Source organism: Malania oleifera, chromosome 8, assembly GCF_029873635.1.
Source record: "Malania oleifera isolate guangnan ecotype guangnan chromosome 8, ASM2987363v1, whole genome shotgun sequence".
Taxonomy (NCBI): Eukaryota; Viridiplantae; Streptophyta; class Magnoliopsida; order Santalales; family Ximeniaceae; genus Malania; species Malania oleifera.
In genome coordinates this window covers 103,718,304-103,790,392 of record NC_080424.1, presented here as the reverse complement: position 1 = coordinate 103,790,392, position 72,089 = coordinate 103,718,304, and the positions used below count along the sequence as shown (strand labels likewise).

The following is a 72,089-nucleotide window of genomic DNA, read 5'->3' as shown; positions in this document are numbered from 1 at the left end:
CCACCTGTATTGTACAGGATCCACGATGTATTCCATGTTGCTATGTTGAGGAGATACGTCCCAGATCCTTCTCATATCATTAGTTATGGTGAATTAGAACTCAGTGATTCACTAGTGTATGAGGAGGTACCAGTGCATATTCTAGATAGGAAAGTACAGGAGTTACTTAACAAGGAGATTCCTCAGGTAAAATTTTTGTGCAGGAATCATACAGTTGAAGAGGCTTCTTAAGAGTCCGAGGAGCAGATGAAGCAGAAGTACCCACAACTATTTCAAGAAACATAAGTAGTTAGGTAATATTTCTTTTGTAGGTACATATAACGGTTTAATTAGTGTAGCATTTTAGTTTTGAGAGAATTTTTCTTTTGTATATGTAATCTCCCAGAACTCAGAATGTAATCACGGTATTCCTCCGCCATAAGTGAGGGTAAGTAATAAAATAAGTAGACCCTTTTCTTATTAAGGGATGACGAATTACGTGAATAGTAAATTTCGAGGACGAAATTTTATAATGAGGGAAGAATGTAACGACCCGAAGAATAATGGTATTTAAATAATGAAAAGAAAGGAAAATGGAAACAGGAACATAAGAAGGCAGTTGATTTCGTCGACGACATTACATTTTGGATGGGATAATCCCGAGGAATTTTTTAACTCCTCATCGATGAACACAGGGGACTTATCGACGAGAGTATAAGAGGAGCTCGTCGACGAAGACAGGATTCATTGATGAGAAGATACAGAGAGAGGATTTGTGGAAACCTGAAATTCGTCGACGAGGGTTGAAGTTCGTCGACGAACTTTCTACAAGACTTGTCGATGAGGTGACGTGGCTCGTCGACGAATCTCGCAGTATAAATAGGGTTAACCATGATTTTCACTCCATTTTTCTGTGCAAAATCTCTCTTTGTCTCTCTCCTCATATGGTTCCCTACCCTTCTCTCTAAGATCTCGGGCCGATTTTCTGCTGGTTCAACGATCTGAAGCCACCACGACGCTCCTGGGAAAGTTCTTTGCAAGTCTACTGGCGCGAATCGTTGGTGGGACTGAGTTGGAAACCATCCCAAATCCAGGGTAAGGTTTTCTACTCAATATTTGGATTTTTGACAGTTGTAGAAAGCGTAGTACGCGTAGAAATACTGAACTTTAGTTCTGGAAAATGTTGTTTCCAAGGTGTTGAGTAGGGAACCCTGCGGGTGCGGGACAGATTTTCTTAAGAGCTTTTAGGAATCAGGTAAGGGGATAAACTAAGCTAGTTCTTTTATAAAAATGTATGTATATTATTATAGAATTTGATTTCAGGGAAATAAATATATTTATATATGATTTATATTTGGGAAATACTGCTAAAAATGATAGTATGTTAATTATACGAAAAACCTGTTTTGTGTGGCATGAGTAGAAGTTAATATGAAATACTGTTTTCTGGAAATGTGTTAATGATACTAATTTTTATAATGGAAAATCGGCGTACAGGACGAGACTTTTATATATGTTTGCTGGCGTATGGGCCGAGCTATGGGTATGATTTGCCGACGTACTGGCCGAGCTGTGGAAATGATTTGCCAACGTACGAGCTGTGCTATGTGTATGATTTGCCAGCGTACGGGCCAAGCTATGTGTATGATTTGCCAGCGTACGGGCTGTGCTATGGATATGATTTGCCAGCGTACGAGCCGAGCTATAGTAAAATGTGAAATATCGGCGTACGAGCCGATGATTTTCATAATATATGTATATATGAAAAATGATATGATTGACTTGATAATTAACGATGTGAAATATCCATGTATCACAGTTTCAGTATATGTTATATGATATCAGAACCTGGTTGGCTTGGTTTAAGCTAACACTTGCACGGTACCGTTGCTATGTGTCCATGGTTATCATGATCATGATATTTGTATTAACGCCGCTATACGGAGTGGTGTGAGATTGGATGGTCGATGTGGTTTTTAAGAAGTATATGAGTGCCTTTAGTGTACGGACTAGGTCTGGCAGACCCATCAAACTTACAGACTGTACTTTTGACTTGGCAGTGGTCGGCCAACCATTGCGAGGTCCCGCCTTCGGGCCACACAACCCAGTCATGTGGGGGTAATACATGTTAACAGGTAGCTAACCTACCAGGAACGTTTTTGTATTATTATTATATGAGATGATATATGTTTATAAAAATGCAGTATGTTCTGTCATGTTTTGATGATATATATATTTTCCCAGATTTGACATAATAGTTTACTGACAATGTTTTGTATGGTATATGTATAACACGGAATACTCATATTGCCACACACTAGTATTAGTTTATTTCCCTTACTGAGAGGTGTCTCACCCCAAATTTTATAAACATTTCAGGAGCCCCTGATAGGAAAGCAGGTAAAGCCCCGCTGGTCTAGTACGATTGGTGTGCCCTTCCAGAAGGGTAAGTGTTTTGATAGGGTCGGATGTATTTTGTGGAATGGCCCTAGATATCTTTTGGGTTGTGTATTGTGTACATATATATATATATACAGTGATTGAAGAAACTCTGGTATTGTGATGTATGGTGTAATGAGGTGTTTATGGTTTATGTTTCTTGCTGCATAGGCTTTCGTGATGTGTTTCTGATATATCCCTGGTACCACGGGTCCAGGTGGATTATGATCTACTGAGATTTGTGATATTGATTTTATTATGTTTTGAAAAATAAAATAAAATATGTGGAATTTAAGTAGGTCATCACACCTTTACTATTTTATCATATCAAACTATTGTTTTATTTGATACAGGTGTCACCCACTCTTTTGTGTCTGCGGGATATGTTAAATTGTCGGGTGTTGAGACACAGTTATTAGATGTTGAATTGTCAGTAGCAACACCGACATGGTCAGTGGTGAGATGTCGTAGGGTGCTCATGGGTTACCCAGTAGAAATTCAGGAGAGAGTATTACCAACTAACCCAATTTTACTAGATTTACATGGAATCAATGTAATATTGGTTATGGACTAGTTGGCTACTAACCATGCTAGTATCGACTGTTATCTGAAAGAGGTGATTTTCAGACCACCGGAAAAGCCAGAGTTCAAATTTGTGGGGTTGCAGGTGCATTCCCCGCCTCAATTAGTGTAAGCCATGCAGGCGAGATGACTACTTCTGGACGGATGTCAGGGGTTTATTACTTATGTAAAGGAGGCAATAGAAAATGAATTGAAGTTTGTCAGTACACTAGTGGTTAAAGAGTGTCTAAATGTTTTTCCAAATGAACTAGTTGGATTGCCTCACAACCGTGAGATGGATTTTACTATCGACTTACTTCCAGGGACAGCGTCAATCTCTAAAGCTCCTTACCGAATGGCTCCAGTAGAATTAGGAGAATTAAAGGATCAGTTGCAGGATTTATTGAATAAAGAGTTTATCAGACCTAGTGTATCGCCCTGGGGAGCTCCAGTGTTATTTGTGAGAAATAAGGATGGTTCTATGAGGATGTGTATAGATTATAGAGAAATAAACAAAGTAAAAATTAAGAACAAGTATCCTCTACCCCGTGTTGACGACTTATTTGATCAGCTTCAGGGTACACGGGTCTATACCAAGATCGACCTCAAGTTAGGTTATCATCATGTGAAAGTTAAAACCGAGGACATCTCAAAGACAACTTTTAGGACCATGTATGAACATTATGAATTTCTACTTATGTTATTTGGTCTGATGAATGCTCCTGTCGTATTCATGGATTTGATGAATAGAATGTTTCACCGATGTTTAGACCAGTTCGTTGTGGTTTTCATTGATGACGTACTGGTCTACTCGAGGAGTTTTGAAGAGCATGAGACGCACCTAAGGCTAGTACTTCAAATGCTCAGGGAAAAGAAATTGTATGCCAAGTTTAGCAAATGTGAATTTTGATTGGAGGAAGTTGCATTTTTTAGGCATGTTATATCAAGGGATGGAATTTCAGTAGATCCCAGCAAAATAGAGGTAGTGGTGAATTGGGTCAGGCCGAGGAACGTACAGGAAGTCAAGAGTTTTTTAGGACTGACAGGTTATTACTGATGGTTTGTAGAGGGTTTCTCTGCATTATCAAGGCCTTTGACACGATTGACCAGAAAGAATGCCAGGTTTGAGTGGGACGACAATTATGAGCAGAGTTTCTAGGAATTGAAACAGAGGTTCATCACTGCACCAGTATTGACTATTTTTTTAGGAGGTGATGGTTACGTGATCTACTATGATGGATCTTTGAGGGGGCTCGAATGCGTATTGATACAATAGGGTAGAGTAGTAGCATATGCCTCTAGACAATTGAAAGAATATGAAAAGAATTATCCCACTCACGATTTAGAATTGGCTGCAGTAGTTCATGCACTAAAAATTTGGAGGCATTATCTGTATGGAGAGAGATGTGAAATATTTTCAAATCATAAAAGTTTAAAGTACTTATTTATGCAGAAGGAGTTGGATATGCGACAAAGAAGATGGTTAGAGCTCATCAAGGATTATGACTGCACCATCAGTTACCATCTAGGTAAAGCAAATGTGGTGGCTGATGCGCTGAATCGAAAGTCCACAATAACAGTATTGTCAACAATAGAAATTCAACACCCGATCCAAATGGATTTGGAAAGGCTTGGTGTGGAGTTAATGGATAGTGATCCTCATACATTGATTTCCAACCTAGTGGTATAGCCTACGCTATATGAAAGGATTAAAGCAGCCCAGAAGAATGACATTGAGTTGATGGAATTGATAGAAAAGGTACAGGACGGACAAGGGGAGGAATTTAGTATTTCTGATGACGAAGCTTTGAGGTTCCGTACCATATTGTGTGTGCCTATAGATGAGGATATTAGAAGGACGATCCTTGAGGAGGCTCACAGATCCTTATACACGGTTCATTCGGGCAGCACTAAAATATATAGGGATATGTGAGAATCTTTCTGGTGGAGCAGCATAAAGAAAAATATTTCTGAATTTCTGCAACAATGCTTAACGTGTCAACAGGTAAAGGTTGAGCACCAGAGGCCGGCGAGCTAGCTATGACCACTTTAAATCCTAGATTGGAAATGGGATCACATTTCTATGGACTTTGTGACGGGTTTACCGTCGGTACGGTAGGGATAGAATGCTATTTGGGTGGTCGTAAATTGACCGACGAAGACGACTCACTTTATTCTTATTAAAGTCAACTACTCCATGGACAAACTAGAAGAAATATATATACAAGATATAGTATGATCACATGGTGTGCCGGTGTACATAGTATCAGACTGAGACCCACGTTTCATGTTACGGTTTTGGAGGAACTTGCAAGGGGCTCTGGGGTATCATTTGTCATTAAGCACGACGTTTCATCCTTAGACGGATGGGTAGTCAGGGAGGATGATTCATATATTAGAAGATATGCTACGGGCATGTGTGTTGTATTTTGGGGGTAGTTGGACATAGTATCTATCACTAGTAGAGTTTGTATACAATGAAAGCTATCAGACCAGCGTCGGCATGACACCTTACGAGGCACTATATGATAAGAGATGTCATTCTCCTCTATACTGGGATGAGGTAGATGAGAGGCGAGTTTTGGGACCAAAAATAGTGCAACAGACATACGATAAAGTCCAGCTTATTAGAGATAGAATCAGTGCAGCTCAAAGTCGACAGAAAAGCTATGCAGATAATTGCAACCAAAAATTGGAATTCGAAGTAGGAGACCATGTATTTCTGAAAATAGCGCCATTGAAAGGTATTATGTAACGACCTGCTTATCTTATCATATAATAAGACATATTTAAAAATATGGTCAACCCGAACTTGTAGGTAATGGGACACATCTAACATTCACAGTGGAAACCTAAGCAGCAGTAAATGTAAATCACATCCTCATAACCATAAAATACATAACGCTAGAGTCAACTACATTCCAAAATACCGTGTTTATATACAATCCCCAAGAATACAAAAGTATATACATATCTAGAATCCATAACATAAATCTCCTGTTCCTAGATCAAAACTTACCCTCCAAGCAGAGTAGTATCACACAATCTCAATGGCGGCCTCGATTCGCCGGTCTTTCTGAGTTTCTTGAAAATTATTTAATGTTAGGGGTGAGACACCTCTCAGTAAGGAAAAATAAACTAAATACAGCTGTGTGGCAACATGAATATTTAGTGTTATAATACATATACAATACATTTCATATGCTGGAAAATATTCATCATAACATACTGAATAATCATATACTTTCATAATTTCTATTAAGCCATACTAATCATGAAATATCTGATATAACTGATAATACTAAAATTTACCCAGGATATATAGTTAGCTGATGTCATGTATTACCCCCTATGACGGGTTGTGCAACTCGAAGGCGGGACCCGATAATGGCTGGTCGACCACTACCAAGTCAAAAATGTTTGTAAGTACGATAGACCCACCACACCCTGATCCAGACTGTCAGGTGGAAGTTTACAACTCTACACTAAAAGCCACATTGACTATCCATCTCCCACCCCCTCTACTTGCAGGGGCGGTTAGCATAAGTCTGAAACATAATAATTTGATCTGTATAGCTACGGTACCGTGCTCGTGAAACTGAACTGAACTAAATTAATATCCAGGTTCTAATAACATATAATACATGATAATATACTCGTCTAACATAAATAGATTGATAGCATTTTCTATAATAACATACATATATACATACGATCTTGCGCTGAATTCTTTCATATCTGTGGCCTTGCACCGAACATTCATAAATACAGCCTTACGCCAAAATCATACATAATACACGGCCTTGCACCTGCTATCAATCACGGCCTTGCGCCGAACATTTCATAAATATCATTCTGAATAAATAATTCATTTATCATGTATTTTGAAACCATAATGTACTACATTATTTCATAATCTCTGAAAACATACTTTACTCGTAAAGATTGCCATAACATAATTATTTTTATGTAAAATAATATTCATGCCACACAATGCTGAATAAAACCATACATTCTATTCAAAAATCATATTTTCTAGCATTTCATAATATATATACATTTCAACATAATAGCAGTATTTTCCCAAATATGCATTTTCTCAATAATATACAATATAATACATGTCTTCCTGAACATACTTCTTATAATAATTTAATAATAATTTTCATGGAAAAATAACTGCTTTAGTTTATTCCCTTACCTGATTACTAAAAAGAAATTCCCCCTAAAATTCACTCGTCCTGCCCCCGCAGGGTTCCCCGTTCAATACCCTGAAATCGACAACTCGCAGAACCAAACTTCAGTATTTATTCATGTACAACATTTCCTATAACTATGGAAAAACCAAATTTTGAATAAAAAGTCTTACCTTGACTCTGGTATGAATTTCAAACTAAGCCCACCGACGATCCACTCTAGCAGATATGCAGAGAACTTCCCCAGGAGTGTTGTGGTGGCTTCAAATCATCGAACTTGCGTAAATTCGGCCCAGAAATTTAGAGAGAAGGGATGAAAACCGAAGAGGAGAGAGAATGGAGGGTTTCTGTGTGAGAAATGACCGAAAAATCGCGTTTAGGGCTATTTATACACTGACCTTCGTCGACGAATCACATCGCCTCGTCGACAAGGTCAAGAAGGCAACTCATCTACGAATGTTACTCCTTATCTACAAAATTCAAAGTTGCGATATACATCCCCTCGGTATCTTTTTGTCGACAAGACACACCCTCGTCGACGAGCCCAAAGTGCCACGTCGTCGACTAACGCTTCCCCTTTTCTTCATTTCCATTTTCCTCTCTCTTTATTATTTAAATACCATTATTCTTCGGGTCATTACATACTATGAGGTTTGGGAGGAAGGGTAAGCCGAGCCCTAGGTTTATTGGCCCTTTCGAGATACTTGAGAAAGTGGGGTCAATTGTCTATCGGCTAACCTTACCACCAGTTTTATCCATAATATATGACATGTTTCATGTTTCTATGCTGAAGAAATACATCCCAGATCCCCCCCACGTGGTCAATTATGCAGAGATAGAGGTCATAGAATCACTGGCTTATAAGGAGATACCAGTGCAGATCCTAGACAGGAAGGAACAAGAATTGCATAATAAGAGAATTTCATTAGTAAAAGTCCAGTGGAGGAATCATGCAGTGGAAGAAGTTTCATGGGAACTTGAGGAAGAAATACATCAAAAGTACCCACATTTGTTTAGTGGGGACCAACAGTAGACAGAGGGAAAAAGCAGTAATAATTCAAGTAAAGTAGATAAGGTTTGATTTATTTTATGCTAGCAGGATAATGTATGTATAAGTGATATTGTAGGTTATAGGATAGGTAGTGTTTTGGTTTTGTGAGAAATTTTCTTTTATGTATTTGTAATCTCCTAGAATCCTGATGTAACCATGGTATTCCTCCGCTACAAGTGAGGGTAAGTAATAAAATAAGTATCCCATTTTCCTTAAAGGATGATGTTCAATACAGATAGTAAACTTCAAGGACGAAATTTTTTAAGGAGTGGAGAATGCAGAGACCCGAAGTGTAATTACCCGAAGAATAATGGTATTTAAATAATAAAGAGGGAGGGAAATGGGAACAGAAGCAGAAGAAGGCAGCAGACTTCGTCGACGAATGCTTTGCGTTTGTCAACGATCTTGCACTTTGGACATAATAACCCAGAAGATTTACATAGGGCCTCGTCAATGAACACAGGGAGTTCATCGACGAGCGCATAAGGAGACCTCATCGACGAAGTCCCATCTCGTCAACGAGAAGATACCGAGAGAGGGTTTAAGGCAGACTGAAACTCATTGATAAGGATGCAGGTTTGTCGACGAAATTTATACAGGACTCGTCAACAAGGTGACGTGTCTCATCGATGAATTTGACCTTATAAATAGTTACAACCCGAATTTTTTTATGAAAATTCAACGCAAAAATCTCTCCATTCTCTCTCTCTACATTTCCCTCCCCTTCTCTCTTCGATTCTGACCCCATTTATTGCTGGATTGAAGATCTGAGGCCACCACGATGCTCCTGGCGAAGTTCTTTACAAGTATGCTAGAGCTGATCGTGGGGGAAGTTGCATTGAAATTCATCCCAAATTCATGGTTAAGTGTTTTATTCAGAATTTGCTTTCCCTGCAATTATAGGAAATGTTGTATGTAGGAAAATACTAATGTTTTGTTCTGGGGGATGTCGTTTTCAAGGTGTTGAGTAGAGAACCCTGCGGGTGTAGGGTTAGAGTTCAGTGAGGGCTTTTCAGAAATTAGGTAAGAGAAATATGCTATGTTAGGAGATTTACTTACGTTATCAAAATTTATATATATATATATATATATATATATATGCATGTATACCAGTTATTATACAAAATACGAATTTTTAAAGTATGTGTGGCCTGAGTAGATATTATTTGATATGGAGTTTTATACAATTTTTCAGGATATCAAGTTGTACAGATATAATTGGATATTTATAGATATTATACATACAAAATGTGTATACATATATAGTTTTTTATTCACATGATTACATAGATAGATAGATATATATATATATATATAACAGTATACGGATGTTTATTCAGATCAGTATATGCAGTGTATATAGAAAGCTATGTTTTCCTAAATGCCATAACATTCAGAGTATACAGATAGATTATACAGACAAAGTATACAAACAGATGATACAGTTTTAGTATTAAGATGTTACAGATATTACAATATTTATAGTACAGAGTTATAGTGTTACGTTTATTTTGGAAATATGATGAAAACAGTAAAAGAGTATATGTAAGGCCCTGAACCCTTAAACCCGGGTCCAGTGCGATATACCTGATAATATCCTGATAGATCATAATCTATAACATACGCAACGAAAAACATAAATCATAATCTCCATATAACATATACCATAATACCAGAGTTTTCTATTTTCTATCTATAAATCCATAAAAACTAACCATCACCTGCATTTCCATAAATACATACATTTCCAAAACATTTCAGTATGTTTACAAACATTCCTTTCATAACTGACATAAAACATAACGACATAAAACATGAATTTTATACATCCGAAAATTAACATATAAATATACCCTTTTATTTTTCTATTCCCCAATAATGCTATAAAAACCTCAAGCTCTTAAAGCTCGATCTCGAGGAAATCCTGAAAAAGATAAATTCTTATTCGGGTGAGACACATCTCTGTAAGGGAAGAAACAATATATTAAAACAGTGTGTGACCAACATGAGTTTATATAAGAACATATTATTTAACATTTGAAAATCATTAACATAATTTCTGAAATCATTCTCTGATCCTAACCAAACACATGCAAAAAATTTAACCCACGAGATTTCCCAAAGATAGAAGTGATTACCCGCCCATACAAGTAGCACCCCCCTATTTTGATACATTTAGCAACTCGAAGGTCACAATTTAAGCATACCAGGGCACTCACCTTACTCAATAACCCCTCAAGTATTAAATTGATCTCGTATTCACGCATTCAACAATAGTTTACCGGCCAAGGCCCCAAGGATAGGGAATTCTATCCGCCCATACAAGTAGGTTCCCTCTACCCTCGTGCGTTATGCAGCTACTGCCGCATCTGAAACTACTAGTGCACTCACCTTACTCAGCAAACCCTCAGGTGAAGAGTATGCCTCACCCAATCGTAACATGTTTTACATACATAGATACTTCTAATATCATAATATATCATTATTTCCATCGTTATTCAATCATTCACATTCTTTCATGTTCATAACTTAACATTTCCTTGCGTTTCACTTTAAGTGACTATTTCCCATTTGTATCATTCACATTTCACATTTCATTTCATTGCATAATGTTTTCATTTCATTCCTTTGTACTATAGCTGCTCTTTAGCCATCATCAGTTAGTCCACATAGAAATGTGCGCTAGAATCTAACACAGCTCCTTTTAGCTGTCATCAGTTAGTCCACATAGAAATGAGCTAGATCTTCTAACATGACTGTCTTTCAACTGTCTTACATTTACATGGTTGCATTTAACATACACAGGCAACATTGTCCATATCACATTTTATTCTCATTACTTTACTTACTTAACATGCATCTCGTACATTTAACATATATTTGCACAGAATCTCATGTCACACAGTTTAGCAGTAAAATTCATACATTACCTGTAAAATAAGCCAACCAACATTTAACGTTTATATACTGAAAATACCTTTTATTCCTTACATAATTACCCTGAAAATATTTTTCGCATATATATATCTAATAAACAACCCTAAACTAAAAAAAAAATACAATTTAAACAGTTGGCATTTTACCCATACCGAAACATATACACGTACATATAACACAATTTATTTTTTCATTAAATTCATAAAAATTCTGATTTAATATATATTTTTTCCCTTACCTGAATTCTCGAACTACACTGACAGGGACTTCGAAAAAATACCTGCGGCGCTCACTCGGATCCTGAATCAAAAATTCTAGTTCCATGTAATTAATCCTGAATAAAATATTATTTTAATATTTTCTAGGCCCATACATTCTAAATAAATAAATATACCCTTAAATATAGTCAAATTACTAAATTTCTAAAATTAATTAATTCATTTTCCCAAAATACTACCCATCTAGCCTTCCCTAGGTTCCACACACCTCAAATTAACATTTAAACTAATATTTAACACTCCCACTTAATTTTCTAAATTATGCTTGCGAGACCCAAAATTACACCCGCGGCGCTCATCTGAGCCCTGAATTAAAAACCCTAATTCTATTTAAATTATTTTTAAATAAAATACTATTTAAATATTTTCTAGGGTCATAATTTTCAATTAATAGTTATACCCGCAAATTTAACTAATTTACCAAATTTCCCAAATCTCACTCTCGCTTTGGAGTAAGGCTTTGAAAATCCCAATGGAAAAATTACCTACGTCAAAATGACGACGACGACGATGACTAGGACCATGTGGTGGTACCCGATCGTCGATTTAACCGCATATTAACAGCGAAATCGAGAAAATAGGAAAAAATTACCTTTCCCAGGAGCAGTGCCTAAGCCGTTCCCATAAAATATCTGCTCCAGTAGAAATGTCGGTAGCAGAATCAGGAATCTAACAACACCTTTTATTTCTTGATCCGCCGCAAACTCGTCGAGAAATTGAGAGAAGGAGAGAGATGGAGACGAAGGTGGCTGAGCGTGTGGGAGAAATAAAATTCAAGGGGGGGGGGGGGAGCGTGTCTTCTGACTTCTTCTTCTTTCTTCTTCTTATCTCAGTTACTTTATACATATACATATATATATATATATATATATATATATCTCTTATTTCAATTATTTAAAAAAAAATCAATGTAAAAATGTTTAATTTAATAACTAATTATTTAATTAAATTAAATTTTGCGTTACAGATGGTATTAGAGCAAAGGGGTAGTTACCCTCGATCCTCGGGAACTCTCGTTTATGAATGATTGTGGCGAAGTAAGACTCTTTACCCGAGGGCTTGCTGAATTGAGGGACGGCGATAAGTAACGCCTCAATCTCAATGAGTGCTCTGATAGGTACCCGTTGTTGCCACAGGCGCAAGGCCCCTAAGGGAAAGTGACAACGCCCGAAAGGGGGGTCGTTACAGTATATATGTATATATATAGTATCAGAGCCCTGTGAAAAGATTACATACAGATACAGATACAGATACAGAATACAGAGTACGGTACCATCGTTAATACAGAGAGAGTGCAATCACATATCTCAGATAGTGTGTGGGTACCGTCAATCGTGCTCGGAGAGTATGTAGCTCCCTAGTTCGCTGGGTTAAGGGGGTCGGTTTAACGAGGTAGCAGCTAGTCCCGCGCCTAGGAGAGTACGCAGTTTGGTCGGGCTGAGGTAGTGTAGAGTATATTGACTTATCTGGAGGGCCGACCAGATTAAGCCTCGCCTACGAGCCGCACGACCCTGTCATGAGGGGTTAAATCATGACATACAGAGTTCCAGGGATAAAGCACAGTTATGTATATGTATACAGTTTTATTGTATTTGATAAATATAGTATGATATTAGCAGTATGAAATGTAGAAAACTCAGATGATATAATTATGTTTTAAATTGCGAAAAATATAAGATATGCTTTACAGATTTATCATTCATTATAGCTCAATTGTTATTTAAAGTATATGTTAACACACACTAGTAATAGCATATTTCTACTCACTGAGCGTCGACTTACCCCATTACTTTAACATTTTTTAGGTGAGCCAGTTAGGTGAACAAATCAGGCTCGTGGATAGAGAGTTTACTTGGTTACCCTGGTTATAGGGTAAGTTTGTACAGGGTTTTGTGTTTTGGGGTAGATATTTCTAGAGAGAGATGTATTATATAGCTATGGTTTAGAGATACAGATTCCTGGTATTGTATGATATTTACGGTTGTATGACTTATGTTTCCGCTGCGTAGAAATGATTGTTGTATACAGGAATACCCCGGTGCCTTCCAAGGCTCGAGTTTCATAGCAGGGGATATCAGAATAGTTCATTTGTAAATATATATAAAAAAAGATATAAATTTTGAGGTCGTTAAACAAAGAATTATAGTAATTAAATAATAAAAGAAATGAGAGAAAATGATTTTTCAAAAAGGGGTATCAGTAGGGTCTCGTCGACGAGTGCAGAGTGCTTGTCGATGAATAGGCTTCTTAGGCTCGTTGACGTGAACGCGTGTCTCATTGACCAGACATTACTTAGAGGGCTGATTTCAGGGTCTAAAACTCGTCGACGAGGAGTAAGTGTTTGTTGATGAACTCCTTTCATAGACTCGTCGACGAGGTGACGTGTCTCATTGACAAATCGGTGTTTTATAAATATGTCAAACTCGGGTTTCAGCGAAGGAATTTCATGCAAGGTTTTTTTTTTTTTCTCTCTCTCTCTCTAAAATGTCTTCCCCTCCTTATCTCTAAGTTTCAGGCTTCGTCCTTCACCGGTTCGACGATCGGAAGCCGGCACGCTACTCTTAGGAAGATTCTCTTCAAATATGCTGGAGTAGTTCATCGGTTGGGCCAACTTGGGCACTATCCCAAAATCTGGGTTGTAACGCCCCAACCCGCCACGTGGGTTCAGGTGCCACTTTAGTAACATCAGTGTACCTGATATCAAACTCATCATATAAAATGCAGTGAAAAAAAAAAAACAATCTCCAAAAAATCCATTACCAGAGTTCTTTGAGTTCATACAATCATATTTCTCATCCTAATAAAATCTAACATCTTTAATGAATTAAAATATACATTTTGATAAGTTGCTATAGACTATATATCTTAAAAAATAAAATAAAACATATATAATATTTTGGTCCATTTGGGTAAGTGATAAATTCATTTTCTCAACTCTAAAAAAAATTCCTTCTTTATTATTTTAGATTTATTTTTTGTATCGCATTTTTTTAATCAATATGGACTTTAATATAAAAACATAGATCACTTTGTTTGGCGGTTTGACCCTCTATAATTATTTAGGTTCAATTGGCCAAAAAAAATGTTCAATTGCTTTGAATTGGATTGATAATTTGGATCTTGGGAAGCCCTTCTTCACTCTATTTTCACTATTTTCAATAGTGCACTTAAATCTTCAAACCGCTTGCGAATTCAAATAATTCTTGCCGCCACAGAGATTCGGAGAGAGTCTGCGAGAGAGAGAGAGAGAGAGAGAGAGAGAGAGAGAGAGAGAGAGAGAGAGAGTACGGAAATGGATACCAAGAGCCCAGAAACATGTCCGCACACGGCGAGCATCCGTAGAAACCCTCACCGGAAGGCCAGGTCTACGCTTTCCACCACCACTGCTCTTCCAAATCCGCTTTCTTCGAACACTGTTTCTTCTTCAACTCTACCTGACAATGTCGTTACTTCTTTTCCAATTGAAGACATACTCTCTATCGAATTCCCTCAAAACCCTAAGCAAGATCCATCCACATCCTCTGTCGAAGCTGAATCCTCGCAGAATCTCAAGGTTTTTCTAAGAATACGCCCCATCGCACCGCTGCGGAGTTCGGCAACCAACGGCGGCGATGCTCAGAGTCGCACTTCTCGAGGTAAAAACGCGTGGCCTCAGAGCCGGGCGGCGAAGAACGGCTCGAGGGATAAGAAGAAGCAGAAGAAGACTGAGGTTTGCATTACGGTGAACGATTCTCAGTCCGTGACTCTCACGCCACCTCAGGCGCTGCAGGATTTAAAGAGAACGAAATCCGAAGTTTTCAGTGGATTTTCTCATGTCTTCCCGGCCGATTCTTCGCAGGTTGTTGTGCTTCATTTTCTCTTTTTTTGTTTGTCTTTGTTCAGAAAATCAAGTAGAAGGGAAATAGAATCGTATTCTATTAATTATGATTTATGATGCTTTGGTTTCACTGTTTTACAAGAAATTAGAAAATAAGCTAAATAACTTCAAAGAGCTGCAGTCTCGAAGCTTGCTGTTTCATCAATTCCTGAATTATGGAAAATTTGTCACATTCACTTGAGCTTATACTTTTAATGAAAAGATATCTTTCTGTTCATGGCATTACTCAGAAAATTTACTGTACTGTTCAAATGTATTTTTCCACGAAGTTTTGGTTTTTGGAAAAAAAAAAAAATTAAGTAAAATGGAGACAGAAGTGAAGTCACAGAACCTTATTCCTTTGTTTATGATGTTTGTATTTTGTAAAAAAAAAATTAGTAAGCCACCTAAATAATGTCCAAAACTAAGAGTTGCAATCTTGAAAGTTTTTATTTTGTCAATTTCTAAATGGTGGAAAGCTTGACTCAGCATTATAATTTTAGTGAAAGGATCATTTTCTTTTCAATTTCACATTTCACAATATTTTAATGGCTCAATCTAGATTTATCTGCAGAATGAAGTTTTGGTTTTAAAAACAAAATTAAGCCTAAGGGACATAGAATCTCATTCTCTTGTTTATGGTGTCTTATTTTTAGAAAAGATTAGAAAGTCAGCTAAAAAATGCTAAAGAGCTGCAGTCTTGAAAGTTTTTGTTAAGGGAAGTTTGAGACTCAACATTCTAAGTTTAATGAAGAGATCACTATCCGTATTGCATTTTTCACCAAATTTTTTAGTCAATTATTCAAAATTTGTCTCCAGAATGAAGTTTTGGTTTTAGATAAAATAAAACAAAAGAGAAATAGGATATCATTCTCACTTTGGTTTTGGAGAAATTTTGAATGTCACCTAAATAATGTCAAAGAGCTGCAGTCTTGAAGGTTTTTGTTCCATCAATTTTTGAATTAAAGAAGTTTGAGACTGAATGTAAGAACTTTAATGAAGATATCACTTTATGAATTTATTCCAAAATTGTTTCCAGAATGAAGTATATGAAAGGATGGTGAATCCACTGGTGGATGATTTCTTGAGGGGTGTAAGTGGAATGCTGGCTGCATTGGGGCCTAGTGGCTCTGGCAAGACTCATACTGTATTTGGAAGTCCCAGGGAGCCAGGTATGGTACCCCTTTTGCTTCGGCAGATCTTCAAGAGGACTTGGGGGAATGAATTGAATGATTCTAAGACATCAAGGTAATTGTTTATCTTTTTTAAACAAATGCTAACTCTTACCTATCTTGTTTGTATTTTGATAACTTATCAATATTAGTCATGATGCATTTAGTTTGATCACATGGAACATGTTTACCAAAAATGGTGCATGAAATAACTGGAAAAGTAAACCACACAAAATCCCATTATTTTTTAGTTGTAGTGCTGTACCATGTAAGTGGCTGAACAGAGTGAGATTCTAAACATGTAAAGGAGAATGTGCGTGCCCGATTCACTGCAAGATCATAATGTTCCCTATGGGTTGCCAAGAAAAACGCAGGAGAAGGCACACTTTTTAAATGAATATTAGAATTTTAAAAAAAATATTTGGAAACTAAGAAAATGAAAACTTCTTTCACCTAAGCCCATTGGGACAAATTGGTTTAGTTGTTCTTGTTGAATAATTGGGTGAAATGGAAGACCTAAACTCAATGATAGGTCACTCCCTCTATTTATAACATATGTCAAGTACAACGAGAATGACCATAATGCCCTTACTAACTCACACTTATTACTAATAAAACTCTAACACATAGTAATAATGCTAAATGACTAAATAACCATTAACACTCCCCCTCAAGCTGGAGCATATGTATCATATGCATGGTTTTAAATAAAGGCCGTGACCATAACGGTTTTTTGGGTTATTGATACCATTACACACCGTGAAATCGGTGGGAAGAAAAATCACGACTATAGTGGCTGTTACGGACCGCGACTGTTGCGTAAAGGCCACTATGGCTGTTACGTGACCGCTACAGGACTGTTACACCAAAAAAAATTATTTTATTTTTTACTTTTTCTTCTCACTTTTTCCCTCTCTTTCATAAATCATGTGCCATGTGGTGAGGGGGAAAAGATTATAATTAGGATGACGATGATAAAAAATTTACTATTTCTTTAAATACTCATAAGAGATGCATTAATTAATAATTTGAAAATACTAACTTGTTAGGAAAATATTTTATTTTGATAATATTAGTAATGTGATATTATGTTACATATTTTTCAACTTCAACCTTCTTTCTTTTCTAGCTATTTTATATTTGTATTATTCATATGTCTTATGTGTCTAATAGATTAATGGAGTGTATAATGTATTTTGTTTTATTAATTAATTTAGCACACATACGACTTTATCACAAATAAGAACTATGAGAAGTATAAATACGCACACACGTAATTTTTCTATGAGTGGTGGTTTAAAACAAATGTAAACTTACTGCCCTTACCAAATAACTTAGTTACTTGAATTAAAGGATCCAAAATACACTAAAAACTTTTTCTAAGAAGGCCTAAGAGCTTAAAACATGCAAGTATGCTAATATGCACAAGGTTGTGCGTGTTTCAAAAAAATTCATAGCCGTTACACCCTCTTCCTGTTATGTAACATCCGCTACTCCCACTTCCCATTACACCTATTACCGTTACGTTACGCTACCCGCTACCGCGATTTAAAACCATGATCATATGCCTTTAGCTTGTTACAAATTAATTTCACATGAGCACCTCCCAAGGCTTAAGTGAACAAATTAGGAAGCTGAAACTCAGATTTCACATGAGTGGTTGTAATGAGCTTTTGTACAAATTTCTTTGGAATAAAGTGGCAATCAATTTCAATGGGCTTTGTCCACTCATGGAAGATCAGGTTGGAGGCAATATGAACAGCAGATCGATTGTCACACATCAACTCCATAGGTTGAGAATGCGGAAAACCTAGTTCTTTCAACATGTTCTTCAATCAAACAAGTTCACATGTAATGTGCACCATAGCCCTATATTTTGACTTAACACTTGACTTGGCCACCACAGTTTGTTTCTTACTTTTCCAAGACAACATATTACCACCGACAAAGATACAATACTCGGTTGTGGATCTTCTATCAAAAGGTGATCTAACCCAATCTGTATCAGTACATCCTTGAATATGTGTGTGACCTTGATTCTGATATAAGAGAACTCTCATAGGTGCACCTTTGAGATATCTCAAGATGCGAATTATTGCATCCCAATGACTTTTTTTCTGAGAATCAAGAAACTGACTCACAACACTTATTGCGAAAGATATATTTGGCTGAGTGACTGTGGGATAATTCAACTTTCTAGCAAGTCTCCAATATTGTCATGGGTTGGGCAATAAATCACCTATATCTGGCATAGTAGTCAAAAGCGTGCCTGAGGCGTGCCTAGGCGTGAGGCAAGGTGACCTTCAAGAGGCACAACAAGGTAAAGTGAAGCGCATTGAGACTCAAGGTGCAGTGAGTCGTTCTTTGATGAAAATGCAAGGCTTTGGCAGACATAGCCAGAACCAGAGCTTTTGAACCAGCCCTTGCCCTAGCCAGAGGCTTCAACTTGAACTAGCAGGTCCAGGATTTATCTTTGAGCCTTCGAACCAGCACAAAACACCTTCGTCTTCACATCTCCAAGTCTTCGAGCCTTCCCCAGCAAGAGAGCCTTTGTAAGAGCCCTTTGTCTTCGAGGTTTGAGCCTTTGAACCAGCACAACCTTCATCTTTGAGCCTTCAAACCAACGTGAAACACCTTCATCTTCAAGTCTTCTAGTCCTCGAGCCTTCGCAAGAGCCCTTTGTCTTTGAGGTTTGAGCCTTCAAACCAGCATGACCTTCATCTTCGAGTCTTTGAGCCTTCCGCCAGCAAGAGAGCCTTCGAACAAGTGAGAGGCTTTGAGCCAGTGAGTCGTCATCGCCAATCTTTGTGAGTCGTCAGGCTGCTTCAAACTTGTAAGTCTTCTTCTTTTTCTTCTTCTTCTTCTCCTTCTTCTTCAGTATTTTGCTGCTGCTGTTGCCTGCTTCTTCTTCTTCAGGGCTCAGTATTCTGCTGCTGCTGCTACCTGCTGCTTCTTCTTCTTCTTTGTGTTCCTCAGGGCTCAGTATTTTGCTGCTGCTGTCTGCTCTTCGCAAGTTATAGATTAACTTGCATTAAGCCATTAAGTTAATATTATATAATATGTAATTAATTATGTAGTTTAATGCAAGTTTATAATTAATATATAACATTTTTTATTGAATTTAGCTGCTGTTTTGTTTGGAAATACAGTATGCAAACTATACATTTTTCTGAATTTATTTTATTTATCAATTTAAGTTTATTTCTAAAATATAGTATACATTGCTTTTGTATTTAGGATAATAGGGCTTAAATCTTACTATTGATGTGTTCATATATCAATTACCCATCAAATAGGCATTGTACAAAAATTTAATAATTGTGTGCCTCACCTTCTCGAGGTGGGCGCCTTCGCCTTGCGCCTTAGCTCCAAGTACCCTTTGTGCCTTGGTGCGCCTTGCTTCTTTGACTACTATCATATCTAGCACTAGCTTGCTATTAGGATCTGTAGGTGTATCAATGGGTTTGGATCCCAATGGTTCAATCTCATCTAAAAGATCAAGAACATACTTCTTTTGTGACAAGACGATTCTGGTACAAGATTTCGATACTTTTATACCCAAGAAGTACTTCAATGGTCTCAAATCCTTTGTATGAAACTTAGTCTGCAGGATATGCTTTAGGCTCTAAATACCTTGATCATCATCACCAGTAATTGCAATATCATCCACATACACAATAAATAGAATCCTTCTAGATGGAGTAGGACGATAAAGCAGAGTGATCTACTACACACTGTTGAAGGCCAACTCAAGTACTACAGCACTGAAGCAACCAAACCATGCCCTCGGAGACTGTTATAAACCATATAGTGACTTCTTGAGCAGACACACTGAGCTTGACTCTCCTTGAGCAATAAACCCAAGTGGTTGCTCCATATAGACTTTCTACTAAGGATCACCATATAGGAAAGCATTCTTCACGTCTAACTGGTGTAGAGGTTAGTGATAGGCACCGCTAAGGAGATAAACAAACATATTGAGACAAGTTTGGCTACAAAAGAGAATATGTCTGAATAGTCCAGGCCATACACCTGAGTATATTCCTTAGTAACAAGGTGGGCCTTTAATCGAGCCAAGGAACCATCTGGATTAACCTTCATAGTATACACCCAACGACAACCAACCACAGAATTATCAAGAGGAAGACATACCAAGTCCCAAGTATCATTATCCTGTAGAGCATGCATCTTTTCTATCATTGCATTTCTCCACCCATAATGGGATAGGGCTTTAGAAATATACTTGGGAAGAGCAACAAAAGATAGGGTACTAACAAAGCAGTAGTATGAGGGTGACAAGAAATCATAAGAAACAAAATTAGAGATTGGATGGTAGGTACAAGTGCGTTTACCTTTTCGAACAGCAATAGGAGGATCAATCACTTGCGGAAGAGGATCATCTGACGAGGAAATTGGAGGCATAGAAGTGGAAGCTGGAGGAGGCTCTCCTCCCTTGAGTTGTCGTGTGTACACTTGTAGATTGGAATGATCCAAGCTATGAGAAGGACTCAAACTAGATGAAGATGTAGGAGGATTAGACGAGGGAAATAAGTTAGGATTGGGAAGGCTAGGCAGAGGAAAAGACTCATCAAGGTTGACAAAACTCAAGGAATCAGAATAGTACGGTGTAGACTAAAAAAAGATGGCATTAGCAGAGACAAAGAATCGACGTAAAGTGGGACTGTAACATTGATGTCCTTTTTGAGTGTAGGAATAACCTAGAAAAATACATTTGATAGCATGAGGATCCAATATATCCCTTCTTGGATTTAACTGATGAACGAAGGATGCACAACAAAATATACGAGGAGGAAGGGAGAACAAAGGAGCCTTAGGGAAGATAATTGAATATGGGATTTTACCACCAAGGCTAGAAGATGACATTTTATTGATGAGAGAGCAAGCAGTGAAAAAATCATCACTTTTAAAAAGCTTTGGTGACATTCATATGATACAAAAGGGTTCGAGTGACGTCAAGAATATGTCTATTTTTTTCTCTCAGCAACTCCATTTTGTTGTGGAGTGTGGGCACAAGATGATTGTTGGATAATGCCAGAGTTTGTCATTTAGGTAATGAATTGAGTACTGAAGTACCCTTCAACATTATCATTATGAAGTATTTGGACTAGCATATCAAACTGAGTTCTTTTCATGACCCCAAATCCGATAGGGTTTGAGGTGCGACTTTTCATAAATATTCTATAAGTGATGTAATGAATATAAATAGCGGAAGTAAATAAAATCTCAAATACTTTCATACCAGAGTACTAAATAACTATATTTATAGGAGTTTCTTTAAATATCAGAATTAACAAATTTTAAAACTTCCAAAACATAACACCTAATCACATCTCTAATTGGTACTATACTAGCACTTACTAAAACAGCTTTCTCTCTCTCTAATCCCGCCCCTGAGCTCTCTTAGCCTGAGTTCCAGTATGCTCCTCAAAGTTATCTGTAAGGTAGGAAAATAATTGGGTGAGACAACACTCAGTAAGTAAGTGAGATTATATCAGTGTGTGGCTAAGATGAGCTTCACTTGTATCATAATTTCGTACTAGTAAACTTTTAATGCTATAACTTCAAAACTGCATTTGAAAAATTGTAAAAATATACATAAATTTCTGTAAACTGTAACTGTAAACAGTAAATTGTAACCGTAATATTTGTATAAAAACCTCCCTTATTCTTGTTAACTATAAGTCATGTTTACCTCATGACTGTGCGGTCTGAAAATTGGACTTAGTTGGCTGGCCGACTAAACTAAATAAAACTGTAACTTTAACTATAAGTGAGATTTTCCCTATTAAGTCTTGGTCTGGAACGTGTGCACTCTGGAGAAATCCACTGCTCTGTAAACAGTGTGGGTGCACTCTGTAAATTATAAATCGTAAGTTACGGTATCGAGCATATGTAACCTTGTAATCTCTGAACCATAAGGGTTTTTAAAACATACCATTATAATTTATGCAATAAAAATAACATCATGAAAATCCTATTTGTATCGTAAAACATGTAACATAAATAATAAAAATAAGCTCATGCCACGCGATCCGCATGCTAAAAATATTTATTTTGAATAGAATATTATAATACTGCAAATTATCCAAGAGAATTAAAATATTCCTGAACAAAAATAAACTCAAGTATATTTTATAACAAAAATAAAACATAATCCAACTCAATTAAACTCGAATATATTTTATAAAAACTAACATAATCAAACTTACTTACACTGATCTATTCCTCTAAAATGGTCAAATATGATTTTTTTTTTAATCTTTGAAAATGAGATTGGAAAGAGTGGGAGAGTGAGAATTTTAAGTGTATAAAAATTCTCCTTCCACCACAAAATCTTTCTCTCATTTTTCTTTCACTTCCTCTTTGAAAATTTTCTATGAAAATCAATTGGGAAGCTCTCCTATTTATAGACAGTTTGGGGGGGGGGGGGGTGTAATTTTGCAGGGGGTTATGTGGATTGCATGCAAGGGGGGAAAGAAGGAGAGACGTGTGGGATTGTATGGGGGGAAAGAAAGAGAAACGTATGGGATTGGATTTGGGGGGGGGCTGTGCGTAAGTGGAGGGGCCCTATATGTAGCGCGGGGGGGGGGGGGTTGTAAGTAAATTGGGGGCGGGGAGACATTAAAGAGTGGGGGTGTGTATATGTTTGGGGGGGGGGGAATTCAATTGCAGGGGGGGTGTATTTGATACTCCCCATCATCATCATATATATATATATATATATATATATTATATTATTAGTTATATATATATTACCATATATCCATATACACACACACACACACACACACACACATATATATATATTACATTATTATTTATTTACATATATATTATTATTTTTTTATTATTAGTTTTATATACTTATCATATATATATATATGTTATATTACTATTTATTCCATCATATATATAATATATAATATATATATATTATATTATTATTTATTTATATGTACTCCATCATATATATATATGTATATATATATGTGATGGAGGGTATATATATATATATATATTATATTATTATTTATTTATATGTACTCCATCATATATATATATATATATGTATGTATGTATATTATTTTGTTATTTATTTACACACACATATATCTATATTATTTTATAATCTATTACCCTACTCAACTTGTGTATATATTTTTGGGGTTGTTGCATCATTCTCTTCTTATAAAAATTTCGTCGTCAAAATTTGCTAACTAAAAACTCAATGGAAATCTGTTGCATTATAAGTATCTGGTTTAGTGTCCAACTTTTAATCTAGCCTCCCATCATTGAAATGATGTGGGTATTTCTGGCGTATTTCCTCTTCTAGTTCCCACGATGCTTGCTCAATGGCATGGTTACGTCGGAGTACCTTTATCAATGGAATTTTCTTGGTATGCAATTCATGATCCTTGCTGTCTAGAATCTGGACTGGTACTTCTTCATATGATAAAGTATCGTTGACTTCCAACGACTTATAGCTTATCACATGAAAAGGGTATTAAATATACTTCAGCATTGGAATGTGGAAACATCATGAATTTTTGATCATGCAGGAGGTAGTGCTATTTTGTAAGCGACTAGACCAATTCTCTCTAATATTTCGAATGACCCAATATATTTGGGGCTTAACTTACCTTTCTTTTCAAACCTTATAATTTCTTTCATGGGAGCCACCTTTAGAAATATATTGTCTCCCACTTCAAACTCCAACTCTCGTCGACAGGTGTTAGCATAACTTTTTTGTTGACTCTGAATTGTTTTTATTTTATCCCGGATGAATTTAATCTTCTCGAAGGTTCTTTGTATAATCTTTGGACCTAAAAGTCGTCGTTCACCAACCTCATCCCAATAACGGGGATTGGCACTTGTGACCATATAATGTTTCATAAGGTGTCATCTCTATGCTTGATTGATAGCTATTGTTGTAGGCAAACTCAACCAAAGGCAAGTACTGTAATACCCCAACCCCGAAGGGTCTGGGATATTTACTTTTTATCATTGATTTACAGCGGAAGTAAATAAACTCAATTATTATTAAACCAGAGCGCTAATTAACCGTATTACAATAATTTATTTTCAAAAAAAAGAAAAATTACACAATAGATAATCATCTGGCATCATACTAATATTTCTAATAAATCCTTATTTTTCTATCCCACCCGCATGCTTGCTATGCGTGATTTCCAATATGCCCTTCAGAGTCATCTGAAATGTAAAATATGATTAGGGTGAGACGACGCTCAGTAAGTAAATAAGATTATTATTAGTGTGTGGCCAAATGAGCTTTTAAAAATTTCGTAAAACAATATTTAATACTATAACTTCAAAGCTGCTTCTAAAATAAATGTAAATCTAAAAATTTCTGCATAAAACTTTTACCATCAACTATAATAGTAAAATTTAATAACCATATACTATGACCATTAAATTAAACTTTTAACTTTAAAACTATAAAAATATTTAATTATATACATACATATACTTTTCCTTATACGTTTCCTTTAAATCGTCATTTAGGCACAAGAATGACCATTTTCATATAAACTTATACTTTTCCTTCAAATCATTAATAACTCTATACATGTAATTAAATATGTATAAACATATATTGTAAAAACCACCCTCAGACCTATTAGCTGTAAGTCATGTTTACCCCCATAATTGGGTTGTGTTGTTCGAAGACTAGACTTAGCTGGCTGACCGACCAAACTAAATTAACGTACGTAAACATTAAGTGAGATTTTCCTTATTAAGTCCTGGTCCGGAACCAAGTGCGCACTCAGGAGAAATCTACTAACATAAATAACCATTCTGTAAATAGTGTGGGTGCACTCTGATTCATTTAAACTTTAAGTTGTGGTACCGAACATCTGTAACTTTGAACTTTCTTTGTCATAAGAGGTTTTAAAACCATCTTATTATAATTTTTGCAATTTAAAATAATATCGTGAAAATCTCATCTTTACTAATATTTTCATGAAACATGCAACATAGAAATAAACGCATGCCACACAATTTTCGTGTTAAAATATTTTTTTTTTCATTTTTTTGAATAGAAAGACATGCTAAAAATTACCCGAGTGGATTTAAACATTTCTTAACTCAAAAATAAATGCAAGTATATTAAAGATAAAACTAGTATAATTAAATATGCGTAGAAATAAACTCAGGGGAATTTTATAAAACTAACTAACATAATCGAAATTTACTTTCAAATAAACTCGGGTATAAATTTTAAATAAAAATCTAACATAATCAAATTTACTTACCTCTTCTTTTACCTTGTGTTACGAACACAATAACTATCTCTAAGAAATGAGATCGGAAAGAGTGGGTGAGTGAGAACTTACTCAAAAATTCTCTCTCCACCACTAATTCTTTCATTCACTAATCCTTCTCTTCCTTTGAAAATTTTTGTGAAAAATGAAGGTTGAGAGCTTCCTATTTATAGACAAATTTTGGGAAAGAAGTGGAATTTGTAAAAATGTGGGGAGAGGGGTGAAATTATAATTTTTTTTTAAAATTAAAGAATGGGTAAGGGATGAACTAGGTATGAGTTGAGTATGGGATAGGGATGGAGGTCATGTGAGAGTTTTTGCCACCACTTCCATTTAATTTTTAATTAATTAATTATTTTATTTTATTTTTTAATATTTTTTAAAAATCATTATTATTATTATTATTTTTAAGCCATGTTTTAGTTTTTTTTTTTTTTAAGAATTAAATTCAAATTTCGAAAACTCATGTGGGCCCCCACATGGTCTTGTGGGCCCCATATAACTTCGAGACCCAAGTGGGTCCTACGTAACTCTCATAGTCTTCATACGGTTTTATGAGCCCTACACAGTTTCGAGACTTATGTGGACACCTACACGGCTTCAGGACTCATGTGGGCCCACATGGTCTTATGGCTCCACATAGAATACCTATATTATTATTATTTTATTATATATTTTTATAAATTATATCAGTTAAAACATTATTTATGTACTTATTTACGTATACAAACAGTGTCTACTCTGTTTTATCCTATGAAATTACATTTTGACCAGGCCAACCTCTAGGGAGCGACTGAGCCGCAATGGTCTCTGAGCACTCGCTTAGACAAGGTCTTTCTTAGGCATCAAACATGGAATCAAGGATCCTAACAGAGAAATATTTTCATTTTGATACTAATTAAATGATCATTATTATTATTCTACTTTTTTTTTTTTTTTGGGTTATTACAAGTACTGAATTCAACTTCTTTTAAAATCTAGCACACATACTCTTAGCATATCCTCCAATATCTGAATTGTTCTCTCCGATTGTCCATCAGTTTGAGGATGAAATGCTGTGTTAAAGGTAAGTCGAGATCTCAAAACTTTTTGCAAACTTTTCCAAAATTGAGATGTGAATCGTGGACCTTGGTTCGATATGATGGACATTGGTACGCCATGTAGCCTAACTATTTACTGAATATACAACTCTATAAATTTATTTAGTTAACTTTGATTGAAATAAAATGAGCAATTTTTGTTAAACGATCCACAACTACCCAAATGACATTTTGCCCATGGAGTGTTTGTGGTAACCCTATCACAAAATCCATAGAAATGTGCTCCCATTTCTACTCAGGAATGTGGAGTGGTTGTTGCGGCCCTGTTGGTCTCTGATGTTCAGCTTTCACTTGTTGACAAGTAAAGTACTGTTCTACAAATTGTGCAATCTTTTTTTTCATGTTATTCCTCCAAAAAGATTCTCGCAAGTCCCAATACATCTTTGTGCTTCCCGGATGCACTGTATAGAGATATCGATGAGCTTATTTCAGAATTGTTCTTTTAATATCTTCATCATTGGGCACGCATAATTTGGTTTGAAATCTCAAAATCCCATCATCTGAAATATTGAAATTCGCCTTCAGTCCATTTTGTACCTTACCCATAATCTTTACCAATTCTGTATCTTTCATTTGTGTAGCCTTAATCTTTTCCATTAAGGTCGGTTGGATTACCAAACTAGCAATGAGAGTCTGATTATTTTCCTCCATATTTCAATACCAAATATATAGGGGCACTTACAGGTAAAAGCATGGAAATTGTGAATACAATGATTAGAAGAAGAATTTAATATAATTTGCCTTCAAGAAACTAAGTGGGTCGGGGAGAAAGCTAGAGAAATTGATAAATCAGAATTTAAACTTTGGTACATTGGAAAAGAAAAAACATAAGAATGGAGTAGGCATTATTATAGACAAAAACTTAAAAGATAGCGTTGTGGATGTAACTAGAGTAGGGGATAGAATTATAAAAATCAAGATGGTATTAGGACAAGAGATGCTAAATATCATTAGTGCTTATGCTCCTCAAGTCGGCTTAGCAGAAAATCTTAAGAGACAATTTTGGGAAGATATGGATAGTATTATACAAGGCATACCAAGGACTGAGAAAATATTTATAGGAGGAGATCTGAACAGACACGTTGGAAGAGATAATAAAAATTATGAGAGGATACATAGAGGATATGGATAAGGAGACAAAAATGAGTCTGGGGAGATGATCTTAGACTTAGCTATGTCATATGATTTTAGTATAATGAATACTTGCTTTAAGAAGAGAGAACACTTAATAACCTTTAAAAGTGGACAAAATAGAAGTCAAATAGATTTTTTTTTAACTAGGATGGTAGATCATTTATCATGCAAGGATTGTTAAGTTATTCCAGGTGAAAGCCTAATCACACAACATAGAGTCGTAGTGTTAGATATATGTATTAAAAAATGGAAGAAAAATGATAAAATAAACCAGTGTAAGAGAACTCGATGGTAGAATCTAAAAGGAGAAAATATAATAAAATTTAAAGATAAAATGATCAAAGATGGCGATTGGACCATAGAGGATGGGATAGATACAAATACTCTTTGGAATATATTAGCTAGCTCTATTAAAAAGATAGCAAAAGGGATTTTAGGTGAGTCAAGGGGAAGATTCTCGAATAGCAAAGAGAGTTGGTGGTGGGATAAAGATGTACAAAAAATCATAAAGACAAAAAGAATTTGGTATAAAACGTGGTAAAAATGTAGAAACAGAGATAACTTTGAAAAATATAAGGAGACAAGAAAAGATGCAAAAAGGGCCATTAGTGAAGCTAAATATAGATCATTTAATAGTTTGTATGATACATTAGGTACAAAAGAAGGGGAAAGAGATATATTTAAACTTGCTAAATATAGATCGTTTAATGACTTTCGACTTAAAGCGTCTACTACCACGTTGGCTTTTTCAGGGTGGTAGTTGATGGTGCAATCATAATCTTTGATTAACTCTAACCATCTCCTCTGTCTCATGTTTAATTCTTTTTACGTGAAGATATACTTGAGACTTTTATGGTCTGTAAAAATCTCGCTCCTTTCACCATATATAGATAGTGTCTCCAGATTGTAACGTCCCGACCCTCTACGTGGTCCTGGAGTGCTATTAGTCTATTCATTTACCTGGTAATCCACATACTAATATCATCTACGTAGCGGAAAACATAAATATAATCTCCACAAATATAATACTAGAGTTTACTATTCCTAACCATATTCCAAATTAATTATTCACCACCTGTACTCACATATATACATGTCTCCAAAATATTATCCACAAATACCAGTATTCACAACTATTCATCTACTTGAAAACTTCAATACATAAAACATAAAACATAAAATATACATCTCAAAATTAACATAAAAATATACCATTTTCTCTTTCTATTTTCCCAAAAATGTTATAAAACCTCAAGCTCTCTAAGCTCGATCTCGAGGGAATCCTGAAAAAGATAAATTCATATTCGGGTGAGACACATCTCAGTAAGGGAAGAAATAATATATTAAAACAGTGTGTGACTAACATGAGTTTATATAACAACATAATATTTAACATTTGGAAATTGTTAACACAATTTCTAAAATCATTCTCTGAACCTAATCAATCACATGCAAAAAATTTAACCCACGAGATTACCCAAGGATAGGGGTGATTACCTGCCCATACAAGTAACACCCTTCTACTCTGATACTTAGGCAACCTGAAGGTCACAATTAAAGCACACCGGGGCACCCACCTTACTCAGTAAGCCCTCAAGTATTAAATTGATCTCGTACTCACACAGTTCAAACAAAGGTTTACTAGCGAAGGCCCCAAGGATAGGGAAATCTACCCTCCCATACAAGTAGGTTCCCTCCACCCTAGTACATTATGCAACTACTGCTACATTTGAAGTTACTAGCGCACTCGCCTTTCTCAGCAAGCCCTCAGGCGAAGAGTGTGCCCCGCCCAATCGTAACATGTTCTACAAGCATAGATGCTTCTAGTATCATAATACATTGTTCTTTCTGTCATTATTCAACCATTCACATATGTTCATATTCATAACTTTAACATTTCATTTCATTTTACTTTAAGTGATTCTTTCTCATTTTACATTGTTCACATTTCATATTTTATTTTCGTTTCATTCATTTCCATTTTCATTTCATTTCATTACATACCCAGCATCTTTTAGTTGTTTTACCTAGCATCTTTCTGTTGTTTTACTCAGCATCTTTCTGCTGATTTACCGAGCATTTTTCAGCTGCGTCTTTAAGCTGTTTTACCCAACATCTTTCAGCTGTTTTACCCATAATCTTTTAGCTGTTTACATGGTTGCATTAACACACACAAGTAGCATAGTTTATATCATATTTCATTCTCAATGCATTACTTAACTTGCATCTCATACATTTAACATATATTTGCACAGAATTTATATTTATTCATGTCACACAATTTAGCAATAAAATTCATACATTGCCTGTAAAATAAGCCAACCAACATTTAACGTTTATATACCGAAAATACCTTTCATTTCTTACATAATTATCTTGAAAATATTTTCCACTTTCATCAGTTCATTTTCGCATATACGTATTTAATAAACAACCCTAAACTCGGAAAAACATAATTTAAACGGTTAGCATTTTAAACTCATACCGAAACATATACACGTATATATAATAAAATTTATTTTCCATTAAATTCATAAAAATTCTGGTTTAATATATATTTTTCCCCTAACCTGATTTCTTGAATTAAGCCAACAGGAATCCCGAAAAATACATGCGACGCTCACCCGGATCCTGAATCAAAAATCCTAATTCCATTTAATTAACCCTAAATAAAATATTATTTTAACATTTCCTAGGCTCATAAATTCTACATAAATAATTATACCTTTAAATATAGCAAATTTATCAAATTTTCCAAATCCCACTCTCGCTTTGGAGTGGGGCCTAGAAAACCCCAATTGAAAATTTACTCACGTCAAAATGACGATGATCACGACTAGGACCTCGTAGTGGTGCCTGATTGTTGATTTAACGGCAGATTTAACGAGAAATTGAGAAATTAGGGAAATATTACCTTACCCTAGGAATGGTTCCTATGTTGCTCCCACAACAAATCCGCTCCAGTAGAAATTTCGGTGGCGGAGTTAGGAACCCAACGGTACCTTCCGTTTTCCGATCGGCGCTCGTTAGGCCGACAAAGTTAAAGAGAGAGAGAGAGACGGAGACGGAGAGGCGAGCGACAGAGAGAGAAGGAGAGAGTGGATGAAAGCGCAGAAGCTCTCATATTTCTTCCTAAAGCTTACTTCAGGAAGTTCCTTTTAACTTACTTTATATAATAACCAACTATATACCTATATATATATTTAAACTTTAACTTATATATATATTTTATATATATATATATATATTACAATAACTTACCTATATATATATATATCTTATTTCAATATATATATTTTTCTTATCATACTATTCATTTTACTTGTTAATTTAATTAATTAATTTAATAATGTTTAATTAATTAATTATTTTTAATCAATTTTTTTTCCGGGTTATTACATAGATATTTAGCGCAAACACCACTGTTGCTAGTTCCTAATCGTGTGTAGTATTCTTTGAGTATTCCTTGAGTTGTTGAGAAACATATGTAATGACCATTCCATGTTGCATTAGCACGCACTCGAGCCCTTTCTGAAATGCGTCACTGTAGATTACAAAATCACCTCCTCCTGATGGAATTATCAGCACTGGTGCGGTGATGAGCTGTTGCTTTAATTTTTGAAAGCTTGTCTCACATTCATCAGTCAAATCAAACTTAACATTCTTTCTTGTCAACATCGTCAGTGGGATTGATATTTTGGAGAATCCTTCTACAAATCGGCGATAATATCTGGCAAGACCTAAGAAACTCTTGATTTCGTGAATATTCTTCTGTCTCACCCAATTTACTACTGCCTCTACCTTACTTGGATCCATAGAAATGCTATCTTTGGCTACCACGTGTCCTAAGAATGCAATTCTCTCCAGCTAGAACTCACATTTCTTAAGTTTGGCATAAAGTTTCTTCTCTTAGAATTTGGAGTACTAGCCTCAAATGGTTCTCATGTTCCTCTGGACTCTTTGAATAAATCAAGATATCATCAATAAAGATCACAACGAGTTGGTTTAGATATTCATGAAAGACCCTGTTCATAAGGTCCCCAAATACAACGGGGGCATTAGTCCATCCGAATGGGATGACTAAGAATTTGTAATGACCATATCTAGTTCTAAATGCGGTCTTTGGAGCATCTTCTGACTTGATTTTCAACTGATGGTACCTTGATCGAAGATTGATCTTAGAAAAGACTTGTGTTCCTTGGAGTTGATCAAATAAGTCATCTATGCGAGGTAGTGGGTACTTGTTCTTAATCGTCACCTTGTTTATCTCCCGATAATCAATGCATATCCTCATTGACCCATTCTTATATTTAACAAATAGAATTGGTTCTCCCTTTGGTGACACACTAGGTCTAATGAAACCTTTGTCTAGCAACTTCTGTGACTGCTCATTCAATTCTTTCAATTCTGTTGGTGCCATTCTGTATGGAGCTTTAGATATTAGTGCCGTTCTTGGAAGTAGGTCGATAGTGAACTCGATTTCGCGATCAGGGGTTAACCTAGGTAAATCCTCAGGAAATACATCCGAGAATTCCCTAATTATTGGGATATCCTCAAAATTTAATGCTTCCTTTGGTGCTTCTATCACGCATGTTAGGTACCCCTGACATCCTCCCAAGAGTAGCCTCTTTGCTAGAATGGTTGACAAAATTAGCAGTGAAGAGCGCACACGGGATCCCACGAACTTGTAATTTTGCTCTTTAGGAGGTTTGAACACCACCTCTTTATTGTAACAATCTATACTAGCGTAGCTAGAAGCTAGCCAGTCCATACCTAGAATTACATCGAACCCATACATATTGAATACTACTAAATTCGCAGGTAACCCTTAATACAAATTGGGTAACCCTTAACCATCTTTTTACATACTACCAAGGTCCCTGTTGGTGTAACCACAAACAACTCTGTAATTAATGGTTGGGTCCCAACTCCACACATTTTAACATAAGCCATAGATAAAGGAATGTGTGGCTCCAGAATCAAATAATACTACTACTTTCTTAGAGAATATGGAAATATTACTTGTCACCACATCGTTAGCATTTTCTGCATCTCATGGAGTAAGAGCATAGACACACGCTTGAGCGGTGTTCTGTTGAGTGTTTCTTCTAGGCGCCTGGCTACTTCTTTTATTTTCATTAGGTTTGGGAGCGCTATTTAGCAACGTACGACACTCTCGTGCATAGTGGCCGGTCTTACCACATCGATTGCTGACATTTAATCCGACACGACACTCATCCCTATGCATTTTATTGCATTTTGGATAAGGGGTGCCTTGTGGATTGTTTGGATTTCCCATTGCTTGCCTCTGGTCCAAATTATTATTGTTCTTCTTCCAAGAGCCTTGACTTTTACCAGAGTGAAATCCTTGAGGCATGGGCCTCTTTCTTTGGTTGTATATCTCCGCACTCCTTTGTAGACTTTTCTCAACGACAGTTGCTTTGTCTACTAAGTCGGAGAAGTCCTTAACTTGGAATACTACCACCTATTTATATATCCTTGGGCTCAAGCCTTCCTCAAACTTTCGAGCTTTCTTTGATTCATCAAAAATTAAATATAAGGCAAATTGGGATAACTCAATAAATTTTGCTACATATTGTTGAACGGTCATATTTCCTTGTGTTAAGGTTGTAAATTTTTCTTGGTTTTTGCATCTCTAGTGGATGTGGGGAAATATCGTTCAAAGAAAATTTCCTTGAAGCGTTCCCACATAAGGGTTGCTGGACTTGGTTTCTTTTCTAGGAGAAGTTTTCTTGCATTTCACCAACGTTTGACTTCACTAGTCATTTTAAAGGCGGAATATAACACCTTCTGCTCGTCCGTGTAGCGAAGGACTTGCAATAACTCCTCCATTTCTTGGATCCAATTTTCTGCAGTGATTGGATAAGCTTTTCCTTCAAAGGTCGGAGGGTTCATGCAATTGAACTACTCAACAGTACAACCGTCGTCAGTGGGTGGACAGCTCCGTCCCCTGGCGCTCTGCAAAATCTCTGCCATGACTTGCTAGGCTACCTCATGTAACACCGTAATAGCATTGATGTCTTCTCTGTTGAAAGTCCCCATATTATTCTCGTTTTCTTCAATATTTACGTGGCTATCTATGGGATCCATTATGAAGAAAATGACCAAAGTTATTTTAGAATCATAAATTTATTGTTATAGCGTAACAAAATAATAGGTTAAAATTATCCTAGTGTACCCATTTCTACCCTAATCATGATTCATACCTATACTCTGGTAAAAAATTATTTCCTAAAGTATACAGAACCTATAATCCTTGGCTCTAATACCAAGCTTTCACAACCCCAAACCCAGTAGGGTCTATGGTGCAACTTTCCATAAGTATTCTATAAGTGACGTAATGAATATAAATAGCAGAAGTAAATAAAATCTCAAATACTTTCATACCAGAGTACTAGATAACTGTATTTACAGGAGTTTCTTTAATATCAGAATTAACAAACTTTTAAACTTCCAAAACATAACACCTAATCACATCTCTAACTGGTACTATGCTAGTACTTATTAAAACAACCGTCTCTTTCTCTAATCCTGCCCGTGAGCTCTCTTAGCCTGAGTTCCAATATGCTTCTCAAAGCTATCTGTAAGGTAGAAAAATAATTGGGTGAGACGACGCTTAGTAAGTAAGTGAGATTATATCAGTGTGTGGCTAAGATGAGCTTCATTTGTGCCATAATTTCATACCAGTAAACTTTTAATACTAGAACTTTTAAAACTTCATTTGAAAAACCATATATAAATCTTCTGTAAATTGTAACTGTAAACTGTAATCATAATACTTGTGTATATATATATATATATATATATATATATATACTTTACTTTATGCTTTTCATGTAAATCATCATTTAGGCCTTCTAAATGTGACCCTGTTCATATATATAAATATATGTATGTATATATTGTGAATCATCACTTAGGCCTTCTAAAGGTGGCCCTGTTCACACACACACACACACACACACAGATATATATATATATATATATATATACTTATTCTGTATAAACCTCCCTTAGACTTGTTAATTGTAAGTTATGTTTACCCCCATGACTAGGTTGTGTGGTTTGAAGACTAAACTTAGTTGGCTGGCCTACTAAACTAAATCAAACTGTAACTTTAATTGTAAGTGAGATTTTCCCTATTAAGTCCTAGTTCGGAACGTGTGCACGTAGGAGAAATCCACTGCTCTATAAAATTACTCTGTAAACTGTAAACTGTAAGCTACGATACCGAGTATCTGTAACCTTGTAATCTCTGAGCCATAAGCATACCATTATAATTTATGCAATAAAAATAGCATCATGAAAATTTCATTTGTATCGTAAAACATGTAACGTACTTAAATAAAAATAAGCTCATGCCACGCGATCTGCATGCTAAAAATATTTATTTTGAATAGAATATTATAATGCTGCAAATTTTCCAAGAGAATTAAAATATTCCTATACAAAAATAAACTCAGGTATGTTTTATAACAAAAATCTAACATAATCGAACTCAATTAAACTCGGATATATTTTATAAAAATCTAACATAATCAAACTTACTTACACTAATCTATTCCTTTAAAACGTTCAAAGATGAATTTTTTTATATTTGAAAATGAGACTTGAAAGAGTGGGAGAGTGAGAATTTTAAGTGTATAAAAATTCTTCTTCCACCACAAAATCTTTCTCTCACCTTTCCTTCACTTTTTGAAAATTTTCTATGAAAATGAATTTGGGAAGTTCTCGTATTTATAGACAATTGGGGGGGGGGGGGGGGGAATTTTGCAAGGGGTTACGTGGGTTGCATGCAAGGGGGGGAAGAAGGAGAGATGTGTGGGATTGTATGGGGGGAAAGAAAGAGAGATGTGCGGGAGTGGATCTGGGGGGGGGGGGGGAGACATTATAGAGGGGAGGGGGGAATTCAATTGCAAGGTTCTGGGGGGGGGGGGGGGAGACATTATAGAGGGGAGGGGGGAATTCAATTGCAAGGGGGGTGTATCTGACACCCCCCATCATCATATATATATATATATATATATTATATTACTCAAGGATCTGCTTTGAGTCCTTGTCTTTTTGCTCTAGTGATGGACCAACTGACTAAGAGTTTTCAAAAGGTGGTTTCATGATGTATGTTGTTTGCAAATGATATTGTATTAATTGATGAAACTAGGGACGGAGTAGAAGCTGAGTTAGAATTATGGAAAGAAGTTTTGAAATCTAGAGGCTTTAGGATAAGTAGAAATAAGACAGAATATATGAAATGTAATTTTAGTAATGATAGGAGGAATATTGGAGACAAAGTTAAACTTGATGATGAAGAAATAAATAGCACTTGTAGATTTCGATACCTTGGATCTATTATGCAAGCTGAAAGAGAAATTGAAGATGATGTAATGCATAGAGTTAAAGCAGGTTGGGTAAAATGGAGAAGTGGTTCAAGTGTGCTCTGTGATCGTAGGATACCCTTAAAATTAAAAGGGGAGTTTTATAGGACAGCTGTAAGACCAACTATAAGACCATTTATGCTATATGGATCGGAATGTTGGGTGACGAAGAAACATAATATCCAAAAAGTAAAAGTTTCCGAGATGAGAATGCTTAGATGGATGATTGGTAGGACATTGAAAGATAAATTAAGGAATGAATATATTTGCAATAAGTTAGGTGTAGCTCTTATAGAAGATAAGATAAGGGAGGGACGACTCATATGGTATGGACACTTGCAACGTAGGCCACATAGTGCACCAGTGAGGAAGAGTGAGTTAGTTACTGTGGGGTGCAGTAGAAGGGGTAGGGGTAGACCTAAAATAACTTGGGAGGAGATAGTGAGTAGGGATTTAATATCCTTGAATCTGTCAAAAGAAATAGTCCATGATCGCATAAATTGGGGGAAAAGGATTCATATAGCTAACCCCACCTAGTGGGAATTAAGGCTTCGTTTTGTTGTTGTTGTTGTATATATGTATACCCTCCATCACACACACACACACAAACACACACACACACACACATATATATATATATATATATGTATGTATGTATGTATGTATATTATTTTATATTCTAGTAGCCTACTCAACTCATGTATATATTTTTGGGGTCGTTGCAGTTCTCATTTGAGAACAAAAGGCACAAAAGGTGTTAAACAACTCAAAGTGATCTTTCATCAAATACAACCAAGTCATTTGGAATAGCCATCAACAAAAGTGACAAAGTATCGAATCCTTAACTTTGATATGACACAACTAGGACCCCAAACATCAAAATGGACTCACATAAAAGGGCTAACAACTCTTTTATTGGCTCAGGAGGCAAAGGGAACATGATGATGCTTTTCTAATTGACAAGACACACTCGAGGGTAGACATGGAACTCAAAGTAGGAACTAGCTGTTTTAACTTGTCCAATGATGGATGACCAAGGTGACAGGTGTGACAGCAACACTATAGGCAGTAGGAGAAAAGAGCGACTCAAAGTTAGTAAAGTCCATCAGCCTCACATCCTGTGCCAATCATCTTCCTCGTCTTCAGATCTTGAATACAAACAGAATTAGGAAAGAAGGTTACAGAGCAGTTTAATGACTTTGCAATTTTACTAACAGACATAAGATTAAAAGGAGATTTAGGAATGTAGAGAGTAGAAGAAAGAAGGATGGAGGGAGTATGATTTACTATTCTTATTCCATTAGCAGCAATAGTGGACCCATCAACAATGGTAACTGCAGGTAGATTTGTAGAACACTGGCGAGTAGAAAAGAAGTTTGGGACACCTGTCATATGGTCAGTAGTAGCAGAGTCAATAACCCAGGGACTAGTGGGAGAGATACTGGATGACATACAGACGGTATGGTTACTTTTCTGAGCAAAAGATGCAATGTGATGAGATGCTTGTTGGGATGCCTGATACTGCAGGCACTTTAAATACTCTTCCTCTGAAATAGCTGTAGCATGCTGTTCACTCAAACAAGCAACTGACGAGGGAGACACACTTTTGGAATTTGGGAACTCCATCCCTACACAAATACAACCTCGATAGAGTACAAAATCAAAAACACACAGCGGGCACCATGTTTTTCAAATTCACCAACTCAATCCCAATATAAACAAACTTCAACAACTGATGCAAGCCACAGCCCCACAACGTACTGATAAAAAAACACTGCAAATCCCACTTTCAGGCTCAATAAACATTGACAAACAACTTCAAGGAGCACCAAACAACCATTTCTCGGATGTCGTAAATGAGCAACTAGAAAAGGTAAGATCTTTGGACAAAGAACATCACGAACTTCAATAACATGTTTATAGGGGGATTTGAGCCCTGCTGGAAGAATTCAGGTCAGGAACATGCCTGAAATATGCTTCACTGGCCGGCGTGTGAGGTCTGCCCTGGCAGCTTTCGACTGGCGCATGAGGGTGCATGAGGAAGTTGCTGGAGATGATATTTCAGTATGGGCAGATCGGCAGTGTCTGTGGGTGACTATGGTGTTGTTTTTGCAAAAATCTGTATATCTTGCGTTCCTGAATTGGCAGTGTCGCCCTGGAATTTTCCTGCAACTTCTCTGGTTTCCCGCAGCTGCTGGCCTTTTTTTTTTTTAGGGCTATAGTGCTGCTGGAAATTCTTCTACAATGGTAGACATGCAGCAGATTTAGGGTTTTGGGCTTCCATTTGATGGTGGCTGTGACAATTAGGGTTTTGGTCTCAGAATCTTGCTCTATACCATGTTGAATAATTGGGTGAAATGGAAGACTTAAACTCAATGATTGGCCTCTCCCTCTATTTATAACATATGTCAAGTACAACTGGAATGACCATAATACCCTTACTAACACACTTTTATAACTAGCAAAACTGTTAACACATGATAATAATGCTAAATGACTAAATAACCAGTAACAGTTCTTTTGGATTCATGGATTCACTTTTTTTCCCCCTCTCTTTCTCAAGTCTTTGTTTTAACTAAAATGAAGGGTAGTCAGACTGATAGCCAGAAGCTTGAGCGCTCATTTTTTGTTTTACTTCAATACTCTTGCAGGTCATTCTGTATATCGATGTTTGAAATATATTCTGAAGGAGGAAAGGGAGAAAGGCTGTTGGATTTATCTCCAGAAGGTGCTGATTTACATATGCAACAGTCAGCAATAAAAGGTCTTCAAGAGGTTGATGCTGATATTTATATTAGACTGCTCCTCATGTGTGTGTGTCTACATTGAATGAAAACAAAGATTCATATTTACATGATACTTGTTTGCAGATCATCATATCTGATATTGCACACGCTGAGTCACTAATAGCACAGGGAATGCTAAAACGTACTACTGCCATGACAAATTCAAACAGCCAGTCAAGGTTTGCGACATTAGATTCAGTATTCCTGCTACCATGTAATTAATTAGAATGTAAGTTATTATTTGAATGAGGGGGTCTGGGGAGGAGCAAGTTGATGCTGGATTTCTCTCTCAATCTCTGAGGAAATCTTTTATTTGATGATGTGTTTGCTGCTTTTATAATGCATGGTGCTCACATGAACATGCAGCGCACATGCTTAAACTTTTAGCAGTTTGGGGTTTCTTGTAAAGAATCATTTATTATTGGTAACAATGTAACATTTTATGGTCTTCACATGCTTGCAGCCGCTCACAGTGCATCATAAACATCCACAACAATCACAACAATACTGATGGAGAAAATGTTCAATCAAATAGAGCTGTTTTAACTATAGTTGACCTTGCTGGAGCAGAAAGAGAGAAGAGAACAGGGAACCAGGTTTTTGGTCTTTTTTTCTACTGAATTTTGTTCATAAAGCCTGTGATTGGTGAATGTCAAATTTCTCTCTCTCTCTCTCTCTCTCTCTCTTATGATTCTAGATACATGATTGGGGCACTGAAACGACATCTAGACCATGGTTTTAAAAACCAATATTGGACATGCTGGTCAGACTGGGTTCCATTAGAACCAGTGCTTGGCTGGTTTAGGTCCAGGGTAAAACCTATAATTTAGCTGGCTTGGGGTCAATTCAGCCAACATGGTTCAACCTGGCCTAAACCAGCCAGACCTGGTGGGTCAGCCAAGTTGATCTGGCCGCAAAATTAGAGAGATCTTCCGAAAGGAAAAAAAAGATTTCTAAGAGTTGTTTCCAGGATCCGAAAGAGAGTACTCAGTGAAAGCAGCAGGGCTTAAACTCTGCACCTCGAACACAGAGAGGAGAGTTTTGAGAAAAAAAATTCTTTGTACCTTCCACTTTGGTACGACATCCTTTTGGTTTAATTGTAGAGTTTTGAGGGCTGTGTGCTCATCCATGCAAAATGGAGAGCCATATATTTCATTTGGCATATGTGTGTATGTATGAGCAATTGATGGAGACCTTCAATAAAGGAGAGAGGTGGATGTATCGATAGCTATATTTGCAGCTCTTTGATGAATATGACCCTGTTTCTGCTTTGTTGGAAAGTTTCCAAATTTATCCAGTCAACTCTCCTTGATTAGAGGAGAAATTTCTGTAATTATGTAAATATTCTTAGGAGATATTCTAGGACATATTCTTAGGAGATATTCTAGGAGTTTTGTTAGCAATTGTCATTCTTTCCTTTTGTTATTCTTTCCTTTATTATTGTTTCCTTTTAGATTGTCCTTGTAGTCTATAAGACATTCAAATTGTACCTTATTTTAAAATAATAAGAAATACTATTTCAATCCTTCTCCACTTCTAGATGGTATCAAAGCCTGGTTTTCTTTTCCTTTCGGCAGTCATAGCCTCTAAAACCTAGGCCTTATTGCCTTAACCCTGTTCAGCCTCCATTATGTTTGGAACAGTGGAGAACTTGGCTTTGGTTGCTGCTAATCCTACTGTTTTGGCTGCTGCTAATGCCTCTGTACAGCGGTCATATCCCAATCAAAAATCTCGAGTATGGTGTGACTACTGTAATAAGCCACACCATACCTGAGAAACCTGTTGGAAACTACATGGAAACCAGCAAATTGGAAGAGCAGCAAACCTGGAACGGGAAACAACCAAGTGATTCCTAGAGCAAATGAAGCCCCAGACCAATGTTTTAAGTTTAGAGCAAATGGATCAACTTCTTCAGCTACTGAAATCCAATCCGATATCCAGTACTTGTCATGGTTCCTTGGCCCAAATAGGTAATATGCTGAGTGCCTATTCCAGTTCTTTAGACTTTGCACCATGGATTATTGATTCAGGTGTTTCCGACCATATGGCTAGTATATCTCAATTGTTTCAATCTTATTATCCTTGTCCGGGTAATAAAAAGGTTAAAATTGCAGATGGGAGTCTTTCATCCATTGCAAGAGTAGGTTCAATTAGAATTTTTGGGAAAATAGAATTAAAATATGTCCTTCATGTTCCTAAACTTACTTGCAATCTTCTGTCTGTTAGTAGATTATCTCGTGATTCTAACTATCGTATCATATTCTTTGATTCTCACTATGAATTTCAAGACCAGAACTTGGGGGCGATGATTGGCAGTGCTAGGATGATCGATGGCCTTTATTATTTTGATAATACCCTATTCAACAATAAACAAGCTCAGGGCTTGAGTGGTAGTACTAGTTCAATCCTTGTGTGTGATCAAATAATGCTTTGGCATCTTAGATTAGGGATCCTAGTTTTTCTTATTTAAAATATTTGTTGCCTAGTTTGTTTAAAAATTTGGATTGTACTTCTCTTCATTGTGACGTTTGTCATTTATCAAAAAGTCATCGAGTTCCTTATAATTCAAAAGGCTATCATGCATCCAAACCTTTTTATTTGATTCATAGTGATGTTTGGGGTCCCTCTAAGGTTACTATCTTATTCGGAAAAAAAATGGTTTTTGAATTTTATAGATGATTATACTCGGATTTGTGGGTATATTTGATGAATGGAAAATTTGAAGTTGAAATATTATTCAAGAATTTTTATAGTATGATCGAAAATCAATTTCACAAAAAAATAAGCATACTTTGTATGGATAAAGGTACAGAATATTTCAACCAAGTTTTGGGAAATTTTTTGAAAGAAAGAGGGATTCAACATCAATCCATGTGTCGTCACACCCCACAACAAAATGGCATTGTTGAAAGAAAAAGATCGTCATTTACTTGAGGTTGCATGGGCTATAATGTTTTCTGTGCATATTCCAAAATTCTTGTGGGGGGATGCTATTCTAACTGCTTGTTACCTTATTAATAGAAAGCCTACCCGTGTGCAGTATATCACTCCTTTGGCACGCCTAAAAAAATCCTTTCCTAATAATAGGATAATTCCTGATTTGCCTCTAAAAGTATTTGGATGCACTGTTTTTGTTCATATTCCAATTCATACAACAACAACAACAAAACCAAACCTTAAGTCCCACTAGGTGGGGTCCGCTATATGAATCATTTTCCGTCAATTTATGCGATCATGGACCATTTCTTTTGGCAGATTTAGGGATATTAAATCCTTATTCACTATCTCCTCCCAAGTTATTTTAGGTCTACCCCTACCCATTCTATTGCCCCCACAATAACTAACTCTCTTTTCCTCACTGGCGCATTATGTGGCCTACGTTGCAAGTATCCGTACCATCTGAGTTGTCCCCTCCTTTATCTTATCTTTTATAGGAGCTACACCTAACTTACCGCGAATATGTTCATTCCTTAATTTATCTTTCAATGTTATACTACTCATCCATCTAAGCATTCTTATCTCGACAACTTTTACTTTTTGGATATTATGTTTCTTCGTCGCCCAACATTCCGATCCATATAGCATAACTGGTTTTATAGCTGTCCTATAAAACTTCCCTTTTAATTTAAGGGTATTCTACAATCACAGAGCACTCTTGAAGCACTTCTCCATTTTACCCAACCTGCTTTAACTTTATGCATTACATCATCTTTAATTTCTCCTTTAGCTTGCATAATAGATCCAAGGTATCGAAATCTACAAGTGCTATTTATTTCTTCATTATCTAGTTTAACTTTGTCTCCAATATTCCTCCTAAAAAGGGCAGCCTAGTGCACAAAGCTCGTTTGAGGAAGGGGCAGACCACAATTATTAAAATTACTAAAATTACTACTATTACTAAAATTACATTTCATATATTCTGTCTTATTTCTACTTATCCCAAAGCCTCTAGATTCCAAAGTTTCTAAGTTTCATCAATTAATACAATATCATCTGCAAACAACATACACTATGGAATCTCCTTTTGAATACTCTTAGTTAGTTGGTCCATCACTAAAGTAAAAAGATAAGGGCTCAAAGCAGATCCTTGATGTACACCTATGGTGATTGGAAATTCTCTAGTTTCTCCATCTATAGTACTTACACTAGTCATTACTCCATCGTACATATCCTTAATGACATTAGTATACCTACTAATACGCCCTTTTTTTCTAAAACCCACCGTAGAACTTCCCCAGGTATCCTACCTATCATATGCTTTCTCTTGGTCCCTCTTCTTTTCCCTAAACTTTTCCATTAATCTTCTTAAAAGATATGTAGCTTTTGTGGTAGATCTCCCAGGCATAAAACCAAATTGATCTCCCAACTCATCTTAGATCTAAACTTGTTCCTAGGGCTGAAAAATGTGTGTTTCTTGGATATGCTCCCAATAAGAGAGTGTACAGATTTTTGAATCTAAAAACAAAAAAAAATTCACATCAGTATGGATGTTGTTTTTGTTGAAAACCAATCTTGCTTCCAAACTTATCTTTGAGGGGAGAAAGAGAGTAGTGAAGATCAGTTTTGGCAAACTCCTATGCCAATGCCTAATGTTTTCACATCCCTCTACAAAACATTCAAGGAATTGAAATTTTAAATAGTGAAAAAAAATGGAAATCATAATATGACTGTACGAAGCATAAGGGAATTGCAAACAGGGGGAGAATTGCTTCAAAAAAATCCCTCTTATGTGCTTTGTGTTTATACTAAAGGTAGGTGTCGTTCTAGTACTAAGGATCATCCCACAATTTCGGAGCAGAATTAATCATCACCTCCAAAAATTGGTCATTTAGAAATCCTGGGTAATCCTTCTACTATGCTTCTAGTTGACCAATCTACTGACCTTGATGTACCTATAGCCATTAGGAAAGGAGTTAGAACCTGTACCACACACCCTGTTGCCAAATATTTATCATACCATAGACTCTCTCATAATCATAAGGCCTTTACATCCAACATTTCTCACCTCTTTGTTCCAAGGACCATTCAAGAAGCTATGGATCATCGGGATTGGAAGTTAGCAATTCTTGAAGAGATGAATGCACTACAGAACAATAGTACTTGGGAAATTGTTGATTTACCAAAGGAAAAGAAAACTATAGGTTGCAAGTGGGTGTTTACAGTTAAATGCATGGTTGATGGCAATATAGAGAGATATAAAGCGAGTCGTATTGCAAAAGGGTTTACACAAACATACGAAATTGACTATCAAGAAACTTTTGCTCTAGTGGCCGAGATAAACTCAATCCAAGTGTTACTCTTCTTAGCTGTACATTCTAACTGGCCTTTACACCAGTTGGATGTAAAGAATGCTTTTTTAAATGGAGGATCTAGAGGATGAAGTGTTTATGGAATTACCACCAGGTTTTGAAGGTAATCTTGGCAGAGGGAGAATGCTTAGATGGATGAGTGGTAAAACATTGAAAGATAAATTAAGGAGTGAACATATTCGCGGTAATTTAGGTGTAGCTCCTATAAAAGATAAGATAAGGGAGGGACGACTCAGATGGTATGAACTCTTGTAACGTAGGCCACATAGTGCACTAGTGAGGACGAGTGAGTTAGTTACTATGGGAGGCAGTAAAAGGGGCAGGGGTAGACCTAAAATAGTTTGGAAGCAGATAGTGAGTAAGGATTTAATATCCCTGAATCTGTCAAAATAAATGGTCCATAATCGCATAAATTGACGGAAAAAGATTCATATAGCCGACCCCACCTAGCGGGACTTAGGGCATGGTTTTGTTGTTGTTGTTGTTGTATTGTATGGGCTCAAACAATCTCCGAGAGCTTGGTTTGAACACTTTGGGTAGGGTCACAGTTACAGCCAAGGTCAAGCTGATCACACCATGTTCTATAAGCACTCAAATGAAGGGAAGGTTGCTATTCTAATTGTCTATGTTGACGATATTATTTTGACAGGTAATGACAGCAAGGAACTTGAGAATTTAAAACAGATGCTTGCTAATGAATTTGAGATTAAAGACTTGGTGACTTGAAGTATTTTCTCGGTATGGAATTTGCAAGGTCAAGAAAAGGTATTTTTGTTTCACAAAGAAAATATGTGCTTGAATTGCTTGGAGAAACAGGTTTACTAGGGTGTAAAGCAGCTGAGACACCCATAGAGCCTAATCTTAAGCTACAACCTGCCCTGCTTGAAGAAGTAACTAATAGAAACCAGTACCAAAGATTGGTTGGAAAGCTACTTTATCTATCACATACATGTCTTGACATAGCCCTTGCTGTCAGTATGGTAACAATTGATGCACTCACCAGGGCCTGACCACTTTGATGCAGTTTATAGAATCCTGAGATATTTAAAGGGAACTCTAGGAAAAGGTATATTGTTTGAAGACCATAGACACCTACAAGTTGAGGTATACACTGATGCAGATTGGGCTGGGAGTATAACTGATAGAAGATCAACTTCTGGTTATTGTGCCTTTGTTGGGGGAAATTTGGTTACATGGTGAAGCAAAAAACAAAAATGTGGTAGCTAGGAGTAGTGCAGAGGCAGAATTTAGAGCAGTTGCTCATGGAATTTGTGAAGTGTTGTGGATTAAAAAATTATTGGAAGAATTGAAAGTCACTAATCCACCACCTATGAGACTATATTGCGATAACAAATCTGCCATAGCCATTGCTCACAATCCAGTGCTTCATGATAGAGCAAAACATGTTGAGGTCAACAAGCATTTTATAAAGGAGAAGCTGGACAATGGACTGATTTGTTTACCCTATATCTCTACTATTGAACAAGTAGCAGATATACTTACAAAAGGACTACCAAAGAAGCAATTTGAAAATTTGATCGGCAAGCTGGCTTTGGAAGACATCTTCAGAGGGGGAGTGTTGGAAAGTTTCCAAATTTATCTAGTCAACTCTCCTGATTATAGGAGAAATTTCTGTAATTATGTAAATATTCTTAGGAGATATTCTAGGAGATTTGTTAGCAATTGTCATTCTTTCCTTTTGTTATTCTTTCCTTTTAGATTATCCTTGTAGTCTATAAGACATTCAGATTGTACCTTATTTTAAAATAATAAGAAACACTATTTCAATCCTTCTCCACTTCTAGATGCTTGCACACTTTAAAGTTTAATCTATTTTAAAAATTATATCTACTTTTATTTTTTTAGCGAAAAAAGGATATGGACTAAAAAAATCTGTTCTATCTCTATAGTATTTTTGGTTCTTTGGTCATGATCTTAGTGAACTAGTGTTCCATTAACTCAGTCATCCTTAAAAATCTCTTTTGGGAAATCAGATTAGCAAGGTTTGGTTGGGGAGTCCTAAGCATGCCATAATAAACTAAGTTGAAACACTTTCTACAAGTCCTTTCTTTCTCTTATTTTTATTTAATTTTTCAGAATGCAAAATTGAAAAAATTGTGCACCTTCCTCCTATGACTAAATTGTGTGATGCATCAGAAGGGTGTGGCACTTACAAACAGAGAGTGGAAAATTCATAATCATACCTGCATATAATTGGCAGGTGATGCTGTGCATTTTTTAATTTTGGTGTTGGTTAAAAACTTGCTACAACTTACAAAACTCGCTTATCAGACATCAGAATGTGGAATTTGTTATTTTTTTTCCTCTTTTTCTAAAAAGGTAATTTGTTTCTTTGGTTGTAACAGTTACATTGTATCTTGGGATTATTTGGTGGTTTACTGGTTATAACATATCGGGTTTTAATGCTTGTTGGGGTGGATGATTTTATTTTTTCTGTTTTGCAGGGGGCAAGATTGCTTGAAAGTAATTTCATTAACAACACATCGATGGTTTTCGGTTTGTGCCTGAGAGTATGCAACTAGATTGTCCCTTTTTTTTTTTCATCCTGACCATTTCTCCTGACGTATTAGTTTGGCATCTATTTTATATTCAGCCATTTGCTCTATCTATATATATATTTCTATGTGGGTGTTGATTATTGTTATTTCTTTCTTTATTTTTATTTTTATTTTTATTTTTTTTATAGTCATTGTTGGAGCACCAGAAGAACCGGAAGAAGCCGTTGCAGAAGCACTTCCAAAATTCTCTGGTGATGCTTTCTTTTTTCTTAATTTATTCATTATGCTACTAATCCATGACACTAATTGGCTGTCTCTTTGCGTAAGCTATGTTATTTGCAAACAATGCATTTTTATATATCTTGGGATATTTGTAGTTATTCTGAATAGTACATGCCCAAATAGTTTTTGTATTTTGACCCTTCTTTTCTATATAACTTGATTAGTTGACCAGGTATTTACGAGAATATTTGGAAGGCAAGAAGCGGATGGCTTTGGTATGCAATTTTATTTCTAATGCTGCTTCACTCAAGCTCTCTAAGTTACACCTTGAGTAATATTTTAGTTAGTGCCGAACTGTACTAAGATCTTCACTATGTTTGCAGATTTTAACTGTAAAATCAGGAGATGAAGACTATCTTGATACATCATTTCTGTTAAGGCAGGCTTCGCCTTATATGAAAATCAAGTAACAATCATTCTTTTAAAAAATTCCTTTAAAATTCTGTCATAATTCAAGCTTCACATTTACATAATTTGTGGTTAATGTTAATCCTTGGTGTAGGTTTAATAGTGTTGAGGAACCCTCCAATTTGCTCAGTAATAAAAGGCATGTTTCAGTGCCTCCTAGAAGTCAGCAGCCCAAAAGAATCAAGTTTGGTGGCCTTGATACTTCAGTGGTATCTTACTTTGGACCTCTAAAGTGCAGATTTTTTGTCTAGTCAATTGATGTGTTAAATTTAATTTCATTTGAAATTTGCAGTGTGTTTGCTGATTCTTTTGTTGTCATTAAATATTCATCTGGATATTTTCTATTAACATTGGCCTTTTTATCAACAAAGTTGTCATTGCAAAATTTAAAGATATATGAATAGATAATTGCCATGTTGAGAGCAGTGTTTTAAAAGTCAAAGGTGTTAGGCAAGGCATTTTTGCCTCTTAGAGGTGAGATGTCAGCGTTAAGGACTAAGCCTTTTGAGAGCTTTATTTTTAGATAATAATAAATAAAAAAAAATTACACATTTTTATAAAAAAAAAAGAGAAAAAAAATACTAACTTGAATTCATTGAGTAAATCATGTCAAGGGATAGCTCTAACATTTAAAAAGTTCAAATTATTTTCAAGATCTAAGATCCAACTCTCAATTATTTTCAAAAGGTTGAGGTTCATGAGTTGTAAAATCAACTCATATTACAATATTCCCTTTACATAAACATGTAGTTAAAATTTTCCCCAAATCTAACTTGAGATTCGCAAACCCAAAAAATGCATTAGCCTCAACTAAAAAGGTGCAAAGGCTTGCCTTTTGTACAAATATGCATGCCTCAGTGTGTAATGCATTGGCCTTTTGGGGATTTAGTATTTTCGGCTGAGCCTCAAGCATTTTCAGTATGTTTTGTCTTGCTTGTCTCAAGGTGAGCCTTGCTCATTTTTCAATTATTCGACAATTTCATTTTTCCAAGTTCAATGTTACCGAAATTAGTGAAGTAGTGAGCATTTATATGTTTCAATGCAACAAGATGTTATTTTGTAACAAATAATTTATTGGAGTCAGGACTGGCAAGGCTCAAACCTGCAGCTTTCGCCTTGACAGGGCAGTGCTTTTAAAACATTGGTTGATAGGGCATGCAATTGGATGTGGCTGCTTGATTGGGGAAATCCATAGCATGGTGATGACTAGTGATCTTGTGCTCAAAGGGGATATTCTTGTGGGGATTTATAGAGAAGCAATTTGTCCCATCTGGAGAGATCATTCTGATTCCAAAATTCCAAGGCAACCCACATTGTATTTTCCCAGTTGGATCAACATAGTTTGAGCAAGATGTTAGCTTTGAGGAGTTGGTTTTCCGTGGTGATTGAATATATTCTCTAGTTTTAATTTTGGGTCTCATTTTTTTTCTTTTTTTCCAGGTTGAAGGGAAGAGGGTTGGAGATGAAGAGGGATCTTATGAAGAAGGTTGTTTGAATTGGAGCTGTGACTTTGGCTGTGTTTATTCTCTCACAATGGCCTTGGTCAGAGATGCGCCTCATTTTTTTCTCAAATGAAGAGGCATTTAATATACTCTACTTGTTTCGAAACAGGGGTTATTTCAGAGCAACTCACTGAAAGTGGACCTACAGAGATTGAACCTAGTAAACTTTTGGGTTATATGGCCTGCATTGACTGGATAGAAAGAGGAGGAAACAGTCAAATTATGCCAAATCTAGCAGAAGTGTTAAGGAATGCTTTGAAGCAATATCAGGAAAAACTTGAGGTAAAGTGGATTGTTAGTCTGGTTTGGTTTGTACTGGTTTTATCAATAATCTAAGTCTCTAAAGCCATGTCAATTTCACATATTATACTGTAGTATGGCTGTTGATTCTTTTTCCAACAGAAAGTTACTAAATGGAACCCTCAATTTGAAAAAAAAAAAAAAAAACAAATTAATTAGGTAGCTGAAAATGAAATCCGGTTTCTCAAAGACAGACTCAAAAATGAAAGAATACGAAATCTTGAGCTGGAACAAGAACTGAGGGATTTGAAGTCTGGCTGTTCATGCTATAAGGTTACTTCAGCAGAGGCGTCTTTGGTTAGATTTGGTATTAATTCTAAATCCAGTTTTAGCAGATCACCAGAACTAAATAGTCATGGCTCTACTAAAGTTCATGAGGTATGGAGAATGAAATTTCAGCAATAATGAGTTTTGAATTTGGTTTTATAATTTCCTTATGCCAAACTGTTTCTCTCTTGTACACTTCACCTGGTTTTTAAATTTTTTTAATTTGTATTACTTTTTTAGCCAGGCTGACTTTTGTATTTTCTAATTTTGTAGTTAAATGAGGAACCAGAGGAGTTAAAATCCAATCATTCGTGTTGTGCAGAAGTTTCAGCAGAGGATTCTTTTGTTAAATTGGATACTAGTTCAAAATGTAGTAGAGTCGATAGATTTACAGAGCTGAAAGGACATGGATCTGCTAATGATCATGAGGTATGCAAGTTGAAATTATATCCACTAGTTGGCTTCTGATTTTGTTTTAAAAGTGTCTGGATAAGCTTCTTTATGTGGCTCTGTTGCTTCTTGTTCTTATTCCACTTCTATAACTTGGGTGAGTGTATTAGATTAATAGTTCAGGTGTTTATTCTGTGGTTAGACAAAAGTGGATGTAGATGTACATTCTCCTGATCGTGAGGAAGGTGCATTAAGAAAGTGCAATTATACTGGGGGACAGGATCAGGGTCCATTTTTGCAGGTTCATGTTCTAGCACTGCTTCTTTCCATCTGGTTTCTTTGGTATTTTCAATCATATAACTTGGTCGATTCCTAATTAGAATGCTAGCAGTTTACTTTAAATATCAAGATGGAAATTTCCAACTTGGATGACCCTCTGTGCTTGTTTATTAGAGAAGTTTAGTATTGGAAGGAGCATACTGTACTGGTGGATGTGGTCATAACATTTTAGTCACAGTACGTTTTGCTATTTATTGCTCCCGCAGATGTTAGTAATTAGTTAGTTAATTAATTATAATTATTATTACTATTATTATTTGAGAAGAATGGAAAAAAAAAAAAAAAAAAAACCACCAAACAGCACTAGGAGGGAACCAGCTCATGCATTATTGTTTTTTCTTTTTGGTTTGTCTCTTATATTCTTGTGATTTAATCTGTGAAGCAGTTGTAGGATTGAAAGTTTGCTCATGCATGCAGGTAAACTCTGAAGGTTCCTTAAATTTGAAGGGTTCCAAGCATGTTGATGATGGGGAAAAATCTGATGCTCTGGTAAGGCAGTTATCTATTGATTTATCTATTATATTCTCATGATCTAGTCTGTTTTAATATGTAAAGCAGTAAGCAGTATTTGAAGTTTTCACTTGCCCACAGGAAAACGCTGAAGGTTCGCCAAGTCTGAATGGTTCCAGGTATGTTGATGATGAGCGAAAATCTGATGACATGGTAAGGCAGTAGCCCTTTTTGGTTTTTTATTATTTTCCCATGATTTAGTATGTGAAGCAGTGGCAGAATTTGAAGTTTTTCTCGCGTCCACAGGCAAATGCTGAAGATTCTTTAAATCTGAATAGTTCCCAGTATGTTGATGATGAGCGCAGATCTGATGACATGGTGAGGCATTAATCTTTTTGAATTATCTATTATATTCTCTTGATTTAGTTTGTGAAGCAGAAGCAGTATTTGAAGTTTTCTTCATTTCCACATGTAAAGGCTGAAGGTTCTTCAAATCTGAATAATTCCAAGTATGTCGATGACGATCAAAAATTTGATGCCATGGTAAGGCAACAATCTTTTTTATTTGCCTATTATATTCCATGATTTAGTGTGTGAAGCAATAGCAGTATTTGAAGTTTTTCTCAGGTAAATGCTGAAGGTTCTTCAAATCTAAATAGTTCCAAGTATGTTGATGATGAGGGAAAATCTGATGCCATGGTTAGGCAGTGCCGCAGTAGTCTTTTTGATTTGTCCATTATATCTCATGATTTAGTTTGGGGTAACACTATCCTTCTTGGGCCCATGACCATCACGGGCCCACATGGCAGCACAAGAGTTGTGGTGTGTGGGCCCAGTCTCTCTTCTCTTCTTTTGTGCTGCCATGTGGACTCATGATGTAATGGGCCCATGACACCAAGCATTTTCCTTTTTTGGTGAAGCAATAGCAACATTTGAAGTTTTTTTCATGTCCATAGGTAAATGCTAAAGGTTCCTCGAATCTGAATATGTGTCAGTATGTTGATGAGCAAAAATGTGATGCCAAGGTAAGGCAATAATCTTATTTATTTGTGATTGTTGTAAAATTGCGCCCTAAGATTATGCACGCACATAGCAATATGAAAAGTAAAATCACAAAGAAGAAGAACACAACGAATTTACATGGTTCAATAGTGTGCCTACATCCACAAAGCCTTTGCGCACTTTCTAGTATATCATCAAATGAAAACCACCTTAAGGTTTTAACCCTTGGCCAAAAAATAAAAAATATGTGTGTGTCTATGTATATATTAGCTCTCATGTGAAAACCCAAAATGCCCTCATATGACAACATAATTATATTGCGCCCTTACTGAAACATGTTGTACCTACATACACACAGTGTGTCTACGTTCACAAAGTCGTTGCACAATTACACTATGTATTGGCTCAAACATACTGTACCATATCAGCGAGGGGCTTCACCCCCTGGCACCCGCCACACGCCCCCACTTAGAGTCCCTACGAGCCCCCTCATCCTCAGTGCAAAACCTCCCACTTGTAACAAACTTCAAGTAATGAACTCTTCTGTCATGAGTCATAACTCAACAATCTCCACCTTGGCAAATATTCATTCCCTTGGAGCTTTCAGACTTGTAACTCTACTTGAAGTTGTACAACATTGATTCAACGACTAACAATATGGAGTAAGTTAAAGCAATACAAGAACTTCTCCTTAGTAACAGCCTTTGTTTGACATATTAGTTGCATTTTCTTATGTAGCCACCTTAACCAATTGAAATCTCATTAGTACCAATCAACTCTTGTATCCTGTGACATTTGATCGCAATGTACTTTGTTCTGGCATGATAGATTTTATTTATTGCTAAGTGAATGACCTCTAACTGTCACAATCATAGTATTAAAAATTGTTGCATAATAGTAGTTACGGACGTTATTTAGCGGTATCAGTGGCTTCCGAGACTATCACAAGGCGGATATCTTGGAGGTATGCTGATTCACAACCATAGCAGTTGTTATGGTCAGCTAGCCTGTTTTTTTTTTGCCTTTTTTCCTCTTTTTTCCCTTTATTGAAGCTTAGTTGGTTTATTTAGTAAATTCATTTTTTCGGTTTATTTTCTTTGACATTTAGTCTGCATTTTTTTTTTAATAACTATCATTAATATAAACCCAACTTTTTTTCTCATTAAATTGTAGATGTTCATATCCTAAGCTCTTTCAATTTTATTTATTTATTTGTTTTTTATTGCAGCTAGTTTGGAGAATAAAATATGTTATATTGTATGCTTTTTTGTTCTTGTTAAAATTCCATTAAAGACTTTAAAGGTACAAAAATGGCATTCTATATTTTATTTTTTAATATTTATGATTTTTTAGTTTGATTAAAATTTACTAAAAATCATTTAAAGCATTAGTATATAGGATTCTAGGATCAAACATGTGAACCTATATGTTTTTAAAAAGTTTGCTAATGCAGACAAATGAATTCATGGATGTGGTGATCATTACTCGTTACGTAACTGTTGTGACTATTACATCACAACCATTACCGTTTTTTAAAATCGTGGTTACAATGCAAGTGAATAGTCTGTTGCTCTATGCCAAGTTCAGCCCCCTCTGAAATTTTTTAAAAAAATAAGTATTTTACAAAAAAGTACTTATAAGTACTTGTGTCAATGATCTACTAATTCCTTTGACCACATAGCCTCCTTTGCAGCCTTTATCATTGCCATGTACTTTGCCTTAGTGTAGATAATGCAACAATTGGTTGTAACATGGATTTCCAACAAATAGGTCTGCCTACCATAGTGTATAGATAATGATTTGTGGATCTCTTGTCATCTAAATCTCCTACATAATCTGCATCAATGAATCCTTGTACTAAAGCTAAAACGTTGTCTTGTACCAAATTCAATACCAAAATTTGTAGTGCCTTTCAAGTACCTGAGGACCCACTTCAAAGCACTCCAATGCTCCTTGCTTGGATTTGTCATAAATTTGCTGACCAAACTGCATGTGCAAGATTCGGATGAGTATAAACCATAGCATACATCAAGCAACCCACTACATTGGTGTATGGCACCCTTGATATATCCTCATCTTTATTTTGATTCCAGACATTGTGTTGAAGATAGTTTGAAATGATTTGCCAATAGGGCAGACATTGGCTTAGCATTGCTAATGCTAAATCTCTCCAACACCTTCTCTTTTTAAGCTTTTTGAGAGACCTAAAGCTTTCAACCTTTCTTGTTTCTTTGTATTTCCATTCCAAGGATCTTCTTTGCAGCACCAATATCTTTCATCCATAGTTGTTGGAATCTTACAATTCACAATTCAATTCATACGATTTGTATCACTTCTACACCAAATCAATTCAAATCTTACTAGTGAATCTAGAAACAATTGGTCACCATTGTGAATCTAACGTTTCGATCCGAATTTATTGATTCGCACGATTCTGGACCTATCATATCCTGACAAACTCAACTAGTTTGGATACCTAAAAACAATATTCTTTCTTTTTTTATTGTTTTTATTTTTACACAATTACCTTTCATTCCTTGTCTATGTCAGTTTTGTTCTAAAAAAGAGGAGAAATTAGAATTTTAGGTTTGATGTTGTCTTCACAAAACCTTCTTCACTCTATAAGGAGTATATTGTCCCGCCATTGAGAAGAAGCAACATAACAGTCACCGGCTAAGGTGGTACTCTTGTTTCGTTGTGTTTTTAAGGTTTAGAAGTTGATTTTTTTTAGTAGTTTGTTCAATTATTATCATTTTTTAGGTTTTTTTTTTTTTCTTTTTAATTCGAGAAAGAATATGCTTGAAATATATATATATATATATATATTTTAATTGTTAATTAACACCAAAGTCCAACTTTTTATTCTTTTTTCTTCACTCCTTCCTTTAAACAACATAAAGTTCATTTTTTATTAAAATTTCCTGACTTATTCTCTTACTTTTCATTTGTTTAGGGAAAGAATACACATGAAATGTGCTTTTTCATTGTCAAAATTTAATTGTATTTTACTATTTTTCTTGTTATTTGTATATCAATATATGCATGTCATTTAGAATTGATCTTGGAAATTTGAACTGAATTTTATGATTCAATGCAATTTTCGATTCCAAAAATTAGAGTTTCAATTCATGATTCGAATCTTGATTTTACAACTATGCTTTCATCTCAAATTCCTTACGCAATAAGGATTTTAAACCATTGACATCACTAATATTCTTTACAACAATCAACATATAATAGCAAAAAGATAAATGAATTATCAGATAGATTTTTGAAGTAAACACAAGAATCATAGTTGCAACGGGTATATCCAATACTCAACTTGTATGAATAAAGCATTTTTACTATTGCCCTGCTGATTGCTTCAAATTATACAATGATTTGCTTAACCTGCAAACATCTCCTTCCTAGGTTCCTTAAAAAATTCAGCTGCTCTATATTAATTTTCTCCTCTTCGTCACAATAAAAAAATGTTGTTTTAACATCCAAATACTCTTAACACCAAATCAAATTGAACTGTCATGTCCAATAGAACTTGAATAGAGGTATGTTAGACAATTGTATAGAATATTTGCTTATTGTTTGTTCATTTCCTCTGAGAGTACCCTTTTGCCACTAATTTGGCCTTGAACCATTTACCGTCTCTCTATAATGTGCATCAGTAATGTGTCTAGGTTTGTCTGTAGTTACACTATGCTCATTTGATTACCGTTGATCATGCTACTCAACTGAGGGCACCTTTGGTTGCTTGTCTTATCCACCCATGTCACTTCTTGCCGACATTATTGCGTTGCCCATCTTCTTTGTGCTTCACCATTGATGCCTCATCAAACACCACGTCTTTGCTTATAAATACCTTTTTGTCCTCTAGATCCCAAAACTTGAATCCTCTAACCCCTTTTTCATAGCCAATGAAAATGCATTGCTTGGATTTTGGGTCTAGCTTTGATCAAAGCTCACTAGGAATGTGAGTGTATGTTGGACAACCAAAGATCCTCAACATGTAGTCAACTTCTTGACCTGTTCAAACTTTCTTAGCCACTTTACAATCCAGTTTGGCAAATGGTAACTTGTTAATAATATAACATGTCATGCTAACTGCATTTGTCCACAACATCTTAGGCAATTTTGCATGTAGTCTTATATTCCTAACCTTTTCAAGAAGTGTCCTGTTCATCCTTTTAGTCTTCTCATTCTACTATGGAATCAAACTATAAAATGTCTGACAATTTCATCAGACCTAAAGAAGTTTAGAACTCTGCAGACTTGTACTCCAGCCTATTATCTGACCTAAAACTCTTCACTAACGTTTTGGACTATTCTCAACCTCTGCCTTCCATTGCTTCAATTTGGAGAATACTTCTAACTTTTCCTTCATTAAGTAAACTTGAAGCTTCCTAGAGTAATCATTGAAGCTAACAAAATATTGAGCGCTGTTTCTAATTGGTACTTTTGCAGGTCCCCAAACATCACTATAAACATAATTTAGAATGCCTTTGCTCTTCTAGGACAACTTGAAGTGCTCTCTGCATTGTTTACCCAAAACACAATATTTGCAAAAATCCACTTTACACTCCTTCAACCCTTTTAGCAATTTCCTATTATGGAGTTCCATCATATCCCACTCACTTATATGTCCTATGCGCATATGCTAGAGCATAGTGCCAATTATGTTGGTATCCAATGAAGTAGTTGCTGCACTTCCCATAGGTTTACTGCTTAATAGCTAATATGAATTGTTGTTGATTCGTTTTTTACCCTTCATAAACAACCATAGGACCCTTTTACACCTTTAGGATTCTACTTTTCAGAGTCGCTAAAAGGTCATGCAAAGTTTCTTATAAGTAACCTAGAGAAAATACTTTTTTTTTTTTTTAATTTGTTTTTTAATTTTAGAATATGTCTAATATTTTGTAATGTTCTAAAAATGTCTTCAAACATTCTAACTTTCATGGTTTCAACGCCAATTACCAAGACAAGGATGATCATCCCAAGAACTACTAACCCACCATCACATTTCTTGTAAGTATAAAACCACTCCCTATAATCCGAAATTTGGGATGCTTCCCCAAACAAGGGTGATTCATTCCTCTTCAAGAAGTTAGTGGAGTTGAAAAACCAGATTGTACTGAGAGTTGGTAGCACTGATCTTGCTATTGAGTTGATGAATAATTGGGGAAATAAAGCCAAACAAATATATGAGTTCTGGAGGGAAAAAAATCTTATAGCTCCATGGGTGAAAGGGGTTTGGTTCAATGGAAGCTTACCTAATCATGCCTTTTGCCTATGGCTTGGAGTTAAAGGAAAACTTCCTACTTGTGATAGGCTGCATGTGGAAGGAATTGAGCTGAGATGTGTGTTTTGTAAGGATGAGGTAGAGACTCAGGATCACTTGTTCTTCAAATGCAAAATTTTGGAAGAAGTGTGGAGAGAAATTAAAGGGTGGGTGGGCCTTAGGCGAACTATGTCTACCATTAAGGCTGCTACCAAATGGATTCATAAAGAGGCGAAAGTAAATGGTGTCCATGCGGCGGGAAAAAGAATTGCTCTTGCTACGACGGTGTACTTTATTTGGCACTTTAGGAATAGATGTAGATTTGAAAATACTGCAATCTCTCCTATAGAATTGGTTAATGTGATAAAAAAATATGTTTATAGGGCTGTTTTTGCTAAATTTGATATGTATCTTGTTTGATTGACTTGTAATGAGGTTTTGGAGTGTTATAGCAAGTACCTAGGATTGGCCATATCTGGTCCCCGGTTATGCCCGGTTTTGATGTATATTGTTTGGCCCTGGGAATGCCCAGTGTGTATGTAAGTATACTTTTGATCAATATATTTTACCCCATTTTGATTAAAAAAAAAAGAAAAAAAAGAAGAAGAAAGGAGCAACTAGAATCCATAGTCTAAGTATCCTAAAAAAGATTGTTACTTGAAGCAACCAATAAGAGTCCTTCATCATTTGAACTATTTGCCACCACACTTGCAAAGCTTGATGGTCGGTCTTTCTTGTCTTCCTCTTTCTTCCAAAGCAGATAGTCTTGCTTATATAGTACCCCTTTTCTTTGCCCTTGAAGCACTCGATGTTCTTGGCACTTGATCTAGAATTCGATATGCTCCTCTGCTTATGCTTCTCCTTGGACCTCTCTCTCCTATGCTCGGCCTTGGCAATCAAGCCCTTTGGTTTATGGTCCTTTTTATTGATTCTCCTTCTACCCTTGTTTGACTTGAGAACCCAAGAAACCTCGTCTAACTTACATTGAATTTCTTGTAGAGTAGTGTCGTAAGACTTGTAACCAAGTGTTCAAATAAAGAAGGAAGAGAAGATAACAACATCAATGCTTTATCTTCATCTTCAATCCTCACATCCATCCACTTTTGAGCAAATTGTTGGGAATTTGATTGAAATAATTCATATTCACAACAAATTTATGTGGTTTGTAATGCTCATACGTTCACAGAGCCCCTGTACGATTTACACTACATCATCAAACGAAAAATTGCATTAGGACTTTAACCCTCTCTTATAAATATGTATATATAGCCGCCATATGAAAACCCCAAAATGCTCTCATCTGACAACATAACTGCACTATATCTTGGCTTAAACATACTATATCGTACCAAAGGAGGGCTTCTGCCTAACCCCCCCCCCCCCCCCCCCCTAACGCAGCCTACTGGCCTTGATTCAAGTAAACAAAGAGGCCCCAAAACTGTCAACTTGTGACAGAGTTCAAGTAGATAAAACCTTTTGAATATAAGTCATAACTCAATAGTGATGATTTAGTCTGTGAAACAATAGCAGTATTTGAAGTTTTTTTCATTTCCACAGGTAGAAGCTGAAGGTTCTTCAAATCTGAATAGTTCCAAGTGTGTTGATGATGAGCAAAATTCTGATGCCATGGTGAGGCAACAAATTCATTTCCGCAACCGCCCCTCATCCCTCACCCCCCCCTTCTCCCTCTTTTTCCTTTTTTCCTTCGAAGGATTTCAGAAGAAAACAGAAGATTTTTCCACTCCATTGGTTTTATCTGGTGGGAAGTTATGATGTCATTAATGCTATATGCCTTGTTTTTAAAATTTTTGAACAACATTTTTGTCAGGGGTGTGGGTTCAACCTTACTGATCTTATCTAGGGACAGGGGTTTCTTATGATATTTATTAGCTGCATCATGTGGGGGGTTTCCTTGAATGGATTAGACACTGATATGCTGTGATGCAGTGCATAAATCTGAAACATGTTTTCTTTCCTGGATGTGCTAATGATGCTGAAGCGACGAAGTTATTGAGAACGGAGGACACATCTAATGCTCATGTAGCAGGTATGTATTTGTTTCTTGTGCATTACATGCACTAATTTTTTTTTTTAGTTGGAAAATAAAATCTAGGTAACTAGACACCTTGAAGCATCGTGGGAGTGAAGCTGGTGTCAGGGAATTACAACCACCTTAAATGCTCCACAGTGGAGGGAGGTGTATGTTTTGAAAATTTTTCTGATTTGGATATTGCCGAACATCCAGTATTTTTTCAACATTTAGGATATCAGATTATCCATTGAAGGCTGATAGAAAGTTTAGGACAGGATGGCTTCAGAGTTACCCTTCTGCTATTGGAATATGTGATTGTTAGTCGGGTGGCTCTTATTCCAAAGGATTTTATTCCTTATATCAAGCTGCTGAATTGTATCTAATTATGGATGTAGGATATCAAAATCAATTAGTATCTGCTTCTGCTCTGGCAAAACAATAATGCGTAGGGTTTGATTGTCCCAGGTTCTTTAGATTGGGCTAATTTTTTGTACATAAAATCATTGTTTTAAAACCTGAACCTGTGACCCAGGGAAGCCACAGTTGGTCGGCCAAACTGGTGGTCAAACAGGTGATGTTAGCATAATACAACGTATAACATGTGTATGTGTACTATTGCATGTAATAATATTTTATTACAAAATTAATATTACACCATTACATATAAATATTATGATGTTAATTTAAATCCCATATAATAGTCCAACAAGCCAAAAACAATCACTAGCAGCCATCTTACAGAAATTTTTAAAATTTTTTTTCTTATTTTTATAGAATATTTTTAAAATTTTATTATTTTATTTATAGTCTAAAAAATATATTATTTGAAGCTGGTGTGCGTGTTGTCTTAGTGTGTATCTATATTTATACTATTATTTTTTTGGGAGAAGATATGATGAACATATTAGCTTGGGAAAAATAATGAGTGAATGGATTACATATATCATGTACTCTGTAAATAAGCACAGGATTGGAAGTAGTGCAATGGTAAGATGAGTTTGTGTCTCCCTGTGGGTTCTGGGTACAAGTCCTTGCTGCAGTTTCATCCACATTATTATTAGTTCTTTAAATGCAAAGGGCTGGGTTGACCTGTCTTCTACCCCACTTTAGACCCATTCCGGCCAATTCAGACCTGGTATTTTGGGTCAATCCTGGTTCACAAAATTACCAGTTCTGGTTGGTTGGCCGGACTGACTTGTACTCAGTCAAACCGTCTGGTCTGGTCTGGGTTTTCAATCCATGTCTAAAATCCCCTTCACTGGGCCTTGGTTAGTGGTGTGTTTTGTATGGCATGCATTTATCTCACAAGCTAGAAGGTTTCTTCGGACTGGACTGAATGGTATTGGATTGGGTTGAGTATTATGATAATTATCCTATCGCCTGTTTGGTTTGCCATTTATAAGATACATGGTATGGACATGAGTGTAATCTCTCTCCCTTTCCCTCTCTCCCTCTTTTTTTTTTTTATCGTTTTTACATCTGGAGGATGCCTTAGCCTGAGCTGCTAGGTCTGCCCATGTGCACAGGCTAAAGACCTCCCCATTAACCTTTCAATCCCACACTTTGGTTGCACCAAACATGGGCTATAAAGATTTTAGCCAAGCCTAGCCACCCTCAGTCTTTGCACCCTTTTCTCCCGGCTCCTCTATCTAAGACATGGATTAGAGTATCATGTGTTGGTTGGGACTTGAGATTGCCTCTGCACTCTGGTTGTCTCACTTACTTTCTTCAACGTTGTTTCTTATGCATCAGGAACTTGTTCACAGCATCCCAAGTCTCTGGTCAGGTCTTCTGAGCGACTTGTCAAGGTAGAAGATGATACTTGTTTTTCAGTGAAAGAGAATCAACCGTCCAGGGAAGATGATAAGGTCTTATTCTCTTAGATACCGTATATTATGAAATTTAATGATGCTTTTATTCACAGTTAAGCTCCAATTGTTTTACGCGTCTGCTTTTCTTGTTTCAATGCCATGCTGTTGATTGTCAGGCTTCTCTATGTAAGTATGCTATCAGAAAACATGAATTAGAAATTATCATTGTCAAGTTGCTACATCTACCAGTCTTTGAAGTTCTTGATCTCTCTCTCTCTCTCTTTTTGGCAATAATGGCTATCTACAAGTGCTCTCATAGGAGCAACCACCAGAATCCTACTTGGCATTCTGCTCCAATTGCACTGTTGCTGCTCATCTTGGCATTCACAAGGCTTCTATCCCTAGAGGATTTGTTATACAATATCTAAAGATATTTTTGCACTCTGATAGCTTTGTGTTCATGATCTTTACAAGTTCAGTCAATACAATAAGGCCGAACTGTAAAATCTTTGAGGTATTGAGACTTGAGGCTATATTTCACAATGAATGGTGTGATGGTTTTGAAATCATGGGCAGGGGATCAGAGAAAGGGATGGATAAGTTCTTAAAGGTTTAAAGTTCATAGAGAAGAACAATGTGGCATCCTCGGATTACAGGAGGAATAATTTCTAATTACTCATTTCTTATTCCTAGGCTTTGTATCGACAAGTGAGGATTATTAAAAGGCGCATACAGGATTTGATTTTGCTTGTATTTAGAGTAAATGTGTTACTATTGCTTATGCTGATTACTATGAATCTTTGCACTTAGATTAATCCACCCCTCATTGGAACCTTAACTAAAGAAACTCTTGAGGACCAAAAAACCATCTCTAATTCACTGCTACATTTGGGTGAATGAAGAGCGATGTTGTGCTACTGCTACAATAACATGGACTATTAACTGGCTACAATAACACGGACATTACTCAATACTAAATGCTACAATACTATTACAACAGCTACTCCAAAATACTAAACTTTCTAGATGAATCTAAACCACTACCTCTCATATGGATTATTATCATTTTGATACGAACAGTATTCAACTCACAATGTGCTGGCATTAGACACCTTTATTATAGCTATTATTTAAACTCTGAACTGACCCTTTCTTGGCTTTTCTTCAAGGAATCATCGGTCCAGATCATACTGCCAAAGGAGCCCAGGGAAGCTGTAGCTCATCTCCAAGACTGCAATGGTACTAATGCACAAGAGAGTGAGCTGAAAGTGAGCTCCTGCAGCAAACCTCTGAATGTGGAGAAACCGAGAAGGTATCTAGGTTGCCATTTAATTTGAGATATGCGTCTTGTTGATTGTTTTTCTTTTGCTTTTGTAAAACAGAATATGGAAAGCAGTTTTCCATCAGGAAGCACCAGTTCTAATTTTTTCTTCTCTTTGAATCTTACCCAACCATTTTTTGATCACCAGGAGACTCTTGCCTGCTTCATCGATTTTAGTGAAGAATATTAGTGGTTTGGGCTTAGAGGATGAAGAGGAAAAGCCGAAGGTGTGCTTTATTCTGAATTTGTTTTGCCTTATAGCTTGTACTAATGTTTTTTCCTTAATTTTTTTAATTGATTAAAACTGCTCAAATGCACATATAGAGTCTATCTTTTAGTCTTCTAAATAATTACTAAAATGTCAATTCTTTTTTAGTTTTGTAACATTTTTATGGAAAATTTAGAAACAATTATAAAATATTACTCTTGAACTATATTTGAAAAATAAAAAATAAAAAATAAAAATCAAATTATTTCACATAACCAAACTAAACATTATGTTTGGTTCAAGAAATATCTTTCTAGAAATAGAATGATGACAGTGTAAGAATTTGCTAGCTCACAAAAGAAATTGTCATTATAAAGCAAAACGTGATAATTTTTTTTTAATAATGAAATATCTTGCTAGAAATAGAATGATCATACTATAAGAACAAACATAAAATGACTTCAAATTTTACTCTGCATTTCTACTCATATAATATCACCCATCTTATTACGACATTGGATGAACTAACAAAAATTTTGCTTATGTGATGCTTTATTTTTTTTCTAAATTATTATATTCATGTATACTTTTCTATTACATTTCTACCAGACTTCGTTATAGTGTAGAGATACATTTTGCAAGCAATCTTAATTTTTGTCCATTTCATGTGAGTAGTTGAAGCCTCTTGAGTCTTTGCAGGGTAAAAGAGGGGAAAAAAAACTGGCTGCTGAGGAGAGGAACAGAACTCAGGGCAGCACAACTCTCCTTCGGTTGCTCAGAACCAATCTTCACCTTTAGAATATAACGGCAATCTTCTGTTATCTGCTTTTGGGAGCATCAATTTCTAGATATAAATTTAGATTTGTACAGATTTTTGACAAAATGTAATGTAAAATTATATTAAATTTTTTTTAACTTACACAATTCAAATTTAAGATTCAAAATTCATCCTCGCATTTCTGTAGAACTTATGTACTGCACACGCTGGTAAATTAAGCGCAGCAGGATGGAAATTTGTTTGTCATAAGTTGGTTAATCACCAGGGCACATGAAATTTAACTGCGCTTACCTACGCTGTGGTTGTAAATAGTATGCAGTGAGTATAGATTGGGAATTTAGTGTTGGAGGTCTTACCTCTAAGCAAGAGCTGGAAAGGATTATTGGACCAGAAATGAGCTATCTTCCTTTCGATTGCTGGTTTAGTGGGCTCTAGTAGTTTAAAAAAATTAAAAAAATAATAATAATTTTGATTTTCTAAAATTCATTTGAGAATATTATAAAAATGAAACGTTGTATTTAAAAAATCTTTACACAGGCCTATTATTGTCTGCAATGTTTTAATTTTTTTTTTTTTTCCAAATTGGGCTTATAATGTTGAAATAATTGCATTGTTTTTTATTTATTTGTTATGCAAGAATGGAATGAAATTCAGTTTTATAATTTTACATACTCATTATATAAATTTTTTTATTTTAATGTACAAAAAATTGAGTTAATTTGAGAAATAAAGTAAGCCTAAATAAAAAAATATGTTATATAAAATGAATTTAATTTTATTCTATCATGTATCATATCATATTAGGCTTGCTGTCTATATTCTTTTCAGTTTTAAAAATTATTATTATTTTATTTAGAAAAACGTATGTTTTCTTCAAGTTTGCTCTCCAAACTTCACCAAACCTCCAAAATACAGTGGCAAATGGGCAGCAAAGAATCATAATTTTCAAATTCCAAACCAGTGATCACATAAAGCACGTGAGAAAATTTAAGATAAAATTAATGAACAGAAGTTTTATGTTAATGATTAGATAGAGACAGAAAAGTAGCTGTCATGACATTTTTGAGGATATTTAATTTTGAGTACAAAAATAATTAACCTTTAATTTATATCTGATGTGTCTGTTCGCAGGCATACGCATATATTAGTGATTAGCTTTTTCTAGTTTGTTTAAGGTTTGCTGGGATGCGTTTTGGGTTGAAAATGTTTTATGTCAAATTATTTTAAAGAAAATTTAAAGAAAGCTTGAACAATTAACTTTCATCTCAAGGTAATTTAAGATTTGAATTTTATTTTAGTTTGTTATTATGCTGCTAAAATGTAATTGATAAACTAATCCGCACAAATTCAATTTTGCTCAAATTCTATGCATTGAAATACAAAATGATAATAAATCGAGGTCAAGTTTAAATTAAATTTGACTCTGTTCAAGAGCATAAATTTTGAGTTTTAAATTTAGACAAAATTTAGATATAATTTTGTATTATATTTTGTCTAAATACGATAACAACAACAAGAAGCCTTAAGTCTCATTAGGCGAGGTCAGTTACATGAATCCTTTTATGTTAATTTACTCAATTGAGAGTATTTTCCTCTATTAGATGGGTAATTGAATCTTTCCTTTGTACCTCATTCCAAGTTATTTTAGGCGTCGTCTTATTCCTACAGAAACAATAACTAATTTATTCCTTCTCACATGTGCTCTACTAGGCATACATTTCAAATGTTTGAATAATCTAAGTTGCCTCACCATTTTCTTGTTTTCAACCGGTGTTATGCCTAAATTATTACATATATGTTTGTTTTTACTTTGTTTTTAAATGTTAAACCACTCATCCACCTTAACATTCACATTTTAGCAAATTTACTTTTTAGCAAATTCTAAACTATAAAAGCATAGTTGACATTATAGTCGTTTTATAAAACTCTTTTTTATTTTAAGAATATTCTTTGATCATACAACACACTTGATGCACTCCTCTATTTTACCAAACTCGTTTTAATTTTGAGTACTACATCATCTTCAATTTCCCCTCTAGCTTGTATGATGGATCTAATATATCTAAATCTATTAGTATTATTAATTTCTTGATTATCAAGTTTAATCTTTAGTGTTATTAATTTTTTGATTATCAAGTTTAATCTTTTCTCCATTACTACTCCTTACATTATTGAAATTATATTTTATATTTAGTCTTATTCCTACTTATCCTAAACCCTTTAGACTCTAATGTGGCTCTTTAAAATTCGAACTTAAATTCCGCCCTACTCGTATTATCATCAGTCAACATGATATTCTATGAAAATAACACACACCAAGGGATCTCATCTTAGATATTCCTAGTAAGTTCATCAATTATTAAAATAAAAAGATAAAAACTTAAAGTATAACCTTAATTTACACATATTGTGATTGGAAAATCTCTAGATTCCCCTCCTATAGTCCTAACGCTAGTCACTACTCTCATACATATCCCTAATGTCACGCCCCGACCCCGAAAATGGGACCTAGGGGTGAAAATGTAATCTAACCTGTTTCTGTATCCAATAAAACATCCAAAGATACAGTACAAAGGATGAGGGTCCAACCCCGTGGGGTTCCCAGGCACCCTTAACACATCCAAACACAACAGATCATAAGCAGCGGAAAAGGTCTTACTATATACAAATATGAAGTACCATACCAGAGTCTATACAAGAGCAGAAACAGGCTCTATCCTACAACGTACAATTGGGTGCCCAACACATCCCAAAATGGCAACCCATCAAAACACAGTCCTAGCACTTACCCAAGCGCTAACCGCAGTATACCGGCCACTACGCTCCCTACACCAGGACGCTAGTTCCGGTTACTCGAAAGACCTGTAAAAATGTACGTACAGTAGGGGTGAGACACCTCTCACTAAGGAAGAACACAGGTTATATCCGTGTATGACATTTGAGTGTTATCATGATACAACATACACGCAGTTAAATGCAGTCCAATACTAATTTCACAATAGTGCCTACAAGCACACACACACATGATCAGCAATCCTGATGTCGTCACACCCATCTTCCGGAAGCCGGCCCGCGACATACAGCGTTGGCCCATAGCCAACCTATGCACGGTGCCACTAGCACATGGCTAGTCCCCGACTCCCATGGTATCGTACCAGCGTTAAACTGGTGGATCCACACCCTTCGACTTGATCTGCCGGAATAGGCTCACGCCCTCGGATATAGAGTCGGACCTCTGCCAATCTAGGGCCAGCAATTTCATACGCTCTCGGATATAGAGCCGGACACTCTTAGTACCCGGAACAATTCGGAACCACGTTCCTACTAGCATTTAAACCAATCACACACACACATGCATGTTCATATAATCAAACAAACCACACCCATTTGCTAATCTAAAATCATGGTTTTCCAAACAAATATAGTTTAAACAAGTCAAGGCACGACCATCCCTATAACACAGTATAAATCAACATATACATTCAGTTTTCAACAAAACTAGGGATGCAGCCCATCGCCCCCTTTTTCCCAAAATTGTAGTCATGCAGGGCCGGCTCTTCATAATATGAGGCCCTAGGCGAATGATTTAATCAAGGACCCTTAATATTTTGTTTAATTTTTATTTTTATTTAAAATTAATTTTTCCAGCGTTTTGAAATGTAAAAATAAATTTATCAAAAGCTCCCTTTTGAGAGGACACTAATTCTTCTTCTTCTTCTTCTTCTTCTTCTTCTTCTTCTTCTTCTTCTTCTTTTCTTTCTTCATTTTCATATCCGGATTCATATTTTCTCGTTGACATAATTAAATTTCAAAATTAACACTAAATATAAATTGACAAATTATGTAAACAAATAAAAAAAAATTTAATAAATCTATTGAGATAATAGATTGAAACAATATAACCTGATTATTATTATTATTATTATTATTATTGCAAATCGATCGGCAAGTGAGACTGTAACGACCTGCTCCTTTTTCACATATTATTTTTTTTTATATATAAATAAATTATCATCACATCATACATTCCAACTCAGCAGGCCACAATCCACCTGGGCCCGTGGGTACCAGGGATATAACAAAACATACAGCAGAAGCCTACGCAGCAAAAAGTATAAAATCATATACATTTCATCATAATGTGCATAACACATACCAGAGTCACTACAATTACTATCTCACAGTATATACATCTCAAAAATGAAATTTAGGGACAATCCCCACAAAACCTAACTGTCCCTACCAAAAACTTACCCTTCCAAAGAAGGCAAACAACTGATCTAGATCAGCGGGACTTTTCCGCTCTCTCTCCTATTAGGGGCTCCTGAAAAATGTATAAGATTTAGGAGTGAGACACCTCTCAGTAAGGGAAATAAACTAATACCAGTGTGTGACAACATGAGTATTCTGTGTTCTACATATACCATACATAACATATTCAATATTGTTTATCAAATCTGGGAAAACATACATATATATCAACACATAGCAGAATATACTGCATTTTCATAAACATATCTCATCTCATACACTAATAATAACATAAAACAATCCTGGTAGGTTAGCTGGCTGTTGTTATGTATTACCCCCACATGACTGGGTTGTGTGGCCCGAAGGCGGGACCTGACAATGGTTGGCCGACCACTACCAAGTCAAACAGTAGTCTGTAGGTCCGATGGGTCTACCCAGACTGATCCGTACACCAGGGGCGATAACAGCACACTTCTTGAAAATAACCACATCGACCATCCAATCTCACACCACTCCATACAGCGGCGTTAACACAGATATCATGATCACGAGGACCATGGACACATAGCAACGGTACCGTGCAAGTGCTAGCCTAGACCAAGCCAATTAGGTTATGATATCATATACATATACTAAAACCGTGATACATAAATATCTCATATCATTTATTTTCACATCAATCATATCATTTCACATATATATGTGTATCATGAAAATCATCGGCCCGTACACCGGTATTACACATTTTAACATAGCACGGCCCGTACACCGGCAAATCACATAGTACAGCCCGTACGCTGGCAAACCACATAGCACAGCCCGTACGCTGGCAAATCACATAGCACGGCCCGTACGCCGGCAAATCACATATACATATAAAAATATCTTGGCCCGTACGCCGGTTTTCCATCATAGAAATCCATATCGTCCCCATTCAAAAAAAAAAACAGTATTTCACAACATTTTTATACTCATGCCACACTAAACAAATTTTCTATGTATTCAACATATCATCATTTAAACAGTATTTTCCAAATATAAATCATATATATAAATATATTTATTTTTCCTGAAACTAGATGCTATATATATATACATACATTTTCTCAAAACAAAACTAGTTTAGTTTATCCCCTTACCTGATTCCTGAAAAGCCCCTAAGAAAATCTTCCCCGTACCCACAATGTTCTCAACTCAACACCCTGAAAATGAAAACTCGCAGAATTAAAGTTTAGTATTTTCGTACGTACAACATTTTCTATAACTACCACTAAGTCAAATTCGACTTAAAAAGTCTTACCTCAACTTGGGGATAATTCCCAACTTTCCCAATCAATACCCTGGAACTGAAAATTTTCAGTATTAAAGTTCAGTATTTTTACGCGTATATCACTTTCTTCAACTGTCAAAAATCCAAATATTGAATATAAAGTCTTACCTTGGATTTGGAATGAAATCCAACTTCGTTTCCCTGACGATCCGCTCCGGCAGACTTGTAGAGAACTTCGCCAGGAGCGTCGTGGTGGCTTCGGTTTGTCGATCCGGCGTAAAACAAGCCGGGAATCGAAGAGAGAGAGTCGTAGGAGAGAGAGAGAGAGAGAGAGAGAGAGAAGAGAGAGAAGAGTGCACTCACGCACACCAAATGAATCCAATTCAAATTGGATTTTTTTTTTTTACTTTTCAAAGTTTAAGCTTGTGGTTTGAATTTATTTGACTTTTCAAAGCTTAAGCTTGTGGTTTGAATTTATTTGACTTTTCAAAGCTTTTTCTTTTTTTTTGAAGAAGCTTGTATTATATATATATATATATATATATATATATATAATATCATAATTACTTATATATATATATATATATATTTTGTCCTTATCATACTATTCATTTTACTTGTTAATTTAATTAATTAATTTTATTTTATAATTTTATTATTATTATTATTATTATTATTTTAAATTTTATTTTTTTTTTCCGATTACTACATTCCTCCCCCCTTAAAAGAATTTCGTCCTCAAAATTTATTGTTTCCGTAACTCGCCATCCTTTAATTAGGAAAAAGGGTCTACTCATTTTATTACCTACCCTCACTTATGGCGGAGGAATACCGTGGTTACATTTCGAGTCTTGGAAGATTACATATACAAAAGAAAATCATTCTCCCAAAACTAAAGTACTACACTATTCAACCATTACATGTACCTGCAACAGAAAACTACTTAACTATTTACATTTATTCACTCAGACTTCTTGAAATAAATGCGGATACCTCTGCTTCATCTGCTCCTCAGACTCCCAAGAAGCCTCTTCTACTGCATGATTCCTCCACAAGACTTTTACTTGAGGAATCGTCCTGTTACGTAGTTCTTGCACTTTCCTATCCAGAATCTGTACTAGTACCTCCTCATATCCCAGTGAATCACTAAGCTCCAACTCATCATAATTGATGACATGAGAAGAGTCTGGGACGTATTTCCTCAACATAGCAACATGAAATACGTTGTGAATCCTGGAAAATACAAGTGGCAAAGCTAGCCTGTAGGCTACCGGTCCCACTTTATCTAGAATCTCAAATGAACCGATAAACCTAGGACTAAGTTTACCCTTCCTCCCAAATCGCATAACCCCTTTCATCGGAGCTATCTTCAAAAATACGTGATCACCTACGTCAAACTCTAAATTCCTGTGGCGATGGTCGGCATAACTCTTCTGTCGACTCTGAGCTGCACTGATCCTGTCCCTGATAAGACGAACTTTATCACATGCCTGCTGAACCAACTCTGGCCCCACTACTCGCCGCTCACCCACTTAATCCCAGAACAAAGGAGAACGGCATCTCTTACCGTATAGAGCCTCAAATGGTGCCATGCCAATGCTAGACTGATAACTGTTATTATACGCAAATTCTACTAATGGCATGAACTGAGTCCAACTACCCCCAAAGTCTAGTATACACGCTCTGAGCATGTCCTCTAATATCTGTATCGTCCTCTCAGTCTGCCTGTCTGACTGAGGATGGAATGCCGTACTAAACGATAACTGAGACCCCAGAGCCTCCTGCAGACTCCTCCAAAATCGTGATGTGAATCGTGGGTCTCGATCCGACACAATAGACATAGGCACCCCATGAGAACGTACTATCTCCTGAATGTAAATCTCCGCTAAACGGCTGAGGGAGTAGCTGATCTTGATGGGAATAAAGTGGGCGGTCTTCGTCAATCGATCAACAATCACCCAGATGGCATTATGACCATGTAACGTCGTCGGCAGTCCTGACACGAAGTCCATCGATATGTGATCCCACTTCCACTCCGGGATGAATAATGGCTGCAACTGCCCTGTCGGTCTCTGGTGCTCAGCCTTTACCTTCTGGCATGTCAAACACTGCGCTACATACTCGGCAATCTCTTTCTTCATACCACTCCACCAGTATGACTCTCGCAGATCTCTGTACATCTTCGTACTACCGGGATGAACTGTATACAAAGATCTGTGAGCCTCCTCTAGAATAGTCTTCCTGATCTCAGTATCGACAGGAGCACATAATCTGGAACAGAACCGCAAAGCTCCGTCATCTGCGATACTGAACTCCTCCCCCTGCCCACTTTGTACTTTGTCTATCACCTCCACTAGCTCTGGATCTTCCTTCTGGGCAGCTTTAATTCTCTCCTGCAGGGTAGGCTGTACCACTAGGCTGGCAATACATACTGGGAGATCACTCTCCACCAACTCTATGCCGAGTCTCTCCAGATCCATTATGATCGGATGCTAGATCCCCATAGCCGCCAACATTGGCTCCCTGGATTTCCTGCTCAACGCATTAGCTACCACGTTTGCTTTCCTTGGGTGATAACTGATGGTACAATCAAAATCCTTAATCAGCTCCAACCACCTTCTCTGCCTCATATTCAGTTCTTTCTGCGTAAAGAAATACTTCAAACTTTTATGGTCGGAGAAGATCTCACACTGCTCACCGTACAGGTAATGCCTTCAAATCTTCAGTGCGTGTACCACTGCAGCCAACTCAAGATCATGGGTAGGGTAGTTCTTCTCATATTCTTTCAACTGCCTGGATGCATACGCCACTACCTTCCCATGCTGCATCAATACACAGTCAAGTCCTTTCAAGGACGCATCACTGTAAATGGTATACCCCTCACCCCCAGACGGAATGATCAACACTGGTGCTGTGACTAGTCTCTGCTTCAGCTTCTGAAAACTTTGCTCACAGCTATCATCCCACTCAAATCTGACATTCTTCCTCGTCAATCGTGTTAAAGGCCCTGACAAAGCTGAGAATCCCTCAACAAAACGAGGGTAATAGCCTGCTAGCCCCAAGAAACTCCTGATCTCGTGGACATTTCTCGGTCTAGCCCAATTCACTACAGCCTCAATCTTGCTTGGATCCACAGAAATACCGTCTCCAGATACAACATGCCCTAAGAACACGACCTTCTCCAG

The 72,089-nt window shown here is 36.1% G+C and overlaps 1 protein-coding gene and 1 long non-coding RNA gene across 5 annotated transcripts; one reads left to right on the top strand and one right to left on the bottom strand.

Moving 5' to 3' along the window:
* Positions 1-14,599: 14,599 nt before the first annotated feature.
* Positions 14,600-63,671, top strand: LOC131161451 (kinesin-like protein KIN-6). 4 transcript variants are annotated; one of them, XM_058117200.1, is made up of 28 exons: positions 14,600-15,279; positions 16,337-16,545; positions 39,056-39,179; positions 39,275-39,369; positions 39,654-39,786; positions 46,965-47,030; positions 47,207-47,269; positions 47,465-47,515; positions 47,624-47,706; positions 47,803-47,917; positions 49,149-49,194; positions 49,320-49,492; positions 49,670-49,888; positions 50,051-50,206; positions 50,370-50,468; positions 50,621-50,683; positions 50,924-50,995; positions 51,098-51,169; positions 51,263-51,334; positions 51,434-51,499; positions 51,584-51,655; positions 51,913-51,981; positions 58,791-58,862; positions 59,181-59,280; positions 61,018-61,133; positions 62,246-62,388; positions 62,546-62,624; positions 63,305-63,671. In XM_058117200.1, exons 1-28 carry the CDS (start codon positions 14,734-14,736, stop codon positions 63,401-63,403), a joined length of 3,273 nt encoding a protein of 1,090 aa, XP_057973183.1. In that variant the 5' UTR covers positions 14,600-14,733; the 3' UTR covers positions 63,404-63,671. The 4 variants fall into 4 exon arrangements, with proteins under 4 accessions (XP_057973183.1, XP_057973184.1, XP_057973185.1 ...); XM_058117201.1 differs by lacking the exon at positions 50,621-50,683; XM_058117202.1 differs by lacking the exon at positions 51,584-51,655.
* Positions 63,672-67,494: 3,823 nt separating this feature from the next.
* On the bottom strand, positions 67,495-69,284 carry LOC131161450 (uncharacterized). The gene is made up of 4 exons (XR_009138466.1): positions 69,073-69,284; positions 68,935-68,980; positions 68,774-68,836; positions 67,495-67,707 (listed from the first exon to the last, which is right to left on the bottom strand). It is a non-coding gene; the product is annotated as an uncharacterized LOC131161450 (long non-coding RNA).
* Positions 69,285-72,089: the final 2,805 nt, after the last annotated feature.

Bases quoted from the DNA above. Each gene is read 5' to 3' on its own strand.
- LOC131161451 (XM_058117200.1), top strand. From the start codon at position 14,734: ATGGATACCAAGAGCCCAGAAACATGTCCGCACACGGCGAGCATCCGT. The intron at 47,270-47,464 runs GTGATGCTTTCT...TAACTTGATTAG, and splicing joins AGCACTTCCAAAATTCTCTG to TTGACCAGGTATTTACGAGA. The intron at 62,625-63,304 runs GTGTGCTTTATT...GAGTCTTTGCAG, and splicing joins ATGAAGAGGAAAAGCCGAAG to GGTAAAAGAGGGGAAAAAAA.